The following is a 69,659-nucleotide window of genomic DNA, read 5'->3' on the forward strand; positions in this document are numbered from 1 at the left end:
CAAGCCCACCCTGGGAGGGGGAGCCAGTCCCTGCCTGGCGCTGCCGAGCCCCGGGGCTCCCCGGGCCGGCTCCCCTGGCTCGGGGTGAGTTTGGCAGCCGGCGCGGGTCCTCTCAGCAGCTGCGGTGACAGACAGCTCCCGAGCCACCCCCCTCCGCAGCGCTGCTCTAAAATAAAAATACCTCCCGCCTGCTCCGCTCCACTCCCGGCCAAACTTCCCCCAGGGCCAAGCTGGGGGGACGGCAGCCCAAAAACACCCCTGCCCCGCTCCCCGAGCCGGGCTCAGAGATGCTCTAGGGCAAACCGGCCGCCCCCAAACCCTCGGTGGGTGTCCCCTCTCCCTTGTCCCCCTGCCGTCCCCATCGCGCTGCCGGACGCTGGATCCCCGACCCTCGCCCGCCTCCCCCCGCGGCCCCAGGGCTCAAGGTCAGTAGCGATGCGGGGCTGGGGGGGCCACGATGCGGGTGGTGACACTGCTGTCACACCTCGGGGCTTTCTGTCACCTCTGCGTGTCCCCAGCGCCCGCCCGGGGGCCGCGGAGGGAGCGGGAGGGTGAGGAGGGTGAGGATGATGAGGATGATGAGGATGATGAGGATGATGAGGATGATGAGGATGATGCTGCCCTGCTGCCACCGGGGCTCTGCTGGGATCCCCCCCCCCCCCGAGCCTCCCTGGGCAGCCCGGAGCGATCAGAGTTAAAATCATCCGAGGGGTCCCCGTCAGCCCCCGAGGTTGGTCACCGCCTGCCGCCCGCTCCCTCGCCAAAGAAGGGAAAAAAAATAAATAAAAAGAAGCTTTGGAAAGCGTGGAAAGGAGGGGGGAAAAAGCTTTTTACAGGCACGGCCGTGCGCGCTCTCCCGCCGCAGGGGCACCGCAGAGCGGGGGCAGCGCCCGCCCGCAGCGGCCCCGCACCGGGAGGGAGGGACCGACGGCGGGGACAGCCCCGACATTCCCCCCGAGGAACCCGAAATTCCCCCCGGATGAGCCCGAAATTCCCCCCGGGATGAGCCCGAAATTCCCCCCGGGATAAACTCGAAATTCTGCCCGGGAGGAACCCAAAATTCCCTCCGGGATGAACCCGAAATTCTGCCCGGGATGAACCCGAAATTCCCCTCGGGATGAACCCGAAATTCTGCCCGGGATGAGCCCGAAATTCCCCCCGGGATGATCCCGAAATTCCCCCCGGGAAACGCGTTTGGTCCACGCCGGGGGGAGATGGGGTCACCCCCCATCGCTGCCAAGGACCTCCCCCACCCCCCGCTTAAAAACCCCGGCTACCAAATAAAAAATAAACGCTTAAAATGAAAACGATAATTTAAATATTATTTTAATATTATTTTAATTTAAATATTATTTTAATTTAAATATTATTTTCATTTTATTTTCATTTTAACATGGAGTGGTTTTAATAACCTCAGAAGCTTTTGCAACGCGGATGCCAGAGCAGACAGAGGGTGACCGGGCGCCTTTTGCGCCTTAATCCCCTCAGCGCTCTCAGGGATGGTGGCAGGGGGGTGCCAGCAGCGGGGCTGTCCCCGTCCCCTGTCCCTGTCCCACTCCTCCCCCTGCTCCTCTCTGGACACTCAGCCGGGGAGGCAAGGCACGTCGCGCCGAGGTTAATTAACCTCGCAGGAGTAATTAGCCCCTGGGCTAATTGCTGCTGATGCCGCCGGGGGGGGCTCAGCCGTGTCTGCGGGCTCATAAAGTCTCCTGGCAGGTGAATTTTGGGATCACGGGGATTTGGGAGCCCCCCAGAGCAGGAGGTTGGGCGAGGTGAATGGGGAGGTGGGGAAACCCATCGCGTCCCCTCCATCAGCGGTGGCTCCGTGTCCTGGATCCCCTCCAGGGACCCAAGCAGGAATTAGAGGTGGGGACACGCTGGAGGGAGCCCATCCTGGAGCAGCTCTGAACATCGGGATAACGGGAAGAACAGGAACACCTGGCCCCAAATCCTGGCTCCCGGGTGGGGTTTGCAGGAACCCCTTGGCACCCAGGTGTGACCCTCTTCTCCTTTCCCTTCAGCCTTCAGGGCTGGGGAGGAGCAGCAGGAATTCAGGGTGTTTGAGGGACCCTAAATTCCTGCTAAATTCGTTTTCCCCCGGTTCTCCCCCCTCTGCTCTCTCCCTTGCCCAGGTGTGGATCCTTCCCTGGTGCCGGCCGGGGCTGTCACCTCCCACCATGGGGGTTAAGGCGATGCTCCCCAGCTACGAGCTGGGCTTCTATGCCCTCGTGGTGACCTGTGCCGTGCTCTACAGCGGCAGCGGCATCTTCGAGGCATCCAGAGGTAACGCTGCATCCCCTGGGAGGGGCCGTGGCCCTCAGGCTCCTGCTTTTACAGCTGCTGGTACCAGCAGCAGATCCCCGGCTTTAACTGCTGCAGGAAACAGCTTGCAAATCCTTTTTAAAGGGATTTTTTTTTGCCTGGTTGTCTCTTTGTCCCTGTTCCCACTGTCACAGGTCTCCAGGTAGTGCCACACCAGGCAACCACCACCCTGCCTACACAGGGCTGATTCCCTTTCTTGTTTGGTGTTTTTGGGGGTTTTTGTTTGTTTCGGTTGGGGTTTTTTGTTGGTTTGTGGTTTTTGGTTTGTTTTGGGCTTTTTTTTTTGTGTTTGTTTGCGTTTTTTTTGTTTGGAAGCCCACAAACCTGAAACTTTTATGGGATCAGCCAGGCAATGTGTAATGAGAAAAACACTTTGCTGAAAATTCCTGCAGAAACCTGCTGTCACTGACTCTTTTAGTTGTCTGTGGCAATCAGGCAATTTTGGGGTGGGGTATTTGGGCCCTGGTTGCTCATTATCACAATGATGAAGGTTCTGGGCCTGGCTTGAACCTGGATCCCGTTTCCCAGAGCTGTTTCTCTAACTCTGATTCTTCTGCAGACAGCATGAACAGAAAAGCCTTTCGGGATGGCATAAAGCCAGGCTGGCACTACTTTGGCAGGAAGATGGTGAGTGAGGAAGGGCTTGGGCTTTTCTAGCTACAGGCAGCCTGGGCAGTGGAGAAACAGAGCTGGCTTTTCTGCTACTGACACACTTCTGTGAGGTCCACCTGACTCATAATTTTCTCCCTAAAGCAGTGGGGAAAATACCAGCCCTGCTGATGCCTTGTGCAGGCTGCCCTAGAACAGAGAGACTGGACAGAGCTAAAGAATAAAGCAGGGATTTATTAAAAGGCCTCCATGGATGCACCTTGGGCAGCACAAGAGCCCAGCCAGGGCTGCACCCAAGATGAACCAAAATGGCCCCAAAATGCACCAGCGCTCCGGGCTCTCTCCCTGGGATCAGTTCTGCTCCATTTGCATCTTGCAGTTCATTGTCCCATTCCAGCTTTAGCCCCTGCAGTTCCACCCTGCTTGTTTTTCTCTCTCCAGCCCACGGGGTTTGTGCTCCTGGGCTGAGATTTGGATCATTTGTCCTTGGTGCCCAGCTGGAGCAGGAATTGTTTTGTCTCCCTGCTCTGTGCAGTGAGCTCAGCATGCCCTGATGTGAAGCTCAGACCCACACACTGAAGCAGCACAGAATCTGAAAATATAAAAGCTCAAACCTGAGGCCTCACTGCAGGGCTGTGGATGCTCCACTTTGTGTGTGCTGGGATGAGTGACCTCTGCACGTCCCTCCTGGGGTTTTATGTCTGATCTAAAGTACTTGGGAGCCCTTGGGTGGAAAATGGGAAGCAAAAGCTCTAAAAGTTGTGGAGCTGGGGGCAGTAAAGTGCCTGGTGCTGCTCCTGCAGGATGTGGCTGATTTTGAGTGGGTGATGTGGTTCACCTCGTTCAGGAACATCATCATCTTCGCCCTCTCGGGACACGTCCTCTTCGGCAAGATCTGCTCCATGACCGTGCCACAGGTGAGCAGGGATTTGAGAGCACCAGGGGTGGCCTGGCGTCTGTGGAAGGGTCTCGGGTTTGCTGTTGCTGAAATGGCTCCCAAGGTATTAAAGAGTCTTTTGTTCAGCTTCACAACTGAAGAAGTGGAGATTCTTTGGCTTTGGTTTTCAAGGTTGTTTATTTTCTTTTATCTATTCCATTCTTTCTCTGACCTGCTGAGGTCTGTCTGGCAGGTCAGTTCGTGGCACCCTGACCACCCTTGGGGTGGTGTTGGCTTTTTATACTAAGAACTACCTGTACTTTATTTACAATAATTTTCCAATACCTATCACCTGTGTTAGACACTCTGCCTCTACCCTAAACCAATCCAGAAGTGCCAACATCACCCAGAAGATGGAGGGCAAGAAGAAGAAGAAGAAGAAGGACAGGACACACCCAGACTCCTCCATCTTGCCTCTTGAACCTCCAATCTAAATCCCCAAAATTCTACATTTCCACCCTGTGATAAATTCACTATCATTCTACTCAAACCCCTGTGGCTTGTAACTCCTCACACAAAGTTGGGAATTGTTTCCATGGGCTAAAATCAAAGGCACAGGTGGTTTTGACTCCATGCCAAGGTCTCTGAGCCCCCTGCCAGGGTCTCGAGTCCTCCAGGGCGGTCAGAGGTATGTCCTGGGCTCTGACAGAAGGGGTTTTGGGGACGTTCTGGGCTCAGGGCTCTGACAGAAGGGGTTTTGGGGATGTTCTGGGCTCAGGGCTCTGACAGAAGGGGTTTTGGGGATGTTCTGGGCTCAGGGCTCTGACAGAAGGGGTTTGGGGGACGTTCTGGGCTCAGGGCTCTGACAGAAGGGGTTTTGGGGATGTTCTGGGCTCAGGGCTCTGACAGAAGGGGTTTTGGGGACGTTCTGGGCTCAGGGCTCTCCCCACGCTGACCACAGCTGCTCTCTCCCCAGCACCGGGCTGTGATGTACATGATCTACGGGCTCCTGGCTGTGCTGGCCAGCATGGGGCTGCTCTACCTGATGATCATCCTGTCCCACTGCCTGCTCCTCTACTCGGTGGCCCTGGCCAAGCAGAAGTGGCTCTGCTACGTGGCCGGGCTCTGCTGCCTCGCCTCCTTCAAGGTGGAGCCCTTTGGCTCATGGCAGGTGGGTCCTGGCCGTGTGTCTGCCCCATTTCCAGCCCACTGGTGTCCATCTCCTCGGGGTCACCCCCCAGGAGGGCTCCTGGGGCATCCCCAGGCCCTCCTGGCCATTTCTCCTGGCTGTATGAGAGCTCTCACAGCATTTTAGAGGGAAGGGACTGTTGAGGTGTGAGCTTGGGAGTAATCCCACAGTGCTTATGTCACGTTTTGGTGGCTTCATGCTGTTCCAGAACAAAGGACATCTGAGTCCTGCTTGCTGCTCAGGCAGCAATTTGTCAGCCTGTTGCTGCCCTGTGCCTCAGTTTCCCCAGCTGTAACAGAGAGCTGAGATGGATTCAGTGATGCTCATCTCTTAGGTGACAGCCTAAGGTAAGATTTTATCTCACTGGTGGGTGGAAAGAAGCCCAGGCAGGACTTTATCAAAATATTCAATCCCTCAGCAGGACATTGCTGTCTCTCCCTGCCTCCAAAGATGTGTTCCCTCCCTCTCCATCAATCCCAAAGCAATTGGCTCTGCTTTACTCTGCGTGGACACCTGTGACAGGGTGACATTGCCACCCAAACCAAAGCCTGTGTGACCAACAGCTGCTTGGTGACACGGCCAAGAGGATCTACCACTTCCTGACTGCTCTGAGCTGCAGGAGCCAGCTGGGAAATCGAGCCCCAGTTTTCTCCTTCCAGCTCATTAACTTCAGAGACAATTGGTGTCAGAGCATAATTAGAGGTTTTCCTTGAACTGAAAACTAAACTGGCAGAGGTCAGGGCTAGAGGAGATGCTAGGAAAAAATTCCTCACTGTGAGAGTGGAAAAGGGGCCCTGGCACAGGGTGTCCAGAGCAGCTGTGGCTGCTCCTGGATCCCTGGCAGTGCCCAAGGCCAGGTTGGATGGGGCTTGGAGCAGCCTGGGACAGTGGAAGGTGTCCCTGCCATGGCAGGGGTGGCACTGGATGGGCTTTAATGTCCCCTGAACTCACACAATTCTCTGCTGCCCCACAGGGGTCCCAGGACGAGGGGAGAGATGAGAATCTTGACTCCATGTTTCAGAAGCTGATTTATTATTTTATTGTCGGGTCCGGCTGTCTGTCTCTGCCCCGACACGGGTAGGGTGGTTCTTGGGTGGCACGCGTTTCAAAGGACGAGTCTGGACTCTTCAGCTTTTCGGTCTTCAGATTGTTTATTGTTTCTTATCTACAAAATTTTCTGTCTGCCCAACAGAGGTCTGATCTGCAAGCAGCCACAGGCACTCTCTGACCACCCACGGGGCGGTCGTGTCTTTTTATACTAATATCTACGTACATAATATTTACCTTTATTTCCCAATGCTTTTCACCCATGTTAGCAAGTGCACCTTCACCATAAACCAATCCCCAAATGCCAACATCACCACAGGAGATGGAGGACAAGAAGAAGAAAGAAGAAGGACGAGACACGCCCTGATCCCTCCATCTTGTCTCCATAACCCCCCTGTACCAAAAACCTTAAAGTTTATATTTCACCCTCTAAATGTGTCCCTTTTACACCCTTCACTCTAGAGTGATTCTCTTGTCCTCAAACTCTTGTTATTTCTGTGGATGGATCAAAATCAAGCCACCAAACACTCTTGGCAACATTCCAGGATTTCCGAGACCCCCAAGGGTTCTCCTGGCATCTCTGGACATCGGGAACGATGTGCTGAGATCCCACATTTTATGATGTATATTATATTAAAAAGAAATTATGGATTAAAACTATAATAAAAGAATAGAAGAAAGGATTTCATCAGAAGGCTTGGAAGGAATAGAAAGGAATGATAACAAAAGCTCGTGACTCTCAGAGAGTCCGAGCCAGCTGACTGTGATTGGCCATTAATTAGAAACAACTAACATGGATTAATCACAGATGCACCTGTTGCATTCCACAGCAGCAGATAATTATTGTTTTTCTTTTCCTCTGAGGCTTCTCAGCTTCTCAGGAGAAAAATCCTGGCAAAGGGATTTTCCATAAAATATCATGGCGACACCCCAGGAGTGGTGTCCCCACACAGCGAGGCAGCACAGAAGGGACACCACGTTCCTGGTGGTAATCTCTGTCTCTGTTAATCTCTGTTTCCTGCCCAGAGTGGGTTCGTGACAGGAGCTTTTGATCTCCAAGATGTCCTTTTCTACGGAGGCTGCACCTTCACCATCATGCGCTGCATGAGCTTCGCCCTCGAGAGCTCCCAGAAGGACGAGGGCATCTACTCCATCTTCGACCTCCTCAAGTACAACTTCTACCTCCCCTTCTTCTTCTTCGGGCCTGTCATGACCTTTGACCAGTTCCATGCCCAGGTGAGTGAGCCTGAGGCCAGGCTGGAGCAGGATTTCCCCCCAGAATTTATTTGCTTGTGGTCAAAAACCCCAACTTTTGCCACAGTGAAGTTGCAAATGGTTGTAGAATTTCTTGTGGTCACCTCTAGTCTGTGGCTGTGCATTTTTGTGGGGAAGGGCATAAACTGATGGATTTTTAAGCTTCTTTTTGGGTTTTTTTTTTTTGGCCAATTCACAATGGAAGATCTTGCTGTGATGTCCTTGCTCCCTGGGCATCTGCACTGCTCCGTGCCTCAGTTTCCTTGTGTTGTCATCCCAGCACCTTCATGGTGAGGACCGCACATGGGATCTCTGCATGCTGTGACAGCAAGGACATTTCTGTCTCCCATTTCTATGCAGCTGCTTCACCCAGGGATGGTTTGTGTTTCTTTAGATCCAGTTATTTCTCAGGAAACAAATAAGATTTGGTGGAAAGCTGAGCTCCAGCAATCAGGGGCTCCATTAATAGCCTGGTGCCCCAAGTCTTTGCCCGTTCCACACAACCAAGGGAGCTTTTGGGTGAGCAGACTCCAAACAGAACTGGAAAACACCAGCAGAAGCCTGGGCTGGGACCTCTGGAGCTGTTCCACAGTCCAAGATCAAGGAAACCAGCAGTGCTGCGTCCCCCCTCGCTCTTCCCACCTCAACCTCCTTCTGCACCAAGGATCAGCCCTGGCCACCAAAGCAAGGTGGTGATGCTGGCAAGGGGGGGTGTTTGGTCAGCAGTGGTGCTGTGGAGGATTCCCACCACCACCACCACCCCTGGTTCCTTTTGCAGAAGAACAGCCACACTGAGTTTTTGGACCCAAACTGATGCCTGGATACAAGAATGTTTTGGAAAAACATTTGTGGATTCAGAAGAAAAACCAGCCCAGGGCAGGGGAGAGCAGCCAGAGCCTCGTGGGGAGGAGAAGACTGAAGGCCCACCAGCCCAGCACCTTCTCTCACACTTGGAGCTGGTTTTGGTTGCCTAAGAAAGGGTTTGCACTGGAATGTTTCCTCCAGGGTGAGCCATGATCCCAGTCCTGCTCCTTGCCTGCTCTTCACCTGTGGAATTTACAGCTTCATGATGCCTTTTAAAAGGAACAAGAGCCCTCAGGTCTTACTGCACATACTAAAAATGATTTTTAGAGCATTGGACCTTGAAGATCATAAGGTCAGCTCTGGTGTCCCTGTCAGGGATCCAGCCAGGTACCTACAAATGGGGACAGGAAACTCCTCATGTCTCCAACACCTGAGCTCCCACTGCTCCTGCAGAGCTGCATCCAGAGGGAGTTTTATTCCTGCTCCTTTGCACAACCCCAAACCAGGCTGTCTAAAGCCTCTTAATGAGCAATTCCCCTCTCTGCTGCTTCAAACCCCAAAGGCACGAGGATTAAAGTCCCCAGCCCCTCTCCCCTGCCCTGGCCAGGGGTCCTGGCTTGGCCTGGCCACCACTGCCATCTCCTGGCTACATCCCCCCTGCACGGCTGGAGCTGCAGCTGGACGCAGGGGTGAATTCTTAATTGCCCAAGAGCAATTAGGGCTGGAGGCAGGTGGAACCTTCCCCAGGGTGGGATGAATGGTCCCGTTAGAGATTGGATCTGTCCCTTTGGATCCTACTGGTCCTGCATCCTGGTGGAGCTCCTGCATTCCTATGTGAGATGGGAACTCATCTGTACCAGGGCTTGGCCAGCCAAATTTGGGTGGAGAAGCATCTTTCTCACTGCGACCAAGGGAACAAATGCCCCTTTCCAGGGCTGGGAGTGTCAGTGACACAGCCCTGATCCCAAGGGGGTGGTGGCCAAGCGCTGGCACCACACACAGATGTGAGAACGACAGCAAACAACCTCTCATCCTCACATTTGTTGTTGCACCAGGGGAGGTTTATTATCCTATCTATAGGATAATAAAGATAATTTCTTCAAGGAAATGGTTGTTAAGCATTGGAACAGGCTCTCCAGGGCAGTGGTAGAGTCACCACCCCTGCAGGTATTTCAGAGATGTGTAGATGTGGCACTTGGGGACAGGGTTTCGTGCTGGGTTAATGGTTGGGCTCAATGATCTTAATGGATTTTTCCAGCCTAAGCCATTCTGTGATTCCATGGAAGGAGGGTTCTGTGCCCACCCACACATCTCCATGCAGACCCTGTCCTCCCTCAGACCTGGGTCCGGTGATCTCTTTGTATCCTCAAAGCACCTGGTACTTAACAGGCGCAGAAAAAAATATGGCAAAGGCTTTAATTCTCAGGAATCATCTGGATTTGACAACAGGGCTGGTGCAGCAGCCTGTGGATTATGCAGGGAGAGCTCCCACCTCTCGCAGGGAATAAAGGGGAAGTAATAAACATAAGAGGATTTTGAATACAGCAGCGATTTTGCGGGGAAGCAAGGACGTGGCTCTGCCCCGTGTAATCCTGAGAGCTCGCTCTGGTGATGGCTATGTGACAATGAGCAGAGATGTGGCAGCTCCTGGAGGCAAACCCCAGGCCCTGTTTGTGCAGGAGACAGCAAAAATGAAATCCCCATCAATCGGGTCTCACCAATTCAGGACAGCCCCTCGAGCAAGTCTCCCTCTCATTTACAGCAGGAATCTGCAACAGAAGCCTCAGCCATCATCAGCTCTCCTCTTCCTCCCAGATGACCCTGAACAAAAATACACCAGGCCCTGGCAGAGCTGTCAGGCTGGGATTCCAACCCTGGAATCCATCCTGGAGATGTGATGGGTGCAAGCATTTGCTCCCTCTCAGTGCCTTTTGGAAGGGGCTGTCCTTAAGCAAAGTTGATTTCCTGAGCACATCGCTGCAGAAAGAGCACGAAACCCTGGGAGCTCCCTGGTCAGAGTGGATTTCAGCCCACCTGGAGTTCCTGAGGACATCCAGGCCTTTGACCACACACCTGCTCTGCTGGGAACCCCCTGGGAACAGCAGGGTGACGCAGTAGGGACATCCCTGCTGTGGGTGGGACAGGTCCTGCTCCTTGTGCATGTGCTCACCTCAGCCAGCCCTTGAGAACTCCTTAATCAGTGGAAATTTGGGCAATGTAGTCCACAGTGTGACCTTGTCCTGGTTTAGGGCAAATTTGGGAGAAAACCTCCAAAAGGGGCCCCTCCAGAAAGCAAACCCACACAGCCCCTCTCCCCAGCAGTTTGAGAAGGATTCCTCAGGGAGAAGTGGAAAGAACCTGTTTGTTTAACAGGCACAGCACCCCCAGCACACAAAATGAACAATAGCAGATGGCACCACTCTGAAAAAGAGATGACAAATTCAGAAAGTCTCTCTTGGGGGTGGTCACTCTGTTAGCAGTCCCTCCTGTGCTGGGGCAGCTGCTGCAGCCACAAGGTGCAAACTCTTGGTGTTCCCAGGTCCCAGTCCAGAGCAGGCTCAAGTAGGTCCAGAAAAAGGGAAAGGAGAAACAATCCAGGAAAAACTTTGGACTGTTTAGCTAAACTAGCTAAGGAGCAGAAGCAAAAAGCAAGAGCAAAGCAGAAGCAAGAGCGAGAGCAAAGTGAAAAGCCAAGCAAAAACCAAAAGCAGCACCATGTACTGCCCTGTCTGTGTGTCCCGCCAGCCATGGGGGAGCATCTGATAGCAAAACCAAAACAAAACTTTTACTCTTCAGAGCCAGTATTGAAGGCACAGAACATAATATCCAGCATAAACAGAACACACAAATGGGGATACAGGCATCATAACGTCACCCTAGGACAGACCTCTAAAGGGGAATGATGAATCAATCCCTGTTTGGACCTTGACCATCCTTGTGGATGAAGGAACAACGCCCATCCTGTCCCTGGGCTCAGCCCTGCCCTGTGACTGGGGTCCAAGGATGAGGGAAGAGATCAGGATCTGACTCCATGTTTCAGAAGGCTGATTTATTATTTTATGATATATATTATATTAAAACTATACTAAAAGAACAGAAGAAAGGATTTCATCAGAAGGCTGGCTAAGAATAGAAAAAGAAAGAATGATAACAAAAGCTTGCGGCTCGAACAGAAAGTCTGAGCCAGCTGGGCTGTGATTGGCCATTAATTACAAACATCCAACATGGGCCAATCACAGATGCACCTGTTGCATTCCACAGCAGCAGATAACCATTGGTTACATTTTGTTCCTGAGGCCTCTCAGCTTCTCAGGAGGAAAAATCCTAAGGGAAGGACTTTTCATAAGAGATGTCTGCGACACTGCCCCTGTTTGTCCCTCCCTGCAGGTGAGCACCCGCGAGCTGAGGCGCAAGGACGACGAGATGAAGAGCATCCGTGTCAATGCCCTGCTCCACGTGGGGGCCATCGTGGCTGTGGACATCTTCTTCCACTTCTTCTACATCCTCACCCTCCCTTCTGACCTGAAGTTCGTGAACCGCCTCTCGGACTGGTCCTTGGGTGAGTGGCTGTGCTTGGGCACCTTCACCCCTGTCCTCAGCTCCAAGGCAGTGGGGAGGGATCCAGATCTCCATCCACACCCCTGAGAGGCTTTGGGAATGCCTGTGTTGGACAGGTTTGAGTAAAAAACTCCTCATCCTCACTCTGGCCATGCACAGAGCTGGGTTGGTGGCCCTGGAGGTTGGGTTGGAGGTTGAGTGGCTCTGGAAAGTCTGGTGCTGGTCTGGCCTTTCCACAGGGTAAATTGATTCGTTTGGGGTTTAGGAAGCTGAGCACCAAATTATTTTTGTTACCTTTGGACTGGGAGGGAGCTCAGCACCTCTGAAAAATCAGCAGGACAAAGCAAACCACATGCAGCAATGCAAAGCCTGATTGCATGTAAGGAAAGTTGTCCGTGGAGTGGTCAAACACTGGGAGAGGTGCCCAGAGAGGTTGTGGATTGTCCCAAAAGAGTCTGTTCGACACTTACATGGACAATGTCCAGGGCAACATAATCTCTACCTAAAGGTGGGTGTTCTCCAAGCATGGCTGGGTTAGCAACCTCCAGAAGGCAAATCCCCAGGATAAGTGATGGAAGCAGCGCTGGCAGCTGGAGGGAGGGCTCCAGATGATCAAATCCATGTGTGATGGCAGCATTTCAGACACCACCACACAGCAGAGGACAAACAGGGCTGGAGGAGCCTCCTGTGTCTCCAGAGTGGCAGCTCGAGGCCAGGATAAAATCCTAATGCAGCTGGAGTGGCACTAACATGGATTTAGGGTGTCCCAAGAGCCCTGGCTAGGTGGATCCCATGTTACTCCAGAGGGAGCTGAGCTCTTCTGACTGTCCTGACCATGTTGGGAGTGGTCAGATTTTCCCTTAATCTGGGAGCTGGATCCCACCAAGACAGGGGCATTTTAGCAGCTCTTTGCAGAGACATGTGAAATCTTTAGTAGCTGTTCCTGCAGGGTTTGTTTCCCAGTGTCAGACCTCTCTAAGGCAGAGGTTCTGACCCTGGCTCCGCTGTAGCATGACATCCATGGCCAGAGGGAGCTGGGGTGGGGGGAATTTTGATGGAGGTGCCAATAAAACCTCAAAGGGCAGACCTGAGAACTGTGATGAGTTCATCAAGGCTTAACAAGCCTCAGAGGGAAGGCACAATGATGGAATAAATTACTGTACAAAGAGAATTTCTTGGACTATTAAGACCAATAAGCAGTTTGCTCCCTAATACCCCAAGAAGAAATTGCCCTTTGGTTCAAGCCTCTTAAAAAAAAAAAATTAGTTTTAAAAGGTTTGCTCTGAAGAAATCCTGATGCATTCCGTGTTCCTTTTTCTCTGTTTGTCTCCCATTTTTGCTCCAGCTGGCCTGGCCTACTCCAATCTGGTGTATGACTGGGTGAAGGCTGCTGTGATGTTTGGTGTCATCAACACCATTGCCAGACTGGACCACCTGGACCCACCCCAGCCCCCAAAATGCATCACCATGCTCTACATCTTTGCTGAAACGTGAGTACCCTGAATGGAGACTGTTTGAGCTGGACAGGACCTGTGTGGAGGGGAGGACTCCTGGGCTGTCCTGGGCAGCTGCTCTCTGAGCTGGAGACCACCTGAAACCACAGCCTGGACCTGGCCAGAACCCAGGGAAATATTCTTAGGTGGGGAGAAATGGATAAGGAGAAAAGTTAAACAACGTCTCTAGCGGGATCTGTCCAAGGAAGGAGCCTGGAGGATTTCTGTGAGCAAGGTCCATGATGTGCCTTGCCAGGGGATTGGGTGTTTTCTCTGTTTCAACGGGTTTTTATTGTCATTGTGTGTTTTAATATGTTCTTATCTTATTTTTAGGCATTTCGACAGAGGGATTAATGACTGGCTGTGCAAGTAAGTGTCTGGTTGAGCACCTCTAGTCTGGTTCATCCATCCCAGAGCAATGAAGCATCACATGCTGTTCATCCCAAAGCTGGGGTGTCCTCTCTTCTGGATAAATCCCACTATTTGCTCTGTTTAGCCCCAAACCCATTGAATTAATTGCACAAAGAACAGCCCCCTCCTCCAAAGCTGGGAATAAAAGAGTGCTGTCCCAAAATCCCTTTAGGTCTGGTGGGTGTAGGGTTCCCTCAGAGGAGGAAGAGCCAGCTTTACATTTCTCCAGGAGGAAAGGGGAACTGAGTACTGTATCTCCACCTGCACCTGCCTCAGCCCTTCAGCTCCCTTCATCCACAAGTTCACACCAGCAAACCTCCACTGAGGGGGGTGGTGGCTGCTTTGTGATAAAATCCTGAGCACCACCAAGTCTGAGGGAACCCCAGTTTTACCTGCCAGAGGGGGAAAGGTGGATATTTTGTCCTTGAGTATTTATAGGTTGGTAGGAACACAAGTCCCAAGCAGTTGGGGCACAGCAAAAATCAATTTATTGCCATAACATCCCTCCTGTTTTACTGGGATGTTCTGGGCTGACCTCTCTGTGAGAGGAGCTTGGGAAAAGAAACTCCAGAGGGATCTCCTGGACTACAGGGAGCACCAACCTGTGGTGGTGTTCACAGGGGTCCTAGGACGAGGGAAGAGATGAGAATCTTGACTCCATGTTTCAGAAGGCTGATTTATTATTTTATGATATATATTATATTAAAAGAAAATTATATACTAAAACTATGCTAAAGAATAGAATAAAAGGATTTCATCAGAAGGCTTGAAAGCAATAGAATGGAATGATAATAAAATTTTGTGACTGACCAGAGTCTGAGACAGCTGGACTGTGATTGGCCATTAATTAAAAACAGCCACATGAGACCAATCAAAGATGCCCCTGTTGCATTCCAGAGCAGCAGATAATCATTGTTCACATTTCGTTTCTGAGGCCTTTCAGCTTTTCAGGAGAGAAAAATCCTAGCAAAAGTATTTTTCATAAAATATGTCCATATATTTTCATAAAATATATTTTATCATTATATATAATTTATAATTTATATATATAAATTATATATAATGATATATAAAACAGTAAAATAACTACAAAAAATAAACAAAAAATTAAAATACAATACTATAAATTAATATATAATCATATATATAATATATATTTTATTTTATCATTATGTATAATTTATAATTTATATATCATTATATAATTTTATAGAATATAATATATAAATGTATATTATATAATTTATATAGAAAAAACATTAACCACCTTCCCTGGCTTTTAGGTACGTGTATGACCACATTGGAGAGAACCACGACAACATCCTGAAGGAGCTGGTGGCCAGCATCACCACCTTTGCCATCACCACGCTCTGGCTGGGGCCCTGCCAGGTCGTTTACATCTGGTCCCTCGTCAACTGCTTCGGCCTCAACTTCGAGCTCTGGGTGCAGAAGTTCTTCCAGCTGGGGCCCTTTGCCAAGCTGGAGGTGAGGGCGTGGGGACAGCTCCAGGGGGCTGGGAAATGCCTGTGCCTGGAGGGAGCTCACACTGGGTTGCAGGGGTTGGGTTTTTGGGTGAGGAGGAAGAGCAGAATCCCTGGGGATGCCATGGGGCTCCTGCCTGGAGATCTGGAGGTCTTTGCTGTGGCCTTCAAAACCGTGGAATTATTAAGACTGGAAGAGACCAGCAAGTCCAGCTGGATCACCACTGTGGTGGTGTTCACAGGGGTCCCGGGATGAGGGAAGAGATGAGAATCTTGACTCCATGTTCCAGAAGGCTGATTTATTATTTTATGATATATACTATATTAAAAGAAAATGATATATCAAAACTATACTAAAAGAATAGAAGAAAGGATTTCATCAGAAAGCTAGCAAAGGAAAAGGAAAGGAATGATGATAAAATGTTGTGCCTCACCAGAGTCCCAACACAGCTGGGCTGTGATTGGCCATTAATTAAAAACAACCACAAGAGACCAATCCCAGATGCACCTGTTGCATTCCACAGCAGCAGATAACCATTGCTTACATTTTGTTTCTGAGGCCTCTCAGCTTTTCAGGAGAAAAATCCTAGCAAAAGTATTTTTCAGTAAATATGTCCATAACACCATGCCCACCACCAAACCACATCCTTTAGTGCTGTATCCATGGGATTTTTTTTTAACATTTCCAGGGATGGAAACTGTCCCTGGACAAGCCTTGGGATCAGCCACTGAGCTGTGCAAGGGAAGCTCAGTCCTGGTGCTCTGTGTCCCCTCATTCCATGCGCTTTGTCACCCACCCAGAGCAAACCAACTCCTGCCCCTGTGCTGCTTCACAGGGAATTTAGATTGGGGTGGAAATTCCAGAGGGAAAACAGAGGTCCAAGAGAAGCAGGAGTGAATCTCCAATGAGGCATCAAAGTGCCACAGATGGACACAAAATTTGAGATGTCTGTCAATATCTGTCCTTGGGAATAGGTCTATGCATATGGGGAATATTCTATGGGGAATATCCAGATCCTAGGGGGAAATGTTTACATGTTTCCTTATGGGATTAATTTGTTCTTCTTGTTCCACAGAGCACCTTGGCATTCTCAGTGGTTTTGATCTGATTTCTTTTAAAATCGTTTGGATGATATAACAAATTATTTTTAAATAATAATAATTTAATAATTTTAATAATAATTTAATAATAATTTTAATAATTTGTGCCCTGTCTTTGTTTGGGACCAAGATATCTCAGGGACATACTGGAAAAAAAAATCTTTAAAACTTCCACCCTGAAAACAGTTATCTTCCTGTTGGAATCCAAAATGCAAGAAACTCTCAGAACTTTAGACCTGTAAACCCAAGCTTAGAATTAAACCAAAGATTTAATCCAAAACCTTAAAAAAACCTTCCAAACTTAAATACTAAAACCAAAAATATAAATTTATAGTTTAAAACAAAACCATGTTAAACTAAATTTAAAAAATTTAAAGTTTAAAATTTAAAATATAAAATAACTGCAAAATAAACAAAAATTAAAATGCAATTCTATAAATTTATATATAATATATATCTAATTATATATAATTTGTATATAATTATGTAATTTATATATAATATAATATATACATGTATATTGTATAATTTATAATTATATATCATTTACATAATTTATAATTTATATCATGAGATATATCAATTAACTAAAAAAACTTACACTATAACACAAATCCATACAACAAAATATTTAAAAATTAAATCAAAACCGTAATATCATTATTAACAGTATTTTATTAATCAATAACTTCTTAAACAATCATAACTAAAAATCTTAAAACACTCTAAACCATGCTATAACAATATAAGCCAAATTCCCCCTTCCTACCTATAAAAAATTAAATATAAATATAAAATAGATAAACCACATAAATATAAAAAATAAAAATATAATTTTTAAAAAATCACATCATCAAAATAAAAATAAAATTAAAATATAAAAAATAACATAAATAAATACATAAAATATAAACCACACAGGAAAAAATAAACCACAATTCCAAAATACTATCTCAAATTCCTTCCAAAAAATATATTCCTTCCATTAAAATATAAAAATATAATACAAATAAATATATAAAATATAAACCACATATAAAAAAATAAAATATAAAAAAAATAAACCACAACTCAAAAAATCACATCTCAAATTCCTCACATCACAAATTACAAATAAATTATCACAAGCTCCCTATTTCTTTTTCCCAATTTAAATCCCGGAGGTCCTAAATTAGTTAAAGATCTATTTTGAATACAAACCGTGGAGAGCAATCCTCCCGTTTGCTCTCCTGGTTGAACTCCTAATCAGATTAGGGCTCTCGAGGCAGTGAAATCCCCTTCCCTGCAGCACCACAATTCCCAGCCCTAAGTAGCCTGGAGGCTCTTTGGAGGCTGTTCTGAACTCCTTCCCTGCTCCACTCACAGCAGCTGATCCTGGAGATTATGTGCCACTGACAATTCCACTCTGCTGCTGTCATTGGCTTTTGAGCTTTTTTTTTTTCTTTCCTGTAATTCCTAGGAAACTATTTTTACCAGGAGCCAGGAGTGATTTGCATGTAGGGCTAATAATAATCCTGGGATACAACAGATTCTTCTGCCTTGAGGAGTGGCAAGAGGTGGAGAAAGCGGGACTCAACCATTTCATTTTAAAGAGGATCTGAGAGAGCTGGAGAAGGACTTGTCACAAGGATGTGGAGGGACGGGACAAGGAGAAATGGATTCAAACTGACAGAGGGAAGGGTTAGATGGGATTTTGGGATTGAATTCTTCCCAGTAAGGGTGCTGAGGCCCTGGCACAGGTGCCCAGAGAAGCTGCGGCTGCCCCTGGATCCCTGGAAGTGTCCAAGGCCAGGTTGGACAGGGCTTGGAGCACCCTGGGACAGTGGAAGGTGTCCCTGCCATGGCAGGGGGTGGAATGGATGATCCTGAAGATCCCTTCCAACCCAAACCCTTCCATGTGTCTGTGATTCTACAATTACCATGAAACTGTGTCTAACATCTTGCCCCTACCCATGGGACCCAGCCCAGAGTCCCTAAAGCAGCAGAGCAGTTTTGTCCTTCCCTTGTCCTTTCATTTCTTCATTCCAGAGGCACTTAAAGCTGCTCTGATTTTTGCCTCCTCTCTGGGATCCAGCTGAGGTTGCCCCAGTCACCCCATTTCCCTTAGAGACCCTTTTCCCTCTGCTCCTCTCTCCTCCACAGGCCAAGCTGTCAGGGGCCATGTCTCGGCGGATCAGGGCAGCTTTTGGGGCTGTGAACTTCTGGGCCATCGTCCTCTACAACATCCTGGCCCTCAACAGCCTGGAGTTTGCTCTGCTGGTGACCAAGAGACTCCTCGTGACGGGTAAGGTGCTGCCAGCCTTCCCCACTGAGACACCCCTGTCTGAACTGCTGTGGGAGCTGAGCACTGGGATCTTGGATCCTTCTGGGTCCAAAGTGCCCTGGTCACTGGTTTGTGATGTGGCTGCTCCAAATGTCCTTAATTCTCACGCAAAAAGTGGTTTATTAGCCCCTCCTGCTCGTCACTGAGTGTTCTGGAGTGCCAGCTGCCTGCCAGGTGTGCTTGTACAGCTCCTGGGACAGCCTGAGCCTGGCTCAGCCTCCCTGGAGCACTGCAGAGGTGATGTTCACCTCACCAAGCAGGGCTCAGTCCCTGCCTGTGAAATGTCCCCTTGCCGGAGAAAGGGATTGACCCCTCCTGCCTCATTTCCTCTGCTCCAGCAGACATCCTCCACCATCCCAAAGGTGACAGGTACAAATCCTCATCCTGCATGTCTTGATTTGGAAAGACAGGAATCTGCTCAGGAAGGCAGGAGCCTCCCCTGAAATGGAGAATGTAAACCCTCCCCACCCCTCCCAATTGCTATGAATTTTAAATTAAGGGGCTCTCAGGCAAAAATATGAGAGCAGGAATAACAGTTCTTTAATAGGGAAGAAAATAAAAGGATAAAATAAACAATGCAGTGCACATGAACAACACTGACAGAGTCAGAACCCAGCCTGACACCCTGTGGGTCAGGGTGTTGGCAGCAGAACCATTGGAATTGTGGCTGCAGCCCTCCTGCAGTGTCAGGGGTGGTTCTGCTGGAGCAGGGATCCTGGAGAAAGGTGCAGTCTCTTCCTCTGAAGATCCAGAGGAAGAAAGAGGCAGCTGCTGTTCCTCTGGGAAATCCAGTGCAGAAGCCGTGCAGTTATTCCAAGATCTCCAGATTATATCCAGGTAGGAATGCTTGGCTCCTCCCTCTGGGCTCACATCTCCCAATGGGATGCTGTAGTTCTTATCAGCCATGCAGTGACATTCAATGGCTGTTATCAGCAGATGTCCCCCCAGAGGGAGGAGTGATTGTGGAAGAGATAAGGCAAACTGCCCACCTGACAAGAGACAACTGCCATACAGATGGTGATAGAATACATCTGCCCTGCAATCTGGATCAGTACATTTCTAATCAGTGGATTGTGGCACTGTTCTGAAGTATTCTTGAGCTGCCCAGGGTATAAATAGCCCTGAGGAGCCCTCTCTGGGATGGGGATGGAGAATGTCACACTCGCTGTGCCAGGAGTGCCTGCCCGCTGAGCTCGCTGGCTTTTGCTGGTTGCATTATTCATTGCACAGCTCCTGTTTTAGCAGGAACAAACCCTGGATCCACCCCTGTGCTGTGGAGACCAGATTTGTGATTGCAAACACCATCAGACCCTTCCAAAGAGGAGGGAGAGCTCAGTCACTGACGTAGGTGACAAAAATATGTATTTTCCTGGGCGGACACTGTGTCCCCACTAAGTGCAGGACAAGAAGACTTCAAAACAGTGCCACAATGCACTGGTTAGAAATGTACAGACTGCAGGATGAGGATTTGTACCTGTCACCTTTGGGATGATGCAGGGTGTCTGCTGGAGCAGAAGAAATGAGGCAGGACAAGGCTGGGGTTGATCTCAGCATCAGTGGGGCCCAAAGATTCCAGAAGGTCACAGTGTTGAGCAATGATAAACATGGGCAGGTTCAATGGGCAGCAAGCCAACCATGACCTCTGAACTTGGGGAGCAGAAGGATTTTTGGGGGTAAGAGGGGCTCAAAACCCCTCCAGCATTCCCCCTTGGTGGGCTCAGGCACAGCTTCACCTAAAATCCAAGCCTGAGGATTTCCCTCTTGCTGAAGCTGCAGGGCTGGATCTATGACAAAAAAATGTCACTGGCCACCATGAGCTTGTGTGACCTCCCAAACCCGCCTGAGAGGCAGCTGTGCTGGGGTGAAGAAGTGGCCTTGTCAGGCCAGCACAGCTGCATGACCAGCTCTCCCTCCCTGCCCTAGGTTTCCCTGAGAGCACCTTGTCCATCTGGTTCATCACCTACTGCGGCGTGCAGCTGATCAAGGAGCGCGAGCGCATCCTGGCCATCCAGGAGGAGGAGAAGGGGGACAAGGCCAAGCTGGAGTAGGGGAGGCTTGTCCTGAAGCTTCATCTCCCTTCCAGCCACTGCTGCCAGGCCAGGCACCGGTCAGGGCTCTCCAAGCCCTCCTGACAATCGGACTGCTGTAGCTCATCCACGTAGAAGACACCTGGAAGGCACAGGTCACCCCCTTGCTGCAGGGAAGATTTTCCATTAGGCACAGTGGGTGTTTCACAGTCTCCCCAGACGTGGCAGGATGCTGAGGCAGCTCCCAGGATGTTTTTTCCATGCCAGAGCCATCCCTGTTGTTTTCCTGACCCTCTGAAGTGTGCAGGCCCAGAGATTTCACCCTCTGCTTCCCCCAATGCTTGGTGCACCAGCACTGGGCTCCCCCTCAGCCCTTGTCTCCCAGAGAAGACTCCAGGCCCCATGGCTGGAGGTTTTAGGGCCCTGCACTGCTGGATCTGAGACTGATGTGACCACCCTGCTGTGACATGTGTCCTGGGACTCAAGCCAAACCCCACCTCAGTTTTTTTTACATGCCACGGACAGAGGTCTAAGCTCACATTCCTGCCCATGGCTGAGGGACAGAAGGTGCTGTAGCCACCCCTTGCTCATCTCCATCCCTTTCCTCAGCTGCCTTTGGTGTGCACAGCCCAGTGAGCACACAGCTGAACACAATCAAAGGAGAAAAACCCCAGGTGAAGGGCAAGGAGTGGGGCCAGGTGGTGGAGGGAAAGCCTGTGGGAGACTCCTTGGAGAATCAGACTTTGGGAGTGTGTGAAACACAGTGCCTTGGGGAAAAGGTGGGTTTGTGACACAGAAATAGCTCTCTTGCACTTTAGAGTAACTCTCAGTGGCCTTATGTCTGAGTTCTGTCTGTTTGGGGGCAGGATCCACACCCCTCTGCAGTGGGGTCGAGACCTTGGTGCATCCCTGTGGGGGAAGCAGGATGGGTTCCTAGCCAGCTTTCAGCTCTGCCAAAGCAATTTGTGAAGTCCCTGGTAAATGTCTCTTATTTATGTAGCCAATAAATGTTGGGTAACTCTGGCACCTGCTGCTCATCCCTGTTAATGCTGCTGGCTGCAGGTGACACCCCTGGAAACACCCAGGCACCAGAGCTGAGAGGACAAGGATCTGTTGGCAGGTCTTCACCTACTCCCCCAAAAAAAGTGACACAAGACATTTGTGACTTCAGCAGAAACCCATTTGCCATCACCAGACTGAAGGTTGGGCTGCACTGGATTCATATTCACCTTTAATTTCACTCTACTATTGGGTGTCATCACCAGACTGGAGTTTGGGCTGCACTGGATTCATATTCACCTTCAATTTGACTCTGCTTTTGTACATATCTTGATCCTGTGGCCAGCAAACTTCACCCATGTGGGTTTTGGGTTAGAAGCCAGCTTGGTTTTACTTTTGGGAGCCTGACCAACAGTGCTGGGAGTAAGGGGCAGGCATTGTGCCTTGGTGGCATGTTGTCACATCCCTTTTTGGCACATCTGTCACTGCTGGACTTTTCATAGATGTTTTTGGCATCTCCGTTATTTCAGATTTACTTTTTCCATCAGACCAGCTCTGCCACCGTGTGCTTCCTGCAGGGTTGGCTTCATCTCCTGCCCTCTGTGGGGGTGTCCTTGCACAGGTGGCACCTCCCTGAGCTGCTGTCCCCACGGGCTCTGTCCCTGGGGTGGCTCAGCTCAGGTCTGTGGCTGCCTGGGAGGACAGAGTCACCTCCCAGTGTCCAAGTGGGTGACTCACATGGCAAAGCCCAGTGACTCTGCACTGCCCTCCTGACTGGGACACTTCAGGAGAGAAAATAGCCCATCCACTAAGAGGCTATATTTACCCAGCAGCTGCAGCTGCTGAAGCTGCCAGAAGGAGCTAATCTTAGACACCAACCCAGCCAGTGATCTGTTAAGAGACAGTTCATGGGAGAATTTGGGCTTTGCCCTCCTTTTCCAGGAGTTTTCCCTTCAGCTTTTGCTGATCTGACAAGCCCAGGAGGTCTGAGCCCCCTGGTGCTGTCTCAACCAGCTCAGCCTTGCACAGGACACCCCCACCCTCACTGAATGTCTCTGTAGGATGGGATTTATCCACTCATTTGCTCTGATTATTGCCTGCCCCTTTGTAAAACTCCACCAAGAAGGCAAGAAAAGCAATTTTTTATCGTAATTACAAATCCCACCTAACAGCCTTACACTGGACACTTTCTTGTTCAGCCTGACATGGCTGAAATTCCTTCCTCCATCCTTTTTGTTGTAACATTTTGTATGGGTGGGAGTGATCCTGCAGCACTGCATCCCTTTAGGATGTATCTGTGTATCCTCACTGTTGTGGTTTAATCCCACTCACTCACTCCCCCTCACCCCATAAGGAGGAGAATCAGAAAGAAAAGGTGAACAGGTAAATCTGTGGAGATGAGAACAGTTTAACATTTGAAACAAAACATAGTGATGATAATAATAATGACAAGGAGAGGAGAAAGAGCAACAGAGCCCGAGAGGAACAAGTGCTGCACAACAATTGCTCATCACCCACTGGCTGATGCCCAGCCTGTCCCCAGACAGCAAATTGGCTCCCTTCTGGGTAATTTCCACAGTTTATATCCTGGAAATGATGTTCTGTGGTGTGGAACATCCCTCTGGCCAGCTCAGGTCAGCTCTCCTGGCCATGCTGCTTCCCAGCTTTTGGTGCAGCTCCTCCCTGGCAGAGTGTGAGAGATGGAAAATCCTGACTCAGGGTGAGGATGACAGCAGGAGCCAAAATATCAGTGAGTTATCAGCATTATCCTCATCCTAAATCAGGAAAAGCACAGCACTGCAGGAGGAAAATCAACTCTCCCAGATGAAACCAGGACCTCCACCCCCTCCCATGTCCTGGGGGACTGTTGCCCACCTGGGGACACATTTAAGGACTGTGGGAATCCACTGGTCATTGGAAATCCCTGGCTGTGGCCCTGTCAGACCTGGGGCACAGTGCACCCAGGCTCTTGGAAAACCAGGGCTGATTCCCCAAGCCTTGGAGCTGCTCCAGGCAAAGCCACTGCAGCCCTTGGGAGTCCCCAGGGCAGGTTTGGGAGCAGCACAGGGCCCTTTCCCTGGGTGAGCCACCAACCTGGGAGATGCCAGAGACCCAGCAGGTCCCAGAGCTCCTCTGGGAAGGGCTGCAGCTGAATTTTTAAAAAAGTGGCAACCCGTGGGGTGGGGGATAAGGAAGCAAAACTCAGCTGGCAGCAGCACGAAAAGGAAAACAAGGCAGGGCTCAAGGGAGATTAAAGGCAGAGGGAGGGGGGAAATCCCAGCTGGTGGCACAACAACACAGGATTAAACTTGGGATGGCACAGAGCTGATGCACAGGGGGCAGAGAGGGGAGGGAGGGGGTGTCCAGCCCCAGATGTCAGCGAGGAAAAATTCCTGAAGTTCGACCCAGTTCAAAGATCAGCACTTGGAGCTTGGGCCTGGCACAGATGGGCAGCACAGGAGAGCTCATGATGTGAGCTCTGAAAACAGCTTGAGATTATTTCCCTGCTCTGTTGGTACCTCCCAGCTGCTGCTGGAACCACACCAGTACAGAAGGGCTTCATACTGGTACAGCTCCCTCCCTCTTGTAGAGATGACCATCATGGCAATTTTTATGCTCATATCCCTGCCAGGGTAAGGGGTTATGTGGCTTTAAACACACCAAGAATAATGGCTAATATTTTTTCATAGACTTAATTAAATCGTTAATTAAATCTGTGCCATCACTGAGTGTCAGACAGCCCAGAGGGTCCACAGCAAGAGATAAAACAGATTCATGTGCAAGTTTTACTATGGGTATAAATAATTAGAGCTACTCTGCTCACCCATGTCTGTCAAAACTAATTTGCTTCTTTGTGAGCTCTGTGGGAATAGCTGGACCTGGACTGGCCATTTCAGGGCCCAGGGGACTTCCTAGACATCCATGGGTAGGCAAGCAGGACACAAAAGCTGCTGGAGAGCTCAGCCACCCTGGAGCATCAGCTCCAGGCCAGGCAGGCTGTCCTGCTGTGCCTCTAAACTTCATCCAGAGGGGAACGATGAACCCGAAGGCCTGAGCAGGAGACCCTCAGTTTACTATAAGGTATTTGTGTTTAGATGTCTTAATCTGTGAGTTTGAGCCCACCCTTGCATTTCCTTTATTTCTCTCCAGCCTCAGACACTCTCTCAGTCACTGGGATCTGGAAAGGATGGATTCATTGGTGCCAAGGTGCCCACAGACTGTGCCACTGGGGCCCATTTGCATGTAGGACAGAGTCACAGAATCACTGAGGCTGGAAAAGAGCTCTGGGGTTGACTCCAACCTGTGGTTGAACCAGACCATGGCCCTGATTGCTGTGTCCAGTCTTTCCTTAATGCCTCCAGGGATGGAGACTCCACCACCTACTGCAGGGAAAAAGAGCCATTCCTCTCCCACAGTCCTCAAATCTCCTGCTTTAGTGAGGATTTTAAAGGAACTTCCAGCACAGATCTCGTATCCCACACAGGGCTGTAAATAAACACCTCTAACTCCATTTCCAGACCCCTGAAAAGTGACTCCAGAGGAGAATAAAGGACAAACCCGTGCAGCAAAGCAGCCCTGGGTGGGAGCTGGCTGGAGCTGGGGATGCCACAAAGCCCACACAAGACCTTCCCTTAGCACATCCTTCCAGCTTGGACTTCATGGCCTATTTTTAGCACAGCTAAAGGTCCAGCACCTTCGGAGCATCATCAGGAGGAAGCCCCAGCCTTGCCACCCATGACCCAAACAGCAAATCGGGCTGTTAGATTCACCCAGAGTCCTCTTCCCAAGCCCATGGGTGTCCCCTGTGGTGTCACAGCAGCCAAACCTGCTGCTCTCCCCGCGGTGACTCACGAGCTGACAGGCCCTTCCTGAATTCCTGGGGCTGGAATTACAGCTGTTCCCCCGGCCCCCCTCCCTTCCTCCTTGTCCAATGTGTCATATTAAAGGGTGATCGGCTTACACATGCTGCACTATGGATTCCTTAAGCCCTGCAGTGCTGTGTCTATATATAAAGCCCCGAGCTGGAAGCTGAAGTGCACAGACAGCTGGGAGCATAGCAAGGTTTCACATTCCCGGTGTGCCAGCAGTCTGGAAGCCCGTGAGGCTGTGAGCTCTGCTTTCTTTACTCAGGTTTAGGTACAGCCACCAATATTTATCCATAAAAGAAGGACTGGGGCGAAGAACGAGTGGTTATTCGCCACCATGGGTTTGCCTCTTGATCAAGTGGAAGAATTGCGTCTCTACCAGCAAACTCTTCTCCAGGACGGACTCAAAGACATGTTGGACCACAATAAGTTTCTGGACTGTGTGTTAAAAGTGAAAGGGAAGGAGTTTCCCTGCCACCGGCTGGTGCTGGCAGCCTGCAGCCCCTATTTCCGGGCCATGTTCCTCTCAGACATGGAAGAGAGCAAGAAGAGGGAGGTCAGCTTGGAAGATGTCGACCCAGACGTCATGGGCAAGATCCTGCACTACATCTACACCTCCGAGCTGGAGATCACCGAGCAGAACGTGCAGGACATCTTCTCCGTGGCCAACATGTTCCAGATCCCCTCCATCTTCACCGTGTGCGTGTCCTTCCTGCAGAAGAGGCTCTGCCTCAGCAACTGCCTGGCCATCTTCCGGCTGGGACTGATGCTGGACTGCGCCCGCCTGGCCGTGGCCGCCCGGGATTTCATCTGCGACCGCTTCGCGCTGGTCTCCCGGGACGAGGAGTTCTACCAGCTCTCCCCCGACGAGCTGATCGCCATCATCTCCAGCGACTCCCTCAACGTGGAGAAGGAGGAGAGCGTCTTCGAGGTGGTGATGAAGTGGGCGGGGGCCAAGGAGCACGAGAGCCGGCAGAAGGCCCTGCCTGTCATCTTCGAGAGCGTCCGCTTCCGCCTCATGCCCGGCGACTTCATCAGGGAGCATGTGGAGAAGCACGCCCTGGTCAAGTCCAGCCCCGAGCTGCTCAAGAAGCTGCAGATGGTGAAGGACGCCCAGAAAGGCAAGTTCACCGTGGTGAAGAAGAAGAAAGTGAAGAAGAGCAGTGAGAATCAAGCAAAGGAGGATGTTGTCAATGGAGCAGTGGATGAAGGGGAGGACACGGAGGAGGATGCTCTCCCTGGGATCCTGAACGACACCATGCGCTTTGGGATGTTCCTCCAGGACCTTATTTTCATGGTGAGCGACAGTGGAGCAGTGGCCTATGACCCCAATGCCAACGAGTGCTATTTTGCCTCCCTGTCTACTCAAATCCCAAAGAACCACGTCAGTCTGGTGACCAAAGAGAATCAGATCTTCATCGTCGGAGGACTGTACTACAACGAGGACAACAAAGAGGATCCCATGAGCTCCTACTTCCTACAGGTACTACCTTTGTCTTTTGTTTCTTTGACCACTTGGGGACATCACCAAGCTTTAACTCCCATAATATTTGTTGTCATGTGATTTTAAAGTTGTTAATGAAGGAGAATGATCTGGGTTGCTTTACTGAAGATTCTTCTCCCTTTATTTTTAAGGATGATGCCATTGAGGGGTGGTTGTGGTAGTTGAGGAAGAAGGTTTGAAGGAGTAGGAAATAGGAATGAGCCTTCCTGATCCAAATCCTGAGGAGAGGATTGTTTAGGACAATGAATTTGGCCCAGCCCTGGCTGCCACAGGGTTCACAAACTGGGAGGTTTGTGGCATCAGACCTTGCATCCCCTGCCTTCCCTGGTTATGAACCCCAGGAAAACCCAAGGGTGACGCTGCCAGGTGCTGAAAAAGGAGCAGCAGCAGCCTCAGCCACAGAGCAAACACCCCAAGGACACAGGGCATGTCCCTGCCTCCCAACACGTGCCCCATTCCCAGTGCTGTCCTGCCCCTGGAGATGGGCTTGGTCCAGCTCAGAGTCTCTGCCTCAGCCATTTCCATCCTGAGAGGGGGAAACCACCTCGAGCTGTCTTTGGGGATACCCCTCAGGGAAAGTCGCTGTTCTAACTCAGCAGTGACCCAACTGTGACTGGATTGAGCTGTGCAGGCAATCTGAGCCCCAGCCTGGGCTGCAGCCCAGATTTCTTTCCCTGTAGACAGCTAACACAAGGCTCCTGCCCTTCCTCCTGACCCCAAGGAATCCAGTAAATCCTCTATTCTTCCTCCCATACCCAGAAATCCTTTTTTTGTTCCTCTCCATGGCTCAAATCTTCTGGGAAGAAACAATAACGTGTCTCAGGCTCGCATCTTCTGGGAAAAACAATAACATCTCCAGGCAGAAAGGATAAAAGGATGGTGGTTGCCAAGCTGAGACACAGAGCCCTGATCCCAGCCTTGACTCATTGCCCTCATCAGTGGGGCTGCACATCACACAGGGACCAGGCTTGTCCTCACCTGGAAAGGGGCAGGGGGTGAAGCCCAGGGAATGAGCCAGGAGGAAGAAACCCCAGCCCTATAGAGCAGGAGTGAATGGGAAAGCTGAGGAAGTGCTGGGGGTGCCCTGTTTGAGATACAGCACTGGACAGTCCATGATGACCGAGGTGTGGGCAGCCCCATCAGGTACCTGTGAGGAGCAGGGCAATGCATTCAGCCAAACCTGTGCCTAAGGATCAATCTTCCCAGCAGAGGAGGAGAGGGGTCCAGAGACCTCACAGAACCTCCACAGAATCATAGAATGGCCTGGGAGGCCATCCTATGGAATCCTGAGAGGGACCTTGAAGATCTCATAGTTCCAAACCCCTGCCATAAGCAGGGACACCTCCCACCAGACCAGGCTGCTCAGAGCTCCATCCAACTTGGCCTTGAACACTTCCAGGGGTGGGGCAGCATCCTTGGAAATATTTAATATTTGGCTGCACAAAGCCCTGGGAAACTGCTCTAACTCCAAACCTGTGCCCCTTTGAACACGTGGATTGCATGAAAAACCTTTGGTGGTCCTTCCCCTCAAAGTACTGTGTGGTTCTGAGCTGCAAACAAAGCAAGATTTCTCTGTTCAGCTCCCCGTTTGCCACTAATTCAGTGGCAAGTGTCCTGAGCACGTGGGGCGAGTTTCAGCTCTTCCCCACAAGAAGGGTCTCTTCACACATCACCATGTCATTTGTGCTTGGGAGAATCAGACAAACCCTGGGACCAGAGAGTGCCGTCAGTTTGCAAATGTTTAATTTATTACATCAGTGTCATTCTGTAGCTCAAAGTTGCTGTATGAACAAGAGAGGTTTTGAGCCCTTTTTTTCAGCTCAAATGACACATTTAGACATGCAGCTCTATGACAAGCCACTGTGCCACAGCTCCCTACACCTTCTGACTCTTTCTATCCCCCCAAATTTCACATTCTCCCTGCTGGAGCCAGGTGCATTAGGTCAGGGATAATTTAGATTTAAGGACAGGCACCAAAATATAAAAATGCTGATAAATCCCAGGGGCCTTGCAGATTTTGGCAGGAGCAAAATGATTCCATTGACATTTCAGATGGGAAAGGGTATCCTTTCTTCGTCACTTGCAAGATTTATGACTCGAAAACAATGCTGAACCCATCAAGAAGCAGGAACCACCCCGATGACTGAGCTGCTCAGGGTTGCACTATAAATAACACATGTGTGGACCACAGCTTACAAAGAGACAAAAACCACAGGCACCCAGCTGAGGGCGAGTCTTTGGAGCCAACCCATCAGGCTGGAGCTCCTTGGCCTGAGCCCATGGCAAACAATGCTCCAGGCAGTGCTGCGTCACAGCTTCATCCTGCAGCCCCACAAAATTGGCTGCAAGACATCCCTCCCTCCTCTATCAAGATATAATAATTGTTTTTTTTCCCAATTCCCATTAAGGCACAGTTCTCAGAGTCTCTAGTCTAAGAATTTTTCTTTTTTTTTTAATTTTTTTTCGGGTGGGAGACGAGGCATTGCTTTGATCTACAGATGCCCAAGGATTTGGTGATCTGATCCAGCAGTTTTCACTGGCACACTTTATCTGTGTAGCCAACATTGCTGGCAGAACCCTGTTACCTGGCAGAGATGGAAAATGCCAGGATGAAATACTGTGAGGTGTTTTCTGTGCTTGAAAAGGCTCAGGAGAATTTCTAGGATTGAAATGCTTCCATTCCTCCAGTCCCAGGAACAATCCATTGCAAGTGCAGCAAGAAGTCTTTCACCCAAAGATGACCAGGCTTGTTCCAAGTTCCGAGTTAGAAAAGGAGACTGAGGAGAGAGCTTATTATTCCACAACTCCCTAAAAGGAGGCTGGAGCAGGTGGAGTTGGCCCCTTCTCCCAGGCAAACAGTGACAGGATGAGAGGACAAGGCCTCAGGCTGCACCAAGGGAGGTTCAGGTTGGACATCATGGAGAATTTTTTTACTGAAAATGTGGTCAGGCATTGAGATGAGCTGCCCAGGGAAGTGGTGGAGTCACCATCCTTGAAGGTGTTCAAGAAATGGCCTGATGTGGCACTCAGTGCCATGGAATGGACAAGGAGGTGATTGGTCAAAGGTTGGACCCAATGATCTCAGAGGCATTTTCCAACTTTAACATAGTTCTGTAAGGACCTGGATTTGATGAATAGAGCAGAAAATGTTGCTGCAGACCCATCTCTGCTCTTATGCCTTGTCATAAAAGGTTTATCATACAAATTGTGACTTGGGTTTGCTCTCAGATCTCCCATCCTGCTCCAGCTGACAAAGGCACAGCCACAGGAGCATTGCAGGGAGTGCTGCTGGGGTGACCAAGCTGCACATGGGAGCACACTTTGTCCTCCACCTCTGGACCCTGATTTTTGCTAATCAAATGGACACACACTAATGATCATTTGTTCCTTTCCAGTACGACCACCTGGATGCAGACTGGCTGGGGATGCCCCCCCTGCCCTCTCCTCGCTGCCTTTTTGGTCTGGGGGAGGCAGAAAACTCAATTTTTGTGGTTGGAGGGAAGGAACTGAAGGAGGGAGAGAAGACCTTGGATTCAGTGCTGTGCTACGACCGCCTGTGAGTGTTCCTTGGAGGAGAAATGGAGCAGCTGCCATGGGTCAAAAGGCTTCGGAGAAGGGCTTGAACTCTGTATGAGGATGCTGGGACTGTCCTCGAGCTGTGCCCTGGGGCTCTGAGCTGTCTCCTTCCAGCTGCTCCCTTTATTGAGCCTCCTGGAGAGGGAAGCCTTTATGGGGATATTTTGTTATTTGGGATTGACATTAGTAGATGTTCACGTGAGACATGTACAGAGGTGGTTTTTTTCTTCTGCTAAATCTCCTGCTCTTGCCCATTGATTAAAGGATCAGTGGCATTCACTGTGGTCTCACCAAAAGAGGTTTGAACAGAAAAGCTTGTTTTTAAATTTTTCAGATGTGTCACAGAATGGCTTATCCTGATTGATATCAGGCTTAATATCCAATTATTTTTGGACAATGGGCTCTGACCCATGCTAGCTCATGGGCTTTATTAAAAGGCACCATCCTGTTCTTCTCTCAGGAGACAGAAACTTCCAAAGCCTGCTGCTCTCTGCCCCAAAGAGACAGAGCAGCAGGCACCAAGAAGCCTTTTCTTGGTCTATATTTAGATGTGCGTGCTTCCAAGTCTGTTTTATAGGCAGAGATTTGAAACCAGTTCCATTCCCACAGAGCAGGGCATTTATCTGCCCCTGCAGACTCTGGGAAAGAATTTGTCTGCCCCCACTAAGTGTCTGGGGGTGGTTTGAGTCTCAGTTTGGAGCTGGTAGAGATGTGATCAGCACCATTCTATCTCTGGTTTTTTTTGGTCATTATTCTGATTGAACATGGCTGAACATGAGCCAGCCATGTGCCCAGGTGGCCAAGAGGGACAGTGGATTGTATCCATCCATCCATCCTGGATGGACCAGCAGGACCAGGGAAAAGTTTATTCCTTTGTGCTGGGCACTGCGAGGCTGCACCTCAAATCCTGCATCCAGTTTTGGGCCTCTCATGACAAGAAGGACATTGATGGGCTGGTGTGAGCCCCGAGAAGGGAACAGAGCTGAGGAAGGGTCTGGAGCACCAGGAGCAGCTGAAAGAACTTGAGGGGCTCAGCTTGGAGAAAAAGGGGTTCAAGGGGTCATTATTGCTCCCTATTCCTACCTGAAGACCGCAAGGAAACAATGGATATTAGCATAAATAATCTGTTCATTTTATTATTTTACTGTCACCCTTTTTAAGGATAATTATTATTATTTTTAGGGTCATTATTATTATTTTTAGGATCATTAGACATTTATTGTCTGAGCCTGTCTCCCATTACAGACCTTGTGATTCTGAGACTGAGTCCAACCCTGTGCTCACCTCCAGGCCTGGGAAATGTCATGTCCTCTAGGTGTCATCCAGCAAGCTACAAATCCTTTCGCTTCCCATCTTTTTCTGACCCATCTTTTTCTTTCCCATCTTTTCCAGGTCTTTCAAGTGGGGTGAGGCTGATCCCCTTCCCTACTCAGTCTATGGCCACGCAGTGGTATCACACAAGGACCTTGTCTATGTCATTGGGGGCAAAGGAAGTGACAAGTAAGTCAAAAAGAAAGGGAAAATCAAGGAGGGAATCCCTCACACCAGTGGGAATGCAGAGTTGGTACCTCCTCAGCCTGCTTTAAGGAGGGCTGGATGGGATGGGAGATGTGGATCCTCCCCTCTCTGCTCACCTCTGTGCCTGCAGCCCTTTCCAAAACCTTAGGAGGCCAACAGGGACATCAGGAAGATGGCAGTGTCCTCTCAGGAGAGAGAATGTATTGTGCCATCCCTGGAAGCAGGCTGCAGGGGGCTTTGAGGGAAACTGGTGCAGTGGAAGGTGGCCCTGCCCATGGAGATTGGAATGAGATGTTCTTTAAAGATCCTTCCCAATCAAACCACAAAAAAACCCAAATGTCACTCAGATTGGGAGAGGCAGTGAAGAGCAAGAAGCCCCTTCACTTTTAGGGTGTCCTGTCGTGGGCTTGTGGAGCAGAGTGGTCACCATAGCCAAATCCAGACATGTATTTGCAACAGGAGGGAAAAACCTGATCCACCCTGACCCCATCCCACCCTCCTGCAGGAGATGAGCTCAGCAGGAAAAGCCTCTCTCAGGAGCATCACAGTGGCTGCCTTGCAGGGCACAAACGTGGCTGTTTGCAGAGCAAACATTCCACAGTCCAGCAAGGATTGGTCCTGCTCGGGAAGGGCTATGGTCTGAAAGATGTGAACATCCTCACACTGCCCACCTGGCCACAGGAGCATCACTGAGGATATTTGGCAGCATCACGGTGGATCAGGAGCAATAAATCAAAGCCTTGAAGGCTTTGAGAGGTGCTAAGGGGCTGCCTGGACCTGTATCCAGGTGTGTGAGCACCAAGCTGAGCTCTCAGGACTTCTGTCCAAGGGTACAGCAGGAGGGGATGCGTTACACACACAGGCGGTGACTCCAGGCAGGGACATCCTCGGGTGCACACCCAACAAAGTCAATGTGAAGGAGCAAAATCCTCCCTAGGCACCCCACCTTCTTCCCAGCAGACACCCCCAAACCCCTCCAAGAGCAAAACCACCCCTTGGAAAGCGACCAAGGCTCCTTTTCCCTCTCCTTTTTCTCCAGGAAGTGCCTGAAGAAGATGTGTGTCTACAACCCAGCCAAGTTTGAGTGGAAGGAAATGGCTCCCATGAAAACTGCCCGCTCCCTGTTCGGGGCCACCGTGCACAAGGACAAAATCTACGTGGCAGCTGGTGTCACCGACTCTGGTTTGACCAGCTCCGTGGAGGTCTATGACATTGCCACCAACAAGTATGTCCTGAGTTGTGGTTACACCAGGAGTAGGTGCAGGTGTAGGCTCAGCAAATTCCAACCATCCTGGAGTTTGTTTGTGGCTCCTGATGTCAGTTCCTCCCGTTTATACGCCCATGGGAGGGGAGTTGGAGCTGGATAATCTTTAAGGTCTCTTCCAACCCAAGACATTTGAGGGTTCTATGGTTCCTCAGAGAGCTGGGCATCACCAAATCCACTGTGGTTGGGGTGGGGATCATCTCAGGCTTGTCCTCAAAGTGGTTTCACCCACTGTGCCATCCTTGGGTTCGCTGGGGCTTCACCCAACACAATCGACCCTCAGAATTTGGGTGGCTCTTGCAGCTGCTGCCCCAGCACTGGGACAAACTGGCCCATGCACCCAAAGCAAAACAAACTTGAACGATGATGATGGGAACAGTTTCCCTGAAAACAGCCAGGGTATGGTCCCATAACCACCTTGACCTGCACAACTGGATCTGTCCTAGTGAGCTCAGCTGTTGAATCCTGATTTGAGGCCATCCTCAGCGTGGGGGTGGCCAGGATGCTCCAACTTTGAGGAACATTTGAAGGAGCTGGGGCTGTTTAGCCTGGAGAAGAGGAGGCTCAGAGGTGACCTTATTGCTCTCTACAACTCCTGCAGGGAGGCTGCAGACAGGTGGGGTTGGTCTCTGACAGAACCAGAGGACACAGCCTCCAGCTACGTCAGGGAAGGTACAGGTTGGATATTAGGAAAAAAATTTTCACCGAAAGAATAATAAAGTACTGGAATGCTCTTCCCAGGGAGGTGGTAGAATCACCATGTCTGGATGTGTTTAACAAAGACTGGACATGGCACTGGGTGCTACTGTCGAGGTGTTAGGGCATGGGTTGGGCTCGATGATCTTGGAGGTCTCTTCCAACCTCATTATTCTGTGATTCTGTGATTCTGAACTTGTCCCCTCTCTCACGTGGCAGGTGGGACACCTTCCCTGAGTTCCCCCAGGAGCGCAGCTCTGCCAGCCTGGTCAGCCTCTCTGGGGTGCTCTACCTGCTCGGGGGCTTCGCCACGGTGGAGACCGAGTCGGGAGAGCTGGTGCCAACAGAGCTCAACGACGTTTGGAGGTGACAAACCTTCCCCAGGGCTGTCCCAGGGAGCATGGGAGGGATGTTAGTAATGAAATAGATAATTTCTGTCTGGTTTTATGCCGTCAGTGTCAGGTGGAGGTTGTCACCCCAGCACCAGGCTGCAGGCTCAGCACTCAGTGTCTGGGAATTTTGCCCTGTGCTGTGCTGGAGGGCACATTGGTGCTTCAGTGATCTCTCCCAGCCTCACGTAGCAACAGACCAGGGAAAACTTGCTCCTTTGGCTTTGTTGTGCGTTGACATTTTGCCTGGAGCTGGTTCCAGACTCTCCTTTGGTGTGGAGCAGCATCTGTGCAATGTTCCTCTCACTGGGAACAACCAGTGCTTGGGCTGGGAAGCAGAGTCTGGGTTGGGAAGCAGAGAGTCTGGGTTGGGAAGCAGAGAGTCTGGGTTGGGAAGCAGAGTCTGGGCTGGGAAGCAGAGTCTGGGCTGGGAAGCAGAGTCTGGATTAGGAAGCAGAGTCTGGGTTGGGTAGCAGATAGTCTTACATGCAAGAGGAGTGGGCAGAAAGCACTTAGTGACAGCTGCTAGTGCAGCATTGGCTGCTCCTGTCCCTCAATTCAGTGCTCTGGCACCCTCAGCAGGATCCTGCTGTCCTTCACCATGGATGTTCCACCTTGGCTCCATCAACCCAACTCCCAGAAGAAAAATATCCCCTCCCCTGCAAGACCACGTGCTGATATCCACGTCCCCCAAGGCAGAGCACGCCAGGGCTGCAATTCACGCCAATTCTTGTGGCCAAATAACTCCTGTGGGCTGCCACCCCTATGGAGAGCAGCTGGAGGGAGGGAGAGGAGACCTTTCCTCAGCATTGTCTGCCTGTCTCTCCCCAGGTATGACGAGGAGCAGAAGAAGTGGGAAGGGGTTCTCCGGGAGATCCAGTACGCCTCCGGTGCCACGTTCCTGCCCGTGCGCCTCAACGTCCTGCGCCTCACCAAGATGTAGTCAGGAGAGACTGGTCCTCTTTCCAGGGACTGCTGGAGCAAGGAGGGGTGGGGAGATGCTTCTCAGAGATGGGGCATCTAAACACTGCCCAGGACATTGCATCTGTGATTGGTAATTTTTTGGATAAGTGGGAAAGAGGGGAGAGTATCTGAAAACCTCCCGGGAAATTGAAGGGATTCACAAGGTAATTAGAGAGGGGATTTGGAGTCTGTAAGGAGCTGGGGAAGGCTGAGAAGCACAGAAAAATTAGTTATTCCAGTCTCAGGAGACAGGACAACTAGATGATACATTTTTTAGCTTATTTCTTCATGTTTTTTCCCATCTTTTCAACTGCTGTTGGACCCCTCCAACAAACAGGGGATGCAGGAAGTGAGGACAAGGATTACATTCCCCAGGGAAAGGCATCCACAGAGTATTTTCCAGCCTAGGGTGTCTGTGAGCACAGTGTTCCTTGGAGAGGAGAAGGAAGGGCTTAAAGTCAAGTGGCACAGGAGAGACCTGGTAGAATTTGATGAGTTCCTGAGTGAAGAGGGTTGTTGGGATAAGACAGGCAGAAGAAAAGATCATGTGAGCAGCAGAAGCACCTTGGAAGATGTGATGAAAAGCAAATAATCTCAGTTCTTTGCCTCCAGCTTGACTTTGGAGTTTTGAGAGGCTGGGAGTTAAGTGTCAGAAAAGGAGGAGTCACGGAAGTTGTAGGGTAGGAAGGGGGAGAGATGGACAGAGGATGCCATGTGTGGTCACCTCCAGCCTTTTGGGCCCCTCATCTTCAATCACAGATCACAATGTCCTCACCTATGGATGGACAAATGCTGGTTTTTAGGGAAAGGTTTTATATTTTTGCTGTTTTTCTTATTTTTCATGTTCAGATTTTTTTTTTAAAGAGTATTTTACTTTGCTAAGATCTCAGATGTGTTTGGCTCAAAGAGAGCTTCTGACTGAGGAAAAACGCGTATTTATTTTAAAGTTGTCAATAATGAAGTTTTGATAGAGACACGACTGTACTGGCAGCAGGAAAAAAGATCTGTTAGAGCAAAAATCTCCTGATGCCCACACCATCTGACCAGTGGTTTATTCAAAAATAAATGTGACTATTCCAAAAGAAACCCCTGTGTCTGCACATTGATAAAGCTGAAACTGATCCTTCACAGCAACCAAAGACAAGGACTGAGCACAAGTTGTGATGGACACATGCAGCAAAACAGCCCCATGGAGAGCCTCATCTTTTTCTTGTTATTTTCCCTCATTTGAGAGCTGAAATTTTAGTATCTATATCCTTACAGCTCTTCCCTATGGATGTCACAACCAGGAGTTTACCCAGGACTAGAAGGAAGCTGGATGCCTACACTGACAGGGTGAGAAGAAATGGCCTCAAACTGTGCCAGGGGAGGTTTAGATTGGATATTAGGATGAGTTTTTTCATGGAAAGGATTGTAAAGCACTAGAAAAGACAGTGATGGAGTCACCATCCCTGGAAGTGTTCAAAAAAATGTGGATATGGCACTTAGGGACATGGTTTAGTGGTGAACAAGGTGGTGGTGCTGGGCTGGTGTCTGGACTCAATGAGATTAAAAGTCTTTTCCTACCTTTCAATTCTATGAATTGAATTCTTCCAACAATTCTATGATTTTTTCCAACAATTCTATGATTCTGTGATGTCATAGTACTATTAACAGGGTTGATAATCAATAATAATTCAAAAAAAGAACAAAAACAAACCTTGCAAAACAATTGCCTCAAAGTGGTATGAAAATTCTGGTATCACAAATCTAGGTCAAAATGCAGTTGTGGAGAAACTGAAATATGTTTGTAAGAAAAAAGAATTCAAGAGAAGTAAAGGAACCAGAGTCTTGTCCTGGTTTCATTTGAAGGATTTAGGAAGTTACAGGATAAGCTCCTTAGAGGACAATCACATCAGAACAGTAATGAAATATTTCAAAAGAAAAAGAAATCCAAGGTGACTGGCTGTCACAAAGTAGCTTAAAAAAAAAAAAAAAAGGAACAAAAATCTTTGAAACAATCAAATGTGTGAAAAAGGCACGAAAAAGAAATAAACACCTTCTGCCTAGTTCTGCAGAAATTCATGTAGACAATTCCCTAGCTAATCAAAGATGACTCTTCCAAATAGCTTCTGGCAGAAAAAAAGAGAAAAATTCAGGAAAAAAGATTTTAAAAAAATAATCCCTGCATAGAATAACCATTAAAAAAAGTCATTTATTACAGTGTCAGGATCCCACCTCCTGCCTCCAGCAACAGCATCCCTGGAATTGTTCGTGAGGAATGAGTAGAAGTTGCACTCAGTGCTCTGGTCTGGCTGACTCAGTGATCTTGAAGGTTATTTTCCAGCCTTAATGATTTTGTGATTCTGTGACCTTTGCTTCAGCTCTTCTTGCTGAATGCAGGCTGGGAAGTTGTTGATGATCCTAATAGAGGTTTGATCCCCACTCACTTCCTGCCACACTTCTTGGCTCTCCTGGAGGAATTCTGGGCTTTTTGAAGCCAGCAGGAGAATGTTGCTGACTTTCCATGAGCTGTTGTGATGTAGTCCCTGATAAAGGCTCAAGATGCTTCAAATAAACTGGAGTTTGGTGCTCATGTGTGGTTCACATCCATTATAAAGCTGTGGAGAAGCCACCACTGGCACAGGGCAGGAAACTATAAAATAGAAAAAAATGGCTGTTGTATAAAAATATCCAGAGGAACTTGAAATATCCCACTGCTGGAGCAACAAGAGGCAAATCTCAGCACATGCTGGTCCGAGGAAGGAGGCAGAGTTGGACATCACCAAGTGAAGGCGTGGCCTGGGGATGTTCTTCCATATCTCCAAGAGGCTGTGTCACTTTAAAGGCCATCACAGATAAGAAATGCCACCAGGAATGCTCAGAGAGACATCACTCTTCCCTGCTGCCTGGTGTTTTCCTGGCTCAGATGCAACAGCTTCAGTGGCACAGGTCCCCCTACATATAATGACAGTGGCAAAGAATGCATCCAAAGCGTGAGGGAAAACCATCTCTTCTTCCCCAATCTTCCCAAAATCCATGCTGATTTTGCTGGTGAGGTTCCCCCTGCTCCATTTTAAATTAATAAAGGCACTGGGTGCTTTTGGATGTGCTCCTTGGTTTCTCCTCTGCCAACAGAGATCAGAGAGCTCCTGCTCAAGAGTTCACACCGACCTGATGGAGCCAGTAGGATCAGGTGCTCAGTCCTTACCCCAGGGCTGTAAGTACTGAATTCCTTCTTCTATCCACTCATCACCCTTCCCTGAAAAGCTCTTTTTTTGTTGGCCCCACAACAGTCTCACACACATTCACACATCTCCCACCAAACCCAGCACAGAGCCTGCACATGTGAAGCAGTGGCAGCAAATTCCTCATCCTCCCCATCTCTGACTGCTCACACAGTTGCCTGAAAAAAACCCTTTTAAAAGAAAAGAAAAAGGAGGGGGGGGGGAAGAAAAAGATAAAGCAAAATTAAGGTAACAAAAGAAAGTGGTGGAGCTTTCGGTTTTCTTTTATAAAAGACAAATTGTTTATTGATTCAGTCCTTCCACTTGCAACCTCTTTGGTAACAGTCATAACACTTCCAGACTGGGAGAACGCAGTGGAAAGGCCCAGTTCTGACCTCCCACCAATTTCAGAGCTCAGTGAGCCCCAACGTGCCTTGGTGAGAGGCCAAAAGCAGATTTCAAAGCATGGCCAAGGACCTGGCCTCGAGGGACAACCCAAACCAGCCTCCCTACCGTGACTTGTTGCGCTGGTGGGCAGCACAGAGAGCAGCCCCAGCACCCCCAGGCAGAAGATGGCTTGGGATGGGGATGTCTGACTGGGAGCTGTGCCCTGGGAGGTGGCCTTGATGAACCTCTTGGGACCTCCTGGACATTGGCCAATGGGACCATCAACGAAACAAGACTCGCCCGTTCCTGCGGTAGACAATGACTTGCCTCAGTTGGCCCCACGGGGATGGACTAATCCAACCATCTCAGCCTCCCCCTCCTCACACCATCCCAAAGAGAGTAACTGCTGTACTTGGAGTTAAAGATAAACATATATTGATTACACATGGTCATAAAAAAAAGAAAGGTAATAATAATAATAATACATTTCCTAGAACATTACTTAAGACGCTTCCGAAAAGCATCCAAGCTTCCCCTCCCCTCCCCGCCTTCCCTTAATCTATACAGAATAAAGTGCTTCGTTTAGTTTGTTCACACTTGTAGAGCCACCAATACACTCTTAACTTGGCATGTTTGGGCAACTGATACTGAATGCCATAAAATAATTCAGAGCCAAACACCAGGCATGAGAAACTAGTTTTGAGGCAAGTGCTTGGGGGTTTCATTCATTTCCTTCAAGTTCCATGCTACAGCGGTTGTTCTTATTCCTTTTTTTTTCTCCTTTTTTTTTTTAATTTATTATTTTCTTCCTTTGTTAAGTCCAACCCAACTCCCGTCGTGGTTCCGTGTCTCTAGGCAGGGCTGCGCGTGGGGAAGCTCTGGCCGTCCGTGTGAACAAAGGGCGTCCGTCCGTCTGTCCTTCCCTCCTGACTTCAGGCAAACCAAGAGTCACCTCAGAGGAGTTGTCTAGCAGCGGATGCTCGTCTCTATTGCACTGTCACAGCCATTCCCACCATCTGTCCATCCATCCATCGCCTTCCCACCGCGCCAGGGTTATGGCTGTGGTCCGAAGGGCCAGCCGTGCCTCATAGATACGTGAGGCGAACTGGTCTGTGCTACCAGGCTCCTGGGATTATATAAACCAAAAGTGACCCTCCCCAGCATGATTCCCTCCCTCCCCAAAGTTCAAATGAAGGGTGGAAAAAAAAAAAATTCCGACCCAGGCGGGTCTGGGGTTTGGGTGTGTGGGAAGAGCTGTCAGCTGAACATTGCGCTACGGCGAATTCAGGAACCGCGTAATGGAAATCGAGCCCCTCTCCACCCTCGCGGTCTGTCAAAGAAGGGATGTGAGAGATTAAGGTGCAAGAGTTAAAAAAAAAAAAAATTAAAAAAAATTAAAGTAAAACATAAAAAGCTTGAAAACAACAGACCCAACTCTCCTGCCTGCTGCTCTGTCTAACCCCAAGGGTGCAACAGGCGGGCTGGGACGGGTCCGGGATGGACGAGGCACTGTGGGAGCGACTCGTCTGAGCTCTTAGTACACAAATGAAAACCAGACATGGAGACACACTGGGGCTGAGTCAGGGTGTAGACAAAAGGGCTTGGAGGCCGCATAGGACTCCTGGGAACTACCCAGGCCTTGGAGAGGGGAGGGAGCAGCAGGGATCTGGTTCTCCAAAGTGCTGTGTGCATGGTCACATCTCGACGTCTCCAAGTGGCTCTAGGAGCAGGCTCTCGAAGGGGATCGGACGTGGCTGGGATCAGTCACTGGGCTTTCTGCTGGGCTTCCAGCCTCAAGGAAGTGCTCTCATCTCCCAGAGATGTCCAAGGGGGGCAGGTCCTCACTGGGAGAGGATGAACTGGGACAGGAACAGGAAAGCCACCTCCAGGTGAGTGGAATAAGGGAGCACACAATGTTGGCATGGATGTTTACATGGGGGGAAGTCTACCAGCTGATAGGCTCCATCACAGAAGACCATAAAATAAGGGCACGGCACTCCCATCCTGTCTCAAGGCTGAACATGAGGGGAAAGAAGCACAAGGAAGCCCAAGGGGATGGGATCTGGGAGGCAGCAGAGGAGACAGCATGAACCTCTCCAGCACCTCCATGGATTTCACTGAATGCTTCTCCAAAGCAAAAATCTTCCAGTATGGGTCATGGTCCCTTCAGACAGCCAATGGCCCCAAGAGCCCTCATCCCTCACAGGTGTGTGTGAGGCTTTGTGCCATCCCAACGAGTCCCAGGGTCATAGAGGGGGGCAGCAGAGAAGCCTTTGGAACCCACCTGAGAAGGTCAATGAGGTGAGGCAGCTCTGCCATAGAAACCTCCTCGTGCTCAGAGCAGATGGAGATGAGGGTGAGCTCACTGGAACTGAGAGCCATGCTGGGGATCCACAGGATCCCAGCCAACACAAAAGATGAAAAGGACTTTGTAGCTCCAAAATGCTAACATCAGTCAGCTTTCCCATGATGCTGGGCACCAGTGGGGCACCACTCAGCAGGAGATGACACCAGACACCTCAAAGAGCACTCAGGAGAACAGCAGATGCTCCCTGGTCCTGTTCCCATCAGGCTCCTGCATGTCCCCAGTCAGCAAAGCCCCTGAGCATGTGTCCTCCCATCTCTGCAGGCACAGCCCCAATGCTGCCCAAGTGCTTTGCTGATTTGGTCCAGGACACAAAGCACCAAAGATTTTCACAGAGCCAGGTGTGGCTCCCTGTCCCCAGCACTCTGCTGTCACCCAGCACAAGCTGCATAAGAGAAAAGGCTCCTGCAGCCCACTCAATGACCTCTTTCCTTTTTACCTACCAACAGTGCTTCCACCACCTCCTCCATGACCTGACCCACACCAGCTTTAGAAGCACAGGATCAGCTGGAACACCCCCCACCTCTTGCCAGCCCTTCTCTGCCCATGCTGGGTGCTCTCTGACTCTAAAGGGGACACTTCCCCCAGGCAGGGACCCCACAGCCATGGTCAGGACAATGCATGGCACCCTGGGGCAGAGCACAGCAGTGAGAGACCCTGCTGGGACCTCAGTGCCCAACAAAAAGGTGACAGCAAAGCCTTCCTCTTCTCCTCCTCCTCAGCATGAAGTCAGACACATAATTTGTAAGTGAATCATCAACAAGCACTAATCAACATCACATGGCATCACCAAAACAACCACAACCCTCACTGGTCCCCTCTGGTCCCCCCAGACCAGGACAGGGCAACGGATGCCAGCACCACAAGGAGAAGTGAAGCCTGGGAGAGCAAAGCAGGCAACAAACTGGAGACTGGAACATCATCATCCCCAGGCTGAACATGGTCCTGCTTTAGCTCTGAACCTTGCAGTGGGACCGACGTGGAGCTCACCCATCTCTCAGGGGTTTGTTCAGATTGTTAAGGCACTATTCTGGGCCGATTCTGCTGAGAAACAGAAGCGTCCTGCTCCTCTGTTCCAGGCTCCCCTCCTGCCAGTCCCAAAGGTACCTGAGCTCTCCCAGGAACAGCTCCCCAGCTCCAGAGCATCCCCAGGGGCCCAGCTCCTGCTGGGATTAGCAGAAAGGGCACACCAGAACCCAGCTCCCTTAGGGCACCCCGGAACTGAACCGACAGTGAGTTGCAGATGCCCCAAGATGCAAGGTGGGTGTTTGTGCTTTTGCCTGTGGAGGAGGAAAACCTGCTGTAGGGAAGGAAGACATGTTGAGGGCTGCTAACGAGGGCATGCTAATGGCTTTCCAATGGGGACACCTGCTCACCACGGGTCACTGGGGCTGGCAGTGGGGGGCTCCCCTGGGGTGCCTACCTTTCAACCCCATGGGTGAAGAGCCTGACTTGAAAGACCAGCTTTACAGTACAGGGATTCAAGCACCACTAACTAGAATTCGGCTTCGAATTATTGATGCACCGGCCAGCAAGCTCAAGCCTGGATATCCTGCTCCTCCCAGCCTCACCAGCATCCCAGCAGGAAGGTGATGCCAGCGTGTGGGAAGACGAAACTGAGAGTGACACCTTTTACCTACACCCTTACGGACGGATGGCAGTTCCCCCCCAACACCCACATTCCTCAGGGGGAGGCTTCCTCCTGCTCCCCCTCTCTGCAGAGAATGACGGGTGAGAGAAAGGAATAAAAACCCAAAACAACCCCAAAACGAGGAGGAAGGGGGGGTAGAGAGCAAGCAAAGCCTTGGCTCCCCGGGGGAAAGGCGTTCCCGAAGGGCAGAGCAGTCCGTGCAGGCGCATGGCCGGGGGGGGGGGGGTGAGGGGAGGGCACCTAATTGTTGTTTGAATTTATCCTCCCCGCGGGAAACAGGGGAGGGGGTGGCGGTAGGTGAGGAGGAGGAGGGAGGGTCTGTGGAAGAGGATGGAGCAGCGGCAGGGGCAGGGGGGAGACGCCGGGGCCGGGGGGCAGCGGAGCCGGGCTGGTGGCGGGCTGGGGCACGGCTGTGTCCGAAGCCAGGGGGTTGGTGACGCGGAAACATTTCTCCTTGTGGGCCTTGAGCATGTTGGAGAAGCGGAAGCGCTGGCCGCAGACGTCGCAGGGGTACGGCTTCTCCCCGGTGTGGGTCCGGCGGTGCCGCTTCATGTTGGGGCGGCTGGTGAAGCTCTTCCCGCAGATCTCACAGATGTAGGGCTTCTCCCCTGAGCGTGGGAGGAGAGGGAGAGAAGCTGCTGGTTAGGGTGAGTGTCAGAGACCGGGGAGATTTGATGTCTCGAGGTATTTTGGGGTGCATGCGCGTGCCTTGCCCTGGTGAGGCAGTGAACGGCCCCACATCCCAGCCCCAGGGCCTGTATCCCAGCCTGGCAGTGTCTGTCAATCGTGGCACACGGAGAGGCAATGCTCCATTCTCCCCTAATCCAATTCCTGAGGACCAAATGATCAGAAGTCCCATGTGGGAGAAAGGGGGGAACCAAATACCCCTTGAGGAGCAAGGGGTATTTAAAGCCAAACGCAAGGCCATCGCATTCATCTAAACCCTACCTTTTTCTTGGAAGTTCTGTCTGAACCCAGGAGTTGGTAGCCTGTGCTACCAACTACCTATATGTGCTTTTCTGTATCTTTTCTGTCCTTCTCTTTCTTCTTCTTCTAATTCTCTCTCCTTGGAATATTTTGAGTAGCTCAACATTGAATGTATTTAAAGTTTGCTAAGTTGAATGGGCCAAGTTTAATGCTGTGAGAAGTGTTTTATGTTGGTTGAATGCTGTACTAAACCTTTTGCCAAAGCTCCCTGATTTTTCTCAAGTTTGCCAGCAAACCTTTGAGTTGTTTTGACCCCTTGAGAAGATCTTGTTGCCATTTCTCCTGTGTGTCCAGCCCAGAGATCATGAACCATTGTAAGCCCTTCCAAAAGTCTCGTTGAATAAATTGACTGGGGCCTTATCAGTGCTTCCCAAAACCCCATCCTGCCACCCACCCTAAGATGTTGCCCCCATCCCATCACTCCTTTCAGGGAGAGCCTGACTGCAGGAATTTGGGGCCAGGCAAGGGGCAGGTCTCACCTGTGTGCGTCTTCATGTGCTCATCAAAGTACTGCTTCATGTTGAAGTCCTTGCCACACCACTGGCACATGAACTGCTTGTGGCCGATGTGGATGCTCATGTGGGAGCGCAGCTGGTACTTGTACTGGAAGCGCTCGTTGCAGTTCTACAGGGGTGAGGAGTTCTCGATGAGCACCCAAAATATCCCCACATTCCCCTCAAATCATCAGCAGCAAGGAAATCCTGTTTTTTTCCCCCCAAGAAACCCCCCCAAAACAGGTTTTTGGGACATACCCAGCCAGGTTTGCAGGCTGGGTGGGTGCAAAGTCCAGGCACTCGGGGACAGATCCTGGCATTGGACAAGTTTCATCATGAAGGTGGTGGGACTCTCAAACCAGGTGATGCAAAGTTTGGAAAAGCGTGGGATCATCCCTACAGCTGCACTGTCACACAGCAGAGTGGAAGCCCCAGGGAGTGGAAGATCTCTCCCCAGATCAGTGTTTCTGCCTTACCTCACATTTGAAAGGCTTTTCCCCGGAGTGCTGGAGCGAGTGGACCTTGAGGGACATGCTGCGCTTGAAGGACTTCCCGCAGGTCTCACAGGTGAAGGGCATGTCCTTGGTGTGTGCTGGTGGGGACAGGGGCAGGTCAGCAGCCTCCACACACCTCCACCATCCATCTCCCCACACCCCAGCTCTGGCTCCCCGTGCCAACCCCAGCAAACCCAAAGCACCTCTGGAAGATAAATGGCAGCGACGTTTCAAGCGTTTCCCTTCCAAACCCCCATTCTTTTGGATCTCTTTGGTGGCTCCAAGGTCCAGGGACCCAACCACTGCTGTCATATGGAATTTGCTTTTCAAAGCCCGGCACTGGTATGGTCTGGTCCTTTTACACTTCAAACCTTCCTCTGATCACTTCTGATCAATAAAATAAATGGGATTCCCCAGCACCACGTCCAAACCCAGCACTGAGCAGACATTGGTTCAGCATTGAATATCAGGCCAAATTTCAAGATAGGGATGTGAGAAAGCTCACCCAAGAGTAAGCCAACATGACAGCAACAGAAAACACTTTTTATTGCCAAACTGAATGGACCCCCAGCAAGATCTCCCCGTGGCGCCTCCCACACTCACCAACCATGTGTTTGCGCACGTGGGCCATGGTGTAGAACTTCTTCTCGCAGATCTCGCAGGAGAACTTCTTCTCTGCATAGCCATGGACAATCTTGTTGTGCTCGTGGAGAGACCAGAGCTTCTTGAACCCCTTCCCACATGTCACACACTGCAAGGACACAGGAGACAGTCAGGGAAGCAGGGGAAGCAGCTTTGTCCATGGAAAGGGAACATCATGGTGAAAGCTACAGCTGATATCAAAAATCATAACTATCAGCAAGTCTGATATAGACCTTGTCGCTTCAAAACCTCCAAATTTCATATTTCTATGAAAATGAGCAAGGGGCAATGACCTTCCAGAGAAGGATGTGGAATTTTCATCAATGGCTGTATCAGGATTTGGATAAGCAACAGCTCATGCCCTATTCTCAGCTGGGAATTTTATTCCTAAATGAAGATCTTACATAAAATATCCTGACCCTCTGTGCATTGGAAATTTGCAAAAAATATGAAAATAAGGAGAATCCCTATCTGGGGCAGTACAACTTCAGTCTTCAGCAGATATAATGGATACTTCACCACTAAATTTATTTTCCAAGCAGATCTATGATTCCATGATATCCAAAAGGACCAAAATGGACCCAAACCACCAGTCCATGAGCACGAGGAGAACAACGTGACATGCAAAGTCTTCCCGAAAAAGTTAAGGCAGAGAATCACTTCAGCTCCAACAAGTTCAGTGCTCCTCTGGAAGTTCCCAGGAAAAGGTCCAGCTTCTGTGTGAGACCTCTTGCAGGCACGTGAGACCAGTTCAGTGCCCAGGGAAACACTGGAGAGAGATATCCACCAAGGAAACCATGCCAGGAGACAAAGGTCAGCTCCTTCCCCTTCACCTTTCCATGGCTCATGTTCCTCTTGGTCAACAGGGATAAAACACCACCCCTTCTCTCCTTGCAGACTTGTTTAGAAAATTATTCATGCCTTGAAGGCATCTTGCAACAACGTGGCTGAATTGTACCAGTGAACCTGGGCAGGGATTTCTCCACTTCTCCTCCTTCCCAGAGGAACAGATGCTCCTTGATGGGCTTCAACCAAATTTTGCTGGGATACCATTGAAAACACATCATTATGCTGTGAAGTCACTGTATTTCTCCATATATATTTATATTTAGGTGCCCCAAAGGGAAAATTAGGGTCACAGAGCCATTCCCAAGCCTCCTCATCTTCATCTTGCCATGCTCAAATATCAACATTAGCAGTTCTCCAAGTCCTACTGTTCCCAAGTAAGCATTTCCATGGATCAGAACAGCTTTATCTCTGTCTTAAGGGATATTTCAGGGCAAATTCAGGACTAGAGCCTGATATCAAAGATACATCAATATCCATTTTCTCTACTTAAAATGAAAGAGACAGGGGAATTTCAAAATGAAAGGTAGAGGGAAAGCAGCAGAGGTAGAAAAACCCCCAGGGCTGGGCCCAAACACCCTGGAGGACTGAGCTCTGTGTCCTCACTCACTGCTGAAAATCATCACTCAAAAAATAAGGAAGCAATGTCCAAATGAGGGGGAAAAATGGGGATATGAATTCTTGTAGGTTAAAAGGAAAACCATACTGAAGCTGGTAATAAAAAGAGTTTGAGGGACAACTCAATAAAGCAAAGGATGAATCACTTTTCAGGTGGTAGGATGCACATTATGGAGATGGGGGATGAACACAGGGAGCAGGATGGTTCTTACATCCTAAAGCTTTATGGATGAAATTTGGTGACAAAACAGGGAAAGAAAGCAGCAGATCAAACTGAGAAAAGGTGGATAGTACCTTCATGGATCTGATTAAAACACAAGAAATAAAAACTCTTATAGGCAGAGTGTTGAAAAAAATTCCTTTTCCACCCAGACATAATTCCATGGGATGTTGATAAAGTTATTAAATATTATAAGAGCAAATGGAGTGGATTTGGCTATTTGTAAAATTAAAAATGCTTAATTAGGTGACAGACAATGATCCCTTTTTTGCAGAAGGAGGTCACTATACAGGCAGTTCTGGTTCATCCTATTCCAAAATGATTTGGAAAAGGGATAAAAAGGAGAGGGCAAAACAAAAAACAAGCAATGTAGTGACAGCCCCATGTTATACACCTGGAAAGCAGATGAAGCTGAATAAACATTCTGGTAAAATTCCTTTTTAACTTTTTTTTTTGTTAGGCCCTGAAATAGCCACCACTGTGCAGGTATTGGAACTACCATTCTGGGAAAAAGCATCCAAAAAAAGCAACTTCAGAGCTGTGGATTTGTCAGGAAGATGCACCAAAGGGTCAGTGACTGCTTCACCTATGAACCAAGACTGTTCCTGCTCCCATATTCCCTGCTTGCCAAGATCTGCCTCATTCCCTGTTTTATTTGGGTCTCATCACTGAAGGGCTCCAGCAGCACTTGGGTTGTGTTACCTCCATCAAGGAGAGCTGTGAGATCATTCAAAATCTGGTCACTGGTGGGAAGAGTGATGGGAGAAGCTGTCCATAAATTGTAATATATAATATTTCTTTTTGTATATTATATAATATTTGCAATTATTAGCAGCAACATCCTGTAAAACAGTTCATCGGGAATTAGGAGATGGGAATTTGGAGGGATCTTCAGGAACACACGTGTTTGCTGCTCTGATTGGGTGCCTCCCTATCCCCTCAAAACTGCACTGATTTAATAAAGTCAATTTGTTACACAGGATCTCATGAGCACAGGGGAAGGCCACACCAAGCCCAAGCCATGTGTGGATGTCAAACGCACTCAGAAATTTGCTAATGCACACAAAAAAAGCACAAAAGGCAGATTAAAACCATTTTAACTCCTGTCAGCAAATCTTCAAATTAAGCTAAAATGGGTTCAGTCTGGGTGGGAATGCTGGAGTGTGTCTCCATCAAGGGCTTGCAGTGTTTTATCCAGATTAACTGAATAAACTTAAAAGAAAAATTACTCCTCAAAAATTAACTCTGTGCTTCCACCCAGGCAGTCAATGGAAAGCCACAGCCCTGTGGCACAAATCCTCTAATTCCAGGCGACTGTGGGACCCTCCTGAGTCTGAATACAAGTCATGGGTGAAGGAAGGTTCCCTCCCAACTGCCATGTTGTGCTGGTTTTGCATATAGAGAAAAATCTCATATCTCAAATTCTCAAAATTCTCAAACTCTCAAAATCTCAAATTAACAACCAAAACCACTACACATGTGCTAACTGCAACATCAATATTATCTGAGCACGAGCCCATCCCAGGGTGTATCTGGATGGAATGACCTCCACAGTGCTTGGGATGCCCTTCCCTCACTGGGAGGTCCCACAGTGGTGGGATTCTTCTCCTTTGGTGGGATGTCCCCACCTTGATGGCACATCCACCCACTTTGGAGGGGTATTCCCCCCTTGGTGGGACATCCATCTCTAGTGGGACGCTCCACCTTGGGGTAAGGCATTTCCCGTTGGTGGATGTTCACCCAGGTGGGATCCATGCCCTGGATGGAGCCATGCTCACCTGGATGTTCTTCTCACAGTCGGTCTGGTGGTGCAGCAGGAGCTCGCTCTCCAGCAGGAAGCGCTTCCCGCACTTGTCGCAGATCTGCATGCGGCTGTGGGTGACGTTCATGTGCTTCTCCAGGTACCAGCGGTTGTTGAAGATCCGCGGACACTTCTTGCACGGATAATGCTGCTTCTCCTCCAGCTTCACCTTCTGGCCCAAGCCATCTTGTTCTTTCTTCCTCTTCCTTCCCCTCTGGCCTTCTTCTTCCTCCTCCTCCTCCTCTTCCACCTTGGCCATCTCCTGGGACCTGGTTGCCATGGCAGGTTTAGTGGCTTTGGATGCCCGGCTGCCCCTGCGGGGCTGCCCGCTCTTTTCCCTTTTCATCTCTGAGGCATCCTCATCATCATCATCCTCTTCTTCCGTCGTCTCCTCCAGATCTTCCTCCTCGCTGCGCTCCTCCTCCTCCTCCTCCCCCACCTCTGCATCCTCCTCCTCTTCCTCCTCCTCCTCCCCTTCCTCATTCTCCTCCTCCCCGTCCTCCTCCGTGTCACGCCCATCCCCGTCCGGCCGCCCCATCACGGCCGCCTCGCTGGCGGCCGCCTTCCCCTCCGTGCCCTTGGAGACGTTGAGGGTCTGGTTGTTGAGGTTCACCTCCACAATGATCTGCTCCCTATTGTAGGAGCCCTGGCTGTCCAGGTCCTCCTCAGACTCCTCACCCTCCATCTTACAGACAGCACCAGGACCTCCATCCTTCTCCTCCTTGTAGTACTGCTTGGCTGGGCCGGGGGGGAGCGTCCCACTGCCCGTCCCGTCCTCCACGCGCACCGAGAAGGGGTCGTTGCCCTCCCGGGCGTAGATTTTGGGGTGGGGGGCGTCCACCTCCTGCTTGATCTCGCAGTAGTAGGGCGGGGGTCCGGCGCAGCCCTCGGCGGGCAGGGCCATGTCGGTGGCCAGGCTGAGCGAGCGCGTGTCCAGCAGGTCCTGGCAGGAGGACGCGATGTTGTTCATCTGCAGCACGGCGGCCGCGTTCAGCACGTCCTGCACATTGCAGGAGTTGACGAGCAGCTTGGAGGTGTAGATGAAGTTGAGGATCTGCTGAAGGCCCTGCGAGGTGAGGGCCTCCAGAGAGAGCTCCACGCGCTGCAGCTGCTTGTTCTGGGTGAAGAGGGAGTGGAAGAACTGGCTGTAGGCTGCCAGGACCCCCTTGTGCGCCGGGAAGATGCTCTTGTGCTGCACCAGCACGATGTCCACGTCGCACAGGTCCGGCTGAAAGAGGCGCTGCTCGTTCAGTCTGTCCATCAAACACGTGAAGTGGAGGGCTACATCCTCCACCAGGGAGTACTCAGCCGAAGGGTAGTCAGTCGTTTTTTCGACTATCAGCTGGGGGAGGAAAGAAATAAAATCATTCAGGGCTCATTTCCCCCCCAAAAAACACCCTTCTGGCCATGCCATCATGCCAAGTCAGAGATGTCACCTGAGCAGCTCTACTGCCAGCCTCAGCTTGGAGGCGCAGACCAAAACATTCTGTCACCTACCCCAGCTTGGAGGTACTCACCATGGAGTTCTACCACCAGCCCCAGTTTGGAGATAGCAACCAAAACACTCCATCACCACCCTCAGTTTGGAGATACCAACTAAAACACTCAATTACCAACCCCAGTTTGGAGATACCAACCAAAACACTCCATCACCACCCCCAGTTTGGAGATACCAACTAAAACACTCCATCACCAACGCCAGTTTGGAGATAACAACCAAAACACTCTATCACCACCCTCAGTTTAGAGATAGTAACTAAAACACTCAATTACCAACCCCAGTTTGCAGATACCAACCAAAACACTCACTCCACCACCAACCCCAGTTTGGAGATACCAACAAAAGCACTCCATCACTAACCTCAGTTTGGAGATACCAGCCAAGAAACTCCATCACCAATCCCAGTTTGGAGATACCAACCAAAATACTCCATCACCAACCTCAGTTTGGAGATACCAGCCAAGAAACTCCATCACCAACCTCAGTTTGGAGATACCAGCCAAGAAACTCCATCACCAACCCCAGTTTGGAGATAGCAGCCAATAAACTCCCGTCACCAGCCCCAGCTTGGACATGTCAACCAAAATGCTCCACCAGCCTCAGCTTAGGAACACCACAAAGCTCCACCACCAGGCCCAGCTTGAAGACACCAACCAGGAAGCTCCATCACCTGCTTGAGTCCAGGAGACTCAACCAAGGAGGAGAAGCCCCAGTGAAAGGGCAGGTCAGGGCCACACCAGCACCCACTGATATCCCTTCAAGGTGTGTAGGAAGCACCATGGCCACCCAGGAGGTCCAAAGGCAGGCTCAGGTGTCCACACTCACTCAGAGATGTCACACAGGAGAGGGCATGCCTTGACCTCTTGAACCAGATGGAGATCCAGGTGGGTATTTGCCCCAAACAGGAAGCCAATTTTAGGCACCTACTGAGATGTAACCCCCTAAATAAAAAGAAGTTAGGATTTTATAGCTCCCTGTTTCTGCAGACAACAGCACAAAGCCCAATATCCTCTGATATTTCTGAATTACACCGCGTGCTCTCGCTCACGACAGCAGCTCACTCACAGCTGGATCCATTGGCATGATTTATGCACTTCTTAATGCTCATTTTCCATTGCCTGGGGAAAGGCACTACCTGGAAAAATTCAAATCAGGGAGCAGCACCCCCAGGCTGGGGAATGCTGTGCTGCCAACCCTCCCCAGGCTGAGTTTTCTGGGTATTTAATCCAACTCCCACGTATTTCACATGGTCCAGAGCATCCCTGGTGTTCATCCCCTCTCCTGGTCATACCTGAGCCCCAGGATGAGTCTGCCTGCTCCATCCCAAATCCAAGGGAAATCCCACGCCCTAAATCCTGCGTCCTGCATTAAAAGAAGGTGGGACACACCCAGACCCCATAACACCCTTTTTCCTGACCTTTGTAGGATGTGACCAAGGACATGGTGCAGAACAGGGGCAGAGAGGGAGGGTTCAACCTGCCAGGTTTATCCTGCACCTCCTGCCCCAAAAAGAGATTTTCAACTCCCATTTTTTCTGGAACAAATGGCAGCTTTTGATTAACACACAAATTCCAGCAAGACATGTTCTGTTTGTCTTTTTTTTTTTTTTTCTTCTGGTGAGCCAAAGGCAAAAGGACACACAGACAAAAATGTTTAAATAATAAAAAAGGGTGTTTTCTTCTCTGTTTTCCCAACAAGCAAAAAACCTCTTTCCCTTCCCTGCCAAATTTTTTCATTTTCATTGGATGTCTGCTCCACAACCAACCCATCCAACCAATAGGGATCTCAAGTTTTGCATGGTCCTGATAGCCCTGGAGAATCCTAGCAAGTGCTGGCACCCAGAGAAAACATGGAAAAACCAGTTCTGCTCCAAATTCTTGGCTCTGCAGCCTGGAGCAGGGCAAAGAGGTAGGAAAAGGGTTGGGTGTTTACATATTTTTATATACTTTTTATAATTTTATATATATATATATATATTTAATATTTCCAATATTTTATACATTCATGCTTATATATAGTTAAACTACTTATATATAAAAACACATAAATATATAAATACACGAACATTCTTTATATATGTACTTGTTACAAAATGCTGCATAACCCAGCTGGAACATCCATCCACCTTCACCATTTCCTGAGCCTCTCACAACTGCCAAGAACATTTTGATGAGATCTTGGATGGTTCAGGCCCCCCTCCCACCTCCAAGACACGTAGAAAATAATTAAGGCTATAATAAATATCAAAAACTGAAGAGACAGCAGGAATTCAGCAGAGCAGTTTGCTGTTTGCCAGGTTCTCTATTGAAAAAAATAACCCTAAACTCAGTTTTTATCTCCGGGGATCCATCTCATTTAGGATACCCCAAGCTTGGGGCACAGCCACCAAGGAATGGGTGCAAAATAGAGGAAAACGGGTCTGTGGGGCGGCATCTCCCAGCCTGGAAAACAAAAGGCGGCTTTTTTTGCCCTCTGGATGGAGGATTTTTGGCAGAGGGGGCTGATCCCTCACCCAGCGGCGCTCCTTGCCAGGCGGCTCTAATCAGTCCCAGCAGCGGCGAGGACAATGCGTGTCTTGGCCGCGTCCCGCCGGTGACTTCAGCCCGGGCTTGTCAGCGGGAGCCTTTTGCTCTTTATTGCTCTCAGATGCTTTTCGTGAGCTTGCCCCGCAGCCAGAGCCCCGGCCGAGACGAGAGGCGCCTGCCGGGGTGAGATCCCCAAAAAGACCCCGACTTGCCCCAAAATGCCCCTCCGGCAGCTCCTGTCCCTGCGGCTCCAGCGGAGCGGAGCAGCCTGACTAATGGGGATTAATGGCAGGGTTAAATCCAGGCTCTTCCTCTGGGAAAACGCAAATATTTGAAATGTATATCACTTTTAATTTAATATTTCTTATATTAAAAATACATATTGAAGAAAGAAAAAAAAAAAAAAAAAAGGAAAAGAATCACGAGTTTCGCTCTTTTCCACCACCACCACTCTGCCCCTCTGGCTCTGCCCACATCCCATCTCCACCCCCTGCTGCACACCTGGGCAGCTCACTGGATGCACTAAACCAGGGTGAACCCTAAAACTGGCCCCAACACACGCTACCATACCAGCCTCAAAGTAAGGTTCTGCCACCATCAGTGCAGAAAAACACCCCGAAAAATTATTAGAAAGCAGCGTGGCCGTGAGTTCCGCAGCCCGAGGGGCCGGCGGCGCCTCCAGCCAGCCCTCCCCGCCCTGACGCTGCCCTCCAGCTCTATTTTAAGAGAGTTTTCACGTGGTGCTGCCAAAGTCCCGTCCCAAAACAGCCCCTGGGGCAAGAGGACGGCCAGAGGATGGGGAGGATGCTTGGGGTGAGGGATGGGGGGGTGGAGGAGCCCCGAAGGGAGGGGATGGAAGGAAAGGATGAGTAAGGAATAGTGGTGGAAGGAGATGCTGGTGTTCACTGGGGCAGGGCAGCATCTCTCCAGCCAAACCACCAAAAATTCCACCAAAGGAGGGGGAGGCCAAGCTCCATTTCCACCTGCATCCTGCCACGTGCCTCAGTTTCCCTAAACAGCCCCACCAACACCTGCCCACCTGCCCTGAAAGTGTTTGCTGCTGGATTTAAATCAATGTACTACGACAAAAAGCACTTTCTCTCAGCAGCTATTGAGAATGAGATCCCTAAATGTTCCTGCAGCTCTAAACCTCCCCAAAGGACCAGAAGGTTGGGCCACTCTGGATATATTTAAATACTCAAATCCTCAGTCCCCCAAGAAGATCATCTCTGACCTTCACCAGCCTCTTCTTTATTTAATTAATTATTTGTTCATTTCTAGCACCCTCATCACCACAGCATCAAGGACCATGAGTAATTCTTTCCCACATAAGCACAAGGACAAGGGGTCTTAGGGCATAAAATTCACATTTAAGTGGTGACAAGACCAGCTGCCTGCGAACCACTTTCCATTCAGCACAAAATTTGGGGATTTCTTTAAATTTTTCACCCTCAAGATGTAAAAAAAAAAAAAAAAAAAAGCAATCTGCTTTTCTGTATCATTTCCAACCACCAAAGCATTCATAGTTGACCTTCAGTATTAAATTGCATTAAAGAAAAGTGCTTTAATAAGGAACGAAATACAATGTCAGCACTTGCTCCTCAAGAAAAAAAAGAAGTCCCCCATGCCCTCTTCTCAATTTGGACATTGCTGAACTTCAGGACAAAAGAGCTGGGTTGGAACTATTTAATGTCAAAACTTGACTTTTGCTGAAGAAAGAAATAACATTAAGAAATAACATTAAACCCCCATTTTTACAGATTAAAAAACTGTAAAAATTTCGGACGACACAAAGGGGCATCGTTACAAACCCCAAACATTCGCGCTTTCAGTTTTAATCCCCGCCCTCCCACAACCTGCCCTCTGCCTTCCAGACCCTGTCATGAAACCTTCAGCCTTCTCTCCCTAGTTTTGAGGCCATCTGGAGATTTTTTTTCAAAAAAAAACCTCCCCAAACCAGAATACACCAGCCCAGAACGAGCACTGCTGCCTGGACCGTCCACATCCCACTGCCCAACCACCCATTCCTGGGGCACGGTGGCAGAAGAATAAATCACATCCCAAAACTCCTGTCCCTCTCCTGTCCCCAGACCCTTGCATGAAACCTTCAGCCTTTTCTCCCTAGTTTTGAGCCCATCAGAAGATTTTTTTTTGTTTCAAAATTACACCAGCCCAGAACGAGCAGCGCTGCCTGGACCATGCACACCCCATTGCCCAATCCCCCATTCCTGGAGCAGAGCTGTGCCTGGGAAGCTGGCAGAGGGATAAACCACATCCCAAAGCTCCTGTCCCCCTCCTATCACCAGACCCCTGCATGAAACCTTCAGCCTTTTCTCCCTAGTTTTGAGGCCACCAGAAGACTTTTTTTCAAAATGATGTGTTTTCCCACAGCTCCCCAAACCAGGATACACCAGCCCAGAAGGAGCAGCACTGCGTGGACCGAGCACATCCCACTGCCCAACCACCCATTCCTGGAGCAGAGCAAGCTGGCAGAGGGACACACCGCATCCCAAAGCTCCTGTCCCTCTCCTGTCGCCTACCTTGACAGCTCTGCTGTCCCCTCCCTCCCCGGGGAGCTCTCCGTGGGTGCTCTCGGCACGGGACCGTGCTGGGGGTGGGGTCTGCTCGCTCCTCCGACGGGTGTTTTTATTTAATTACGAGAGGCTTGTCCGGAAAAACAAGCAGGAAGGGAAAACAATAGCCCGGCCACAGCCCCGCCTGGCGAGGCGCCGGCCGGCACGGCCCCGAGCGAGCGCCCACCGCCCGCATCCTGCCCGCCGGGATGTGCCCGGCCCGCTCCGGAGCCCCCAGGGATGCTGCTGACACCATCCCAAGCGATGATTTTTATTTCTGCGCTGTCTAAAAGGCTTAAGGGTGCCCAAAGCAGAGCCATGGGCAGGCACAGAGAGCAGGCAAGGGGAAGGGGCTCAGCGATGCTCCCTAAGCCTGGCTCATCCAAAAAACACGTCCCAGCCTCTGCTGGGTGAAGAAGAGCATCAGTCCAGCTGTGGGACAGGCAGATGCTTCACAGGCTTTTTTTTTCCCCCTCCCTATTGGCTTTTCCTAATTTTTTATTAATGATATCCAGCATTTACAGGCTTTGGCTCAAGGATGCTTTGCCCAGGGAGTTGGTAGCAGCCCCAGGCCCAGCAGTGCAATGGAACAGGGACAGCTCCTTCCCCCATCCCTGTCTCCCTGCAACCAAGAGGACACCTTTGCAAAGGGGAAAAGGTTCATTTGGGATGTTTTTGGAAGCACCATGGCCACCAGCAGCGTGGGGAGAGGAGCAGGATGAGCTGGGATGAGCAACACAAAAGCTTCATCCATTGGGAGCAGGCACTGCCTTCCCAACAGCACAGCCCACAGAGGGTTAATGGCTTTGTGCTTTTTTTTTTTATCTCATACTTTTAAATTTTTTTAAACCCTATCAGCTGCTGTGGGTGCTTTTCTCCTTTCCTTTTGCACACAGAGCTGCAAAGCCACTGTGACATTTCCAAGGATGGATGGATCAACCCCACTGTCACACCCCATCCCCAAATCGTCCCAGTGAGGTGATGCTGCTCCTCGAGGATGCCACCACCGTGATGGCATCGAGGACACTGTCCCTCTGTTCCACCAGGGTGACAGTGAGGGCAGTGCCAAGCCCTGGGAGCCCATCCCAACACGTGGGAAGCCGAGCACTGTCCCCTGCTCAGACACAGCCTCTGCTGCAAAAATACAGAGGCTCCAGCAACGCTGCATCATTTTCATGCCAGAACAAATCCCAATCCCTCCAGGAGAGCAGAGGCACCAAACCCTGGATGGAAGCACCCTTCTGAGTGTCCCTGTCCCCTCGGTCAGGCCTGAAGGAGGTGTGGCTCAGTCAGATCCAGCAAAAGCTCTGCAGGTGATTCCAGAGCCAGGCAAAGCCAGGTCTGGGGTTAAATCCCAAAGGGATGCTGCTGGATTCCAGCAGAGCTGGCATGGCCCTGGCAAACGCTGAGGGCAGACAGGACAGCCAGGCCACGGGGGCACAGCCAGTGACACCCAGCTGATGGGGATGTCCCTGAGCTGCTGCACTGGCACTGGGGACGGGATGGGATGGGATGGGATGGGATGGGATGGGATGGGATGGGATGGGATGCTGCCCTCCATCTGTGGGATGCAGGACTGCCCAGAGTCACTGCTGGGGTGGAAGAGCCCAGGGGATGCACACACACACACACACACACACACACACACACAAAGCCACTGTCTCCCTCCCTCTCCTGCCCGAGAAAAACAAGCAGAGGGAAGGTTGAGGGAGGAAATGAGGACAAAACCCAAGGCTGACCTCCCCAGCCGGGCTGGCGGCCAAGCGGCTGCACCAGGGGCCAGCTCCAGAGGGGACATCACCCCAGAGAGCCCAGGGATGTCCCCAGTGCCACTGCCACCGAGGGAGGGCCTGGATGCAACAGGAAAGGCGGTGCTCAGAGCCCCCCCGAGCTGACAGGAACCCCAAATTCAGTGCTGGGAGCAGGGATGGGTGCAGGAGCAGGGATGGGTGCAGGAATAGGTGCAGGAGGCAGGGATGGGTGCAGCAGGACAGCCAGCATGTCACCTGTGCAGAGCTCAAAGGCATCATAACCCCAAGGCAGCCCCTGCCATGTGCAGCCAGGGATGCAGGAAGGGGCTGGGATCCCCAGCAGGATGGATGGAGGGACAGAGGGAGGGAGGGATGATGGATGGATGGATGGATGGATGGATGGATGGATGGATGGATGGATGGATGGATGGATGGATGGAGCCACCTCCCAAGCACTGCTGAATGAGGTTTCCAGCATGCCCTGCCTGGCAGCCCAGTGCCCATCCCTGAGGCAGCCACCACGACCTTCCAGGTGGATCAGCAGCATGGTGGGATGTGACACCTCCAGGGTTTGTCCCACACCCAGCCCTCAGTAAAGCCTAAAACCACAGCATTTCCTAACCCAGCCACAAACTTGCCAGAGAGACCCAAGATTCCACCTGTCTCAGCCACGATGCTGGGCAGGACTTTCCATCCCAGAGCATTTCTCCAAACCCTGGGAGATGGTCCCCATCTCCAGATCCATCCTAACCCAGCCTTGACCAGGGCTCTTTGAGAAGCACCAGCCAAGCTCCTCTAATCCAGCCATGGAATGGTTTGGGCTGGATGGGACCCTAAAGATTATCTTACTCCCAACTTCTCTGCCATGGGCCATCTTCCTTCAGATCCAGTTGCCCAGATCGAGGATCTGGATGCACCACATCCTTCCTGCCCAACACTTTTAACATTTTTATGACATGCATTATTTTTATCCTTATTTTTATCACCTTTTTTCCTGTAGCTTGGGGAGCAGAGCTTTAACTCAGACAGGGTGTCAGCAGCCCTGGCTCCAGGCAAAAGATGTAATCATAAAAATAATAATAAAAAACGACAGTTTGTTGTAATTAAATCTTCTACCCATGACATCTGCGCCACCATGGCCAGTCTTTCCCCATATCCAAAGGCATCCCAGTTTTCACCATCAGGAGAGGTGGATGAACACTGAGTTGGCTGCAGAGGGGACAGCAGCTCCAGAGAACACGGGGACAAGTCCCCAGGTGTGTCCCCATGCAGGAAACCCAATGGGGCCACCCCTGCCCTGCACAAACCATCCCAACAACACAAGCCATTTCCCTTAGGAATAAGGGAAAATTAGGGGCAGGAGGCAGAGAGCTCATCCTGCCCACCAATATCCACTCCTCCAGTTCTACAGGGACCCACGGAATGCCAGGGGACATCTAGGATGACATCTAGGATGACATCTAGGATGACATCTAGGATGCAAACCACATGGAGGATCTAAATATCCACATTTTTGGGGCCAGGCAAACATGGCAGCAAATTAAAAACTTCATCCCTTGTTCTTCTCCTGCAGAGTCACTTTGTCAGGGCCACCACCAGGTCCCCTCTACAAAGGCTTAAATGCAGCAGCATGGGAGAGTCCTCAGTTTTCTCCTCCAGGAGGGAAAACAGGAAAATCAGCATTTCCCCCCAAAACCTTCAAAGACCCTCTGATGTTTTGACACATTCAGTTCAACCGCAAAAGGTTTGGGTTGTTTTTTTTTTTTTCCCTTATTTTTCCACGAGCAGAAAAATCTGCATCTTAAAAAGAACCAATATTTCATCAACTCTCGGGCAAGCAACCTCCCGTTTTTCTCCCTGCCTTTTCCAAAGGATCCATCTCCAAAGGCGGCAGCGGGTTATTTTTGTGGAGGGGGTGGCAATGTCTCTGCTCCAGACCCGGGAGACACGAGCACGGGGCCGTTTATCTCGCCTGCTGATAAGCGAACGCTCCGTTAATTCCTCCCGGGGAGAACAAAGCTCCGCCGTCATTCCAAGCCCAGGTGGCAAAGGGGACCCTGCGGCCACCCCGGGAAAAGCCCCCGGAGCGGGGCTGAGCATCCTCAGGGAAACTCTGCACTTGGAGGCAGAATGTTTGCACCCAGAGAGATTTCACCACAGATCCAGAGGAAAAAATAAAATTAAAAAAATATATAATAAATCCCTTTCGTGTCTTTCCAAGGAGGAATTTTGCTTTGTAAAGCAAATCTTTCTCTGGTTCTTGCCGAGGTAGGGTGTGGAAGGAAGGCTGAATTCCCAACTTTTCCCCGTCTTCCTCGCTGGGGTGGGCTCTGGGTGTCTCCAGCTCCACCTCAGGGCACGAAAGGCTCCCCAAAACACCCCGGTGTGTCCCCCTGAGCCCTCAGCATCTCCTCTGGCAAGGGATGCAGGCGCAGGATTCAGCCGGGATTTCATTGCACAGGCCGAGTGTGACTGCCCAGCGTGAACCCAAACCCACTCCCGATCACTTTAACCTCAGCATTAATTAAACCCCCGCAGTCTTGGGGTGCCGAGCCCCATCCCACCATCCCATCTACCATCGTTTCCTCATTTTTCCGAGCTTGCACTTTCGTGCCCTTTCCAAAATTCCACTCGGACGCTTCCCGGGCGTCAGGACGGGCACGGAGTCAGCGCTGGGGCAAACACAACCCTGCACTTTTTGGGATGGGGGAGGCACCGGGAGCACATCCCAGGGGGATTTCATGTGGATCTTTCCCAGCTCAGGCCTGCCCTCCGCAACTCCAACTAAACCCCCCCCAAAAAACTCCACCGGCCGATAAAATAGGTCACTGCTGCAGGCGAGAGCCCCAGCTCTGGTGTTATTATTATTATTATTGTTATTTTAAAGAGGAGCGCTGGAAAATCGCTTTTTCAGAGGTGGGGGGGGATGCTGCGCCCTCCCTGCAGCTTTGCTCCTCCGGGATGTTGCGGAGCGCCCAAAACCCCCCAGACCCGCCGGGAAAAGGGGGCCCAGGACGGGAACCAGCCATGGAAAAAGTGGGGGGGGAAGGAGGCGGGCAGGAATTGGCAAAAGGATGGAGTCATCCGGGGAATGGGAATGGCCGAGGAAGCGGCAGCTCCTGCGCACCCCCCCTCCCTCACAGCGGATCCTCCGGCCTGGGGGGCTCCAAAAGTGTGCGAGTCCCCCCAGATCCTGCCAGGGACCCCCGAGCCGGGCTGGGCTCTTCCCAAGGGAGGGCTCAGACCCCTCCTCACGGCCCTTCCGCACCCCCATCCCCCTCTAAAGCACCCCAAAGGTGCTGGTGATGGTGGGGGGGGGGCGCGTTTTTGATGCCATTTCCACCAAACCCAGCCCGTCCTCGCCTTGCAGGAGGGGGGACCCTCATGCAACCCCCCCAGCAAAGCAGCACCGGGCCCAAACCTGGGCGGGCTGTGCTTTTTATACCCCCCCCAACCCCACAAAAAAATAAAATAAAAAATAATCTACGGCCCCCTCCCGTTTCCCCCTCAGGCCTGGATGCAGCATCGCCCATGCAGCCCCCCCACCTCCCTCATGCACCTCCGCCGCCCTGGCCGGGATTTGGGCAAGTTTCGAGGCCTTTGGGAAGTCGGCAAAGCCCCGGCAGAGCGAGGAAACGACGGAGGAAGGAAGGGGAAGGGAGAGGGGGGAAATAAAAGCGAGGAGAAAAGGGAGAAGGGGGGGCGGGTAGAAAGGGGGGGGGGTCAGGCTCTACCATTTTGATGCAAAGGTCTCCGCGCTGAGGAGTCCCGGTCCTCCTCCGCTGGCCTGGGGTTTGTGCTCTCCATGAAAAAAACAAGGAATTGGTGGGTTGGGTGGGTTGCTGGTTTGGTGGCTTTTTTTTTCCTGTTTTTCTTTTTTTTTGGCCGCCTTATTTCTGCTTTTTTTTCCTTTTTTTTTGCCTTTTGGAAGAGGAGGAGGAGGGGGGGGGGAGGAAATCACCGCGCCAGCGCTGCTTGCATCCCCGTCCCTCTTTTCCTTTTTTCCCCCCTATATTTCCCTTTTCATCATTTTCCTCTCCCCCTGCTTTATATCTTTTCTCTTTTCCTTTCTTTCTTTTTTTTTTTTTTAATTTAATTTTTATGTTTTTCCTCCTCCTCCTCCTCTTCACCTCATCCTGCCCATCGCCATGTTCGCCCCTTTTGGGAAGCCGGAGGAATGCGGAGCGGCGGCGGCTCCGGCTGCCAAGAGCCCCGGGGCCGCTGATTGGAGCCGCCGCATCAGCTGGGGCCGCGGCTGCCCCTTTAAAGCGACAGCAGCCACCGCCACCCCACAGGGGACACCCCTCTGTCACCCTGTGCCCGCACCCCAAGCCCTCCGCCACAGCCGCCAATGCAGCGCTGCATCCCCCCCGGAGCATCCCCGGGGATCCCGCTGGGCAGGGGAAACTGAGGCACGCAGCTCCTCACCCCCTCCCCAAACCCAATAGAAAGATCCCAAGATTTTTTGAGCACATAAAACCTCAATTTGAGGTGTCATGGAGCTTAAAATTGAGTGTTTTCCTGCTGTTTGGAGGAAATGGGGATGCCCCTTCTGGATGTGTTTAAGGCACATTTGGAGCATTAGTTGGGAGCATCCTCTGCATCCTGCTGTGGTTGGGGAAACTGAGGCACGCAACCTCTCACCCCAAACCCAAACCCAATAAAAAGACCCCAAGGCTTTTGGGTCATAAAATCTCAATTTGAGGTGTGTTGAAGTAACAGTGATGTACTTAAACTGGGATTTTTCAGGTGTTCTCCCACTGTTTGGATGAAATGGGGATCCCTCACCTGGATGTGTTTAAGGCACATTTGGTTATAGGGAGGATCCTCTGGATCCTGCTATCATTGGGGAAACTGAGGCACACAACCCCTCACCCACTCCCCAAACCCAATGAAAAGACCCCAAGGCTTTTTGGGGACATGTTACCTCAATTTGAGGTGTCATGGAGCTTAAAATGGGATTTTTTTGAGTGTTTTCCTGCTGTTTGGAGGAAATGGGGATGCCCCATCTGGATGTGTTTAAGGCACATTTGGAGCATTAGTTGGGAGCATCCTCTGGATCCTGCTATGGTTGGGGAAACTGAGGCACACAACACCTCACCCCCTCCCCAAACCTAATAAAAAGATCCCAAGATGTTTTTGGGCACATAAAACCTCAATTTGAGAGGCTGTGGGGTAATGTCCATTTGATTAAAACGGGATTTTTGGAGTGTTTTCCTGCTGTTTGGAGGAAATGGGGGTGCCCACACCTGGACATGTTTAAAGCACATTTGGTTCTTAGGAGCATCCTCTGGATTGCACGATGGTTGGGGAAACTGAGGCACACAGCTCCTTACCTGTCCCCAAACCAAATAAAAAGACCCCAAGGCTTTTTTTGGGGTTGCAAAACCTCGATTTGGGGTGTTGTGGAGTCCATTTGATTAAAATGGGATTTTTGGGGTGTTCTCCCACTGTGTGGAGGAAATCCCCACCTGGATGTGTTTAAGGCACATTTGGTTCTTGGGAGCATCCTCTGGATCCTGCTATGGCTGGGGAAACTGAGGCACACAACTCCTCACCCCCTCCCCAAACCCAATAAAAAGACCCCAAAGCTTTTTTGGGGGTTGTAAAACCTCGATTTGGGGTGTTGTGGAGTCTTATTTGATTAAAATGGGATTTTTGGGGTGTTCTCCCACTGTTTGGAGGAAATGGTGATTCCCCCACCTGGATGTGTATAAGAAACATTTGGTTCTTGGAAGCATCTTCTGCATCCTGCTGTGGTTGGGGAAACTGAGGCACACAACTCCTCACCCCCTCCCTAAACCCAATAAAAAGACCCCAAGGCTTTTGGGTCATAAAATCTCAATTTGAGGTATTGTAGAGTAACAGTGATTTACCTAAAATGGGATTCTTTGGGTGTTCTCCCACTGTTTGGATGAAATGGGGATGCCCTATCTGCATGGGTTTAAAGCACATTTGGAGCCTTAACTGGGAGCATCCTCTGGATCCTGCTATGGCTGGGGAAACTGAGGCACACAGCTCCTAACCCCCTCCCCAAACCCAATAAAAAGATCCCAAATAGTGGGAGAACACCCCCAAAATCCCATTGGGTCATTGGGATGGTGACCACCTCCAAAACCCATTCCTGCCCCCAACCCTCCTGCAGACACCACCCAAAACAGCACATGGGACCACACCACCCTAAAAACAGAGCAGCACAGTGGCTCTGAAGGGCACTGGGGGCATCCCCAGAGCCTTTGGGGATTTTCATCCCACCTTGGGGATTTTCGTTCCACCTTCCCAGCTCCTCTGGCTCCCCCAGCCACTCCCAGCTCAGACATCCATGTGGTAACGTCCTGCACTTGTTTAGACTCAGCCCTGGTTGCTGTGCTCGGTAACTCCTTCCAGATGTGAGCAGCTCTTTGCATAACGTCCCCGTGGCCACGTCCTGCCTGTGCTGGCTTCATTGCAGAGCTTTTTACATTTTTTTAGTTTTGTTTTTTTTTTTTTTAATGCTCTTTCTCATTCTCAACCCTGCACTGCTCCACAGGAAAAAATTCCTGGCCAATGCCACCAGAACATCGTCCCTGTCAGAAAGGTTTTTGAGATGAGTGTTTGGCCTGTCTGACATCTCTCCTACCCTGGAAACCTCTCCAAAAAGCTACATAAGCTCCTGGAAATGCAGCCAGTGCTGGGGGTGAGGATGAGATGAGGCTGGAGATGGGACACAGGGATTTAAGCTCTGCTCCAGGGCCCAAATGCCTGTGGCCTTTTCATGGATGTGGCACAGGGGACCAGGGAGCTCCAGAACTTGGAGTCCTCATAGCTCTGAATATGAAGATCTACAGGGGTGGTCAAAGCCCTGGTGCCACTATGAGGGCCTCACCAAGAGGTTTTTGGAAGAAGCTGAGCCCACCTCTCACATGGAGACCTGGTCTTTGCCAGATGCAGTTTCTCCTTCCTGATGAGGGAGAAGCTGTTCCTGAAGGGGCCACCAAGACAAGGGGAAAAAGCCTTGGAAGGGGCACAAGCAATGACACACTTGTGTCAAAGAAACCCTTTCTTTGACCACAGCAATGTTCCTGAGAGACAAAACACAGGTGGTTTCTTGGCCACAGCCACCCAGGGGCTACGTGGGGTTTGCTGAAAGAACCTCCTGAGGCTCCCTACAAATCCCACCCCACCCAGCTTGGTGACAAGGGGGAAAGCCTTGGAAGGGGCACAAGCAATGACACACTTGGGTGAAACCCTTTCTTTTGAGCACAGCAATGTTCCTGAGAAACAAAACACAAAAACCTTGTGAAAGAAAAACCTTGGGAAAAACCTTGGAAGGAGCACAAGCAATGACACACTTGGGTGAAACCCTTTCTTTGACCACAGCACTGCTCCCGAGAGACAAAACACAGGTGGTTTCTTGGCCACAGCCACCCAGGGGCTACGTGGGGTTTGCTGAAAGAACCTTCTGAAGGTCCCTACAAATCCCAGTGGGGTGAGATCCCACCCAGCCTGGCTTGGGGGCTTTGTTGTGTTGGTTCATGGGGCATGTGGGTGACTGATCCCTCATTGGAGCTTCCTCAGCTGCTGGGATTGCTGGCTGAGGGTAACTCCAAGCTCTTGGTGCCTTCATACAAGGTTCTGGCAGTTCTGGAGTCTTCCTGGAAGGCTGTGGGCTGGGAAATGGCTCTGGCACAGCTTGCACAGCATAACTGACTGTGAAAAAGGATGAAGGGAAGGTTAGCAGGGCCCACAGAGGGATCTGAGGGTCCAGAGTTCAGCTCAGTTGCTGTTAGGGAAAAGGTTCTCCAGGAAGGCAAAGTTCTGGAGAAACTGGCAACAAGGGGTTTCTTGTTGACACAGAAGTGTTGGGTTTCCTCCCTGGGACTTTCCAGCAGCTTGGTGGCCACAAAAGGGACATCTCCAGTAGCTTTACCTCTTCCTTTCTCCCTCCAGGCCATGAGATGGAAACTGCAAGGTCACAGAGGGTCTTAAATGAAAGATCAGCCACAACAACACAGAGGAAAATGTTTAGGGAAACCAGGAGAGGTTCCTGTTTCCTTGGTTCAGCTGGTAATTCCATTTGCATTTCCATGGTTTCAGACTTCCCCAAAGGAAGTGTCATCAAGGAGAAGGGATGAGAAGAAAGCTGAGACCCCGTAAGAGCTCAGGGAGCTTCGGGTTTGTGAGGAACCACAGAAGAACCTGCAGGTGTTTGTGTAGATGGAGCACCTGGGGACAGAGTTTGGTGGTGGATGTGACAGTGCCTGGCAGGTAAAGGTCAGACTTGATGACCTTGAGGGTCTTTTCCAACCTAAATGATTCTGTGAAGAGCCAAGTGGACCTGGAATGATGAATTCCAAGGTGGAACCGTGGCTCTGCCTGCCTGGAATCCCCTGCTTTTACAGCCGTGCTCTGCTGAGCATCTCCTCTAGGCTGGAATTCTTCTGGGGAGGTGCTCCAGGAGATGGTGAGGGAGGTTCTGTGGTGTCCCCCCTTCCTGAGAGGGTCAGGGCTCAGGCAGAGCAGGAGGGAAGAGCCCTCCAGATTCCCTTGGGACACAGGATGGAGGCTGGGGACATGGTTAGGGACATATCCTGGGCTTGGCCAGAGGTTTTCACTCAGCAGCTGGTTTTCTGAGCAGGATCATGGAAAAGAAGGGATCAAATCAGGCCAAGGGAGGGAGAAAGAAAGAATAAAAAATAGAGGAAGCAAGAACATTCCTGGAGGCTGTCTGGCCTCTCTCCCTCCAACCTCCTGAGAGGAGCAGGAGGAGGAGGGAGACAAAACAAAAGGCACAAGAAAAGAAGGAGCCAAAATAGCACTAACACGAGGGTTGTGAGGTCCAAAGCAAGCAGTGCTGGGGCAGGCCCCTTCCCAAAAACCCGTCAGCCCTCAGAGGATCCGGGGGTCCTGCAGAAAACGCTGCCCTTTTATGGCCAGGCAAGGAGGGCCGAGCACAGGATCCTGCCCTACTAAGGGAAAACATCTCCTGCTCAGTGCTTGCAAGGAGAACACCCACAGTGAGTATAGACAAGCTCTCAAAGGACGACTGAAATACTGCTGCTCGTGTTGACCCCGATTCTTCTCTTCTTTTTTTTTTTTTTTTTTTTTTTTTTCTTTTCTCCTCTCTTGGAGTTCTCACTTCTGCCTCCAAACCGGGGAAGGGGGGGAAGCAAAAAAAACCCCAAAACCGAAACAAAACAAACAAAAAAAAAAAAAACCAAAAAAAACCAAACCCCACCAAAACTAAACCAAACAACAACAACAAAAAACAAAAAACACAAAAAAAACCCCAAAACCCCCCCAAAAACAAAAAAACAAACAAAAAGAAAAAAAAAACAAAAAAAAAACCCAAAAGAAACCACCAAAAGAAAACCCAACAAAAAACCAAAACCAGAAAGACATTTAAAAAGAAAAGTGATGATCCAGGCAGGGCTGGCTGGGTCCAGGTGAAACCCTCCCATGGTGGGGTGGGGAGCAGGTTCAGGAGGGTTGGGTGGGGAGGTGGGTGAAGCCCCCTGAGCTGTTCCCCTTCCAGCAGTGGCTGTGCTGGTGTTTATCCTGCTCTGGCCTGGTGTTTGTCCTGCCCTGGGCCGTGGAAGGGCTGTGATCCAAGCAGGGAAGACGTTTGTTACTCCACTCTCAAGCACGACGTCTGTGCCAAGCCCATCCATCCACTGCTGCAAACCGCAGCCCTGGCTGACCCAGAATCTGCTGCCTGGGATGGAACCACCACCTCCCAAAGCTGCAAAAGCCTCTCCATCCCAGGGCAGGTGGGATTTTCACCAGGAATAACTTTTTGCCTCTGCTTGGCTGAAGCAGGGAGGGGAATCCACACTGCAAGTAAGACCCTGACTCATAGAAACCCCAGTGAATTTGTATTTTTCTGTATTTTTCACGCATTTATCCACCCACGGGTATCTTCTGGATCCGGCAGCAGCCAGGTTTTAATTCTCAGAGGAGCTCAAATTGGATTCTAGGCCTTTTTTCCTACCAATTTTGGAATTACCAGGTTTAATTTTTGTTTGGTAACACCAAAATTAGGAAGTTTTAACCTTTAAGTTAGCGCACAGCAATAAGAAGATGCAAGAATTAATGAAAAAATGCTTGGAGGAGTGAATTTGGTTTGGTGGCCACGTTTTGGTAGTGGGGGGCTACAGGGGTGGCCTCTGTGAGAAGCTGCTCAAAGTTTCCCCCATGTCCAGCAGAGCCAATTCCAGCCAGGACTGACCCAGCCTGGCCAAAGCTGAACCCATCAGAGATGGGAGCAGCAACTCTGGGGAAAACAGATTTAGGAAGTGGGAAAAAAACCCTGCAGCTGCAGACAGAGAGATTGAGGCCTCAGGTTTTAGCTTTTATATTTTTCAGATTCTGTGCTGCTTCAGTGTGTGGGTCTGAGCTTCACATCAGGGCATGCTGAGCTCTGTGCACAGAGCAGGGAGACAAAACAATTCCTGCTCCAGCTGGGCACCAAGGACAAATGATCCAAATCTCAGCCCAAGAGCACAAACACCGTGGGCTGGAGAGAGAAAAACAAGCAGGGTGGGACTGCAGGGGCTAAAGCTGGAATGGGACAATGAACTGCAAGATGCAAATGGAGCAGAACTGATCCCAGGGAGAGAGCCCGGGAGCGCTGGTGCATTTTGGGGCCATTTTGGTTCATCTTGGGTGCAGCCCTGGCTGGGCTCTTGTGCTGCCCAAGGTGCATCCATGGAGGCCTTTGAATAAATCCCTGCTTTATTCTTTAGCTCTGTCCAGCCTCTGTTCTAGGGCAGCCTGCACAAGGCGTCATGAGGAGTGAAGATATGTGAGAGGAACAGCCCTGCAGACCCCCATGAGGAAGGGCAGGAGCTGCTGCAGGTGCTGGAGCTGCAATTCCCCTGAGATTCCATGGGGCAGCCTGTGGAGAGCCCCTGCAACAGCCCATGGATCCACCTGCAGGACATGGAGGAGCCCATGCTGGAGCTGGGGATGCTCAAAGCACCCTGTGACCCCGTGGAGAGCCCAACTGGGGCAGGCTCCTGGCAGCACCTCTGGATCTGTGGGGGAATCTGCCCACACTGGAGCAGGTTCCCGGCCTGTTGGGATCTCTAGCTGGTCACAGTGACCCCAAGATGTGTTAGAAAGTCTCTTTTCCCAGCCTGGAGCTTGAAGAAGGAGTCAGAGTCTTCATTTCTCGGCCTCAAGGTTGTTTATTGTTTCTTATCTATAAAATTCTTTCTCCTGTCCAGCCAAGGTCCACTCAGCAGGACAGACAGAGGCACTCTGCCTGCCCCTGGGGCAGGGTTATGTCTTTATACTAAAAACTACATGTACAATATTTACAGTTACTTTTCAATACCTATCACCTATTTTAGACAGTGAGCTTCTACTCTAAACCAATCCAAAAGTGCCACCATCACAGCAGAAGATGGAGGCCAAGAAGAAGAAGAAGGAGAAAGGCTGGACACACCCAGTTCCCTCCATCTTGCCCCCTGAACCCCCATTCCAGAAACCCTAAAATCGACTTTATCACCCTGTGATAAATTCACTATCATTCTACTTAATTTGTCATGGCTTGCAGATCTTCATCTAAGGTTGGTAATTTGCTCCACAGGTCACAATCAAACCCACAGGGGCATCTTGTGCTCTGTGCCAGGGTCCCTGAGCCCCCTGGCAGGGCTCTGGGCTGCTCAGGACAGCCAGAGGGATGTCCTGGCTCCTGACACTGGAGCTGCATCCACCACAGCCCAAACATCTGCCCAGCTGCTGGACTTTGAGAAGTCCTCCTTGGCCAGCAGAGCTGGAGCCAGGTGAGGCTGTGCTGTGTCTCTGCATGCTGCCTGGCTCCGCGTGGCTCCAGCGTCTGCGCATCCCCGGCGGTGCTGATGTTGGCAGACACCGGCTCGTTAGCGGCGAGACTCATTAGAACCGGGGCCCTGGGGGATGTTCTCATGGAATTCCAGAATGATTTGGGGCTGGAAGGATGAAGATCATTCATTTCCAACCCCCTGCCATGGGCAGGGATACATTCCACTATCCCAGGCTGCTCCAAGCCCTGTCCAAGCCTGGCCTTGGACAATTCCAGGGATCCAGGGACAGGTGGGTCACCTAAATGTGTTACAAGTGAGGAGATCACGGAGCAGCTGCCGTGACCCTGCTTTTGGAGCTGGCTCTGCTCACCCCTTTGGATGAGTTACAGCAGAGCATTGCCAGGTCTTCCTTTTGGGTGGAAAAGGGCTCATTTGAGAGTTATTTAAGAGCAGGTTTTACAACCAAGGTCTGCGCTCTGCATGCACCGAGCCCAGCCAAGCCAAGCAGCCCAAGCCAAGTTGTCCTTGCTGCTGTTGTGTTGGAGGAACAATCTCTATT

The 69,659-nt window shown here is 50.4% G+C and overlaps 3 protein-coding genes across 3 annotated transcripts; 2 read left to right on the forward strand and 1 right to left on the reverse strand.

The window, feature by feature from the left end:
• Nucleotides 1-209: 209 nt before the first annotated feature.
• On the forward strand, nt 210-21,522 carry HHATL (hedgehog acyltransferase like). Its single transcript, XM_036378991.2, has 12 exons — nt 210-425; nt 2,133-2,283; nt 2,882-2,949; nt 3,735-3,848; nt 4,785-4,979; nt 7,071-7,280; nt 11,490-11,661; nt 13,006-13,150; nt 13,487-13,522; nt 14,848-15,049; nt 18,289-18,430; nt 20,393-21,522. The coding sequence occupies exons 2-12, from the start codon at nt 2,178-2,180 to the stop codon at nt 20,515-20,517; spliced, it is 1,515 nt and encodes a 504-aa protein (XP_036234884.1). The 5' UTR covers nt 210-425; nt 2,133-2,177; the 3' UTR covers nt 20,518-21,522.
• A 2,406-nt stretch (nt 21,523-23,928) lies between these two features.
• On the forward strand, nt 23,929-36,783 carry KLHL40 (kelch like family member 40). The gene is made up of 6 exons (XM_036379114.2): nt 23,929-26,844; nt 30,261-30,421; nt 31,834-31,941; nt 32,999-33,184; nt 34,139-34,285; nt 35,140-36,783. Exons 1-6 carry the CDS (start codon nt 25,699-25,701, stop codon nt 35,249-35,251), a joined length of 1,860 nt encoding a protein of 619 aa, XP_036235007.1. The 5' UTR covers nt 23,929-25,698; the 3' UTR covers nt 35,252-36,783.
• Nucleotides 36,784-38,755: 1,972 nt separating this feature from the next.
• On the reverse strand, nt 38,756-61,545 carry ZBTB47 (zinc finger and BTB domain containing 47). Its single transcript, XM_036403780.2, has 6 exons — nt 61,067-61,545; nt 48,960-50,324; nt 45,459-45,606; nt 44,838-44,953; nt 44,347-44,491; nt 38,756-43,488 (listed from the first exon to the last, which is right to left on the reverse strand). The coding sequence occupies exons 1-6, from the start codon at nt 61,067-61,069 to the stop codon at nt 43,121-43,123; spliced, it is 2,145 nt and encodes a 714-aa protein (XP_036259673.1). The 5' UTR covers nt 61,070-61,545; the 3' UTR covers nt 38,756-43,120.
• Nucleotides 61,546-69,659: the final 8,114 nt, after the last annotated feature.

Source organism: Molothrus ater, chromosome 1 (genome assembly GCF_012460135.2).
Source record: "Molothrus ater isolate BHLD 08-10-18 breed brown headed cowbird chromosome 1, BPBGC_Mater_1.1, whole genome shotgun sequence".
Classification (NCBI taxonomy): Eukaryota; Metazoa; Chordata; class Aves; order Passeriformes; family Icteridae; genus Molothrus; species Molothrus ater.

Bases quoted from the DNA above. Each gene is read 5' to 3' on its own strand.
- HHATL (XM_036378991.2), top strand. From the start codon at position 2,178: ATGGGGGTTAAGGCGATGCTCCCCAGCTACGAGCTGGGCTTCTATGCC. The intron at 4,980-7,070 runs GTGGGTCCTGGC...TTTCCTGCCCAG, and splicing joins AGCCCTTTGGCTCATGGCAG to AGTGGGTTCGTGACAGGAGC. The intron at 13,523-14,847 runs GTAAGTGTCTGG...CCTGGCTTTTAG, and splicing joins ATTAATGACTGGCTGTGCAA to GTACGTGTATGACCACATTG.
- KLHL40 (XM_036379114.2), top strand. From the start codon at position 25,699: ATGGGTTTGCCTCTTGATCAAGTGGAAGAATTGCGTCTCTACCAGCAA. The intron at 31,942-32,998 runs GTAAGTCAAAAA...CTTTTTCTCCAG, and splicing joins GGGGGCAAAGGAAGTGACAA to GAAGTGCCTGAAGAAGATGT. The intron at 33,185-34,138 runs GTATGTCCTGAG...CTCACGTGGCAG, and splicing joins TATGACATTGCCACCAACAA to GTGGGACACCTTCCCTGAGT.
- ZBTB47 (XM_036403780.2), bottom strand. The intron at 45,607-48,959 runs GTGAGCATGGCT...GTGTCCTTGCAG, and splicing joins ACTGTGAGAAGAACATCCAG to TGTGTGACATGTGGGAAGGG. The intron at 44,492-44,837 runs GTAAGGCAGAAA...TCACCCCTGTAG, and splicing joins AAAAGCCTTTCAAATGTGAG to AACTGCAACGAGCGCTTCCA.